Here is a 72089-nt window from a genome sequence, read left to right on the forward strand (position 1 = left end):
TTACAAAAATGGAAATATTTCGAAATTCTATACAACAAAATGTGACTAAATATTTCCATTGTGTGTCTCTGTGTGCTATGACAGATCACTTAAACAGCTTTCGATGTTTCGTTTGGACCTTTCCCACTCTGTTGTTGTCTTCTTTTCTTCTCCACAAACTGTAAGCGATGATCAAACTTCATGTTCTTAAAAAGGACAAATTTCCTGTCATCCTGGACAATTTGCGGCATTGGTGAGGATATCTAGCAGGTTTTCAGGTAACACAGCGGTGTCCGGGGTTCGATTCCCGGAACGGACGCAAAAAGGTTCGGGATCTCTCGCTTCCATCTGGGCCAACAAGATTAATTAATATAACTCTGAATTACTTCTATCGCAATTGTTGTAAAATTAATGAAGTTAAATTCAATATTTAGAACTGAATTTAGCATTCAGAAATTTGCCTCAAAGGATTCTGTGGATTTCAATGGTAATTGATCAGCATTTGAACACATTTACATATGTACACGTAAAGCAGATGAACGTTGATAATTTAAAGATTGTAGACAAAAATGAAAACCACTTTTTCACACAATTTTGAAATTAGGCAGAATAGAGTCAATTAAACTGCATCACACAGCTGCTTTGTCCATCTATGGACTCGTTAGCGATGTTGATGATCCTAATTTTGAAGCCTTGGAAAAGACTGAGGCAAACAAAATGAATCAAAATAAATATCACACTGTAGGTGTTAAGGTCCACTATCCCCATTTTTCAATAACTTCAGTAGAATGCTGTATCTTTGTCGACTGATGTGTCGCTGTTTTGGTAACCCTTCAGTTCCTGTTGTTAAGATTCGGCTTCACACTGACATCAGAATGAGCCTGTGTATTACAATGCTTTTGAACACGACTCCTTAATTCCACTCCAGCTGAATGTCAATAAGACACATGTGAAACTATTGACTGCATGCATAAACATGTAAAAAGCATTGTTCATATTCAAAAGCAATATGGAAACGTTTAAAGAGACGTATGGATTTTGCTATTGCTATTGTTGTTTGTTGGCGTTGCCATCTTTGCGAAAATAGAGGATTTTTTCTGGGTCTTTTTAATTGCTAAAAAAGATAGTAATTGGAAGAATAAGAGTTTCTAATTTTCTATTTCCCAGTGCAAATAATACAGTTGAAATTGGTAAAAAAAAATAGCTAGGAAGGATAGGAATTTCAAATTTTCTGTTTCCCAGTGCAAATAATACAATTGAAAAACTTGGCAACGCTTTGTTTTCCCAAACTTGTACAATAACAACCCATGATAAAGGAATAAGAAAACAGAGGATGACAGCTATTCAAAATTGAATGTAGCTGATACACAAACGGAAATGCGAACCCTCGTAAACAAAGTCAAGTGTTTTACGAACGTCACAAGAGAGATAACTCAATTTCAAATCATTACCATAAACAAAGACAGCAATAGCAAGGAGAACATTTTCAAATGTTTAATTCCCAGTGCAAATAATACAATTGAAAAAAACTTGGCAACGCATTGTTTTCCCCGACTTATACAATAAGGACCCGAGATGTAAGAATCAGGACACAGGGAATTATACCTACTCTTGACTAGACGACTCAGTTTCAAATCATCACTGGAAGATGGTAAATGTCACAGCGCAAGATGAGCATGTAAAAATGTAAATCGTCAAGATAAATAATCACAGTCTGAAATCCGTTTAGGCGTATTTTTATTTATTTATTCATTAATTTATTTATTTTCAATGCATAATCCTTTAACATGTAGGTAACAGTGACATGAGGAGTCAAATAATGATTATCTTTCCTAATAAAAGATCCTGTTCATTTGTAAAGAATGTTACTAGAACAACAATTAGACGTCTTACATGTACATAAATAATGTTTTTTTATCCGTATTTTTCAGTCCGCATTCCGTATCCATTCTGGTTTAGTATTGTTAGTAAACAAAAGTGGGGTCACGCCCAACTCATCAGCTGTCATTGTCGGTCCATCATCCATCAGTAGAACATCAGTTTTCAAGATTACAGGCGATACATTACAGGTAAGGATTTATATAAATCACTGTAGTTGTGTCAGTGTTAACGTTCACTATCAGTGTATGAATCCATTCATTTATGTGTCCGTGTAATGACTTTCCCGAAGAATCTATTTCAGTCAATACTATACAAAAGTGAGATACACGTATACATGTACATAAGGTGAACAGGTAAACCAGTTACAGGGTTAAGTTCGTGTATGAAACATGAAAATCTCACCAAGCTCTGTTAATGCTATTTTTATTTTTTTTACCTTAGATTTGGTATTTGATAGTAAGTGATGGAGGTTATTAGGGTTATTTGAACATGTACCTATAACAGACAGTGTATATACATGTAAACACAATGGGCCGAGCTATAGACTTGTTAATGCCCTAGGGTATGCTTAACAAAGTTTTCTTTCGAATGTAAAGAGTATTTCGTATAGAAATTGCGCTACGTTAATCCCTTTGAGAGAGACATTGGCAGCAAGTGATATTATCTGTGTTATTTGAACCCTATTGGAAGAGCGACTCGATTTAATAATATCGGGATTATGGACGGAAATATTTGCAACGTAAGGGTATCTGTAAGTTGTTTTTATGCTGTATTGACACAAGTACTGTGTCCTTTATAAAATTCTGTAAAAAGAACCTGAAATAGCGATATAAAATAACTCTTTTTTTGGACAGTATTTATAGAGCTATATATTATTTCTCTCTTACTGATAATTGATATAAAAATTAATTGAAGGTTGTTAATTTCAGTGCCATTCTACATCTGATCGTGAGTCGAGTATGATAAAACTGGTGATGAGGAAGATATAACTTTAAACATGTATAAAGCTAAATATGTTTCTAGTTTATCCGGAATTGACAATTCTGATTTACTGTTCAGTTTTCTCGACTAAGGTATAGTAACATCTCGGTTTTTATAGAATAAAAAAACAACAGATTAGTTCATATACTGTCATTCAAGCGTATCTGTTTAATGATATTTTTATTGTATTTTCATTTTTTATTTCCTTTGTTTAACCTGTATGTTAACATTGTAACTGAAAAAGTCGACACGCCCACCCGTCACGTGATGATATCACACATTATGAATATGCTAATTACCTCTATATTGACGTGCTTTATGCCAATTACTTCCACAGAGACACGCTTGCTACAACAAGCCGCAATCGCCCTTTCCTTTTGCACCTACACTTGAATAATAAATAATCCTTTTCCCTTAGAGTCATTCAACCGATTGACTTTGTCGGCGCCAAACATAAGTTTCAATGATATCATTTTCCTTTCTATAGTCTACAATAGGCAGATTATAAAACAGGTTTGAACAGCATTTGAAAGAGCAGGATTGCATCATGCATAAAAATTGAAATTCATGTAATAGGTTTTCATCACGCATGGCTGAATCTGGATGAACATGCACATAGACATGTGTACGAGATTAGCTTTTATTTGTTTTGTATCGTTTTACCAGCAACAGAAAATGCATCTAAAAAATTGAAATGTGAAAACAATGCTTCGTATTGGTAATCGAGATGTTCATTAAATATCATACCTGGTCTCATGCAATATTTATTCTGTTGTGTTTTGCAGGACAAACAGTTGTTAAAAAGTCACGATGACAGAAGTTCAAGCTAAAGTTGGTAAAACATCAGGTGACCTCGAGGCAAACATTAGTGAATGTCCTCTCTGCTTACACAGTCTCCAATGTCCAAGGTCTTTACCATGCTATCATGCCTTTTGTGAAGAATGTCTGAAGACGTCGATCCTTGGTCAAAGTCAGGAGGAACCCTCCTTCACTTGTCCTGTGTGCAGAGAGGTTACGTTACCTATTGACCCAAATCAGAACCGTGACGAGTGGGCTACCATGTTTGTAGCCAACAAACTAACAATCGAGATAAAATCAGAGAACGGGTCAGGATGCAAAAGGTACAACTGTTATCCATGCAGTAAACAAGGGAAAGTTGATTCTATAGCAACGGTGTTGTGGAAAGAGACAAATAAGTATCTTTGCGACTCTTGTAAGAAAAACGATCTGATATCTGAAGATGTTACCCTACTGTCTATTGAAGATGACTTTCCTCCAACGACTGAGATATGTTCCCAACATTCAGCAGTTGTAGATGTAGTTTGTGACGACCATCACAGCGTTTGTTGCCCAAAGTGTATTGCTATTGACCATCGACGATGTGACGCAGTTCACAATTAACACTTTGTCAAATCGCAGAATCGACGTCTTCAAACATTCTTCACAAAATGTATGATAGCATCAAAATAGTTTGTGTAAACACATTCGCCTGATGATTCGATTGAACGTCTGCCATCGATACTTCAAATCTGCAAAACACAGTAGAATATAAATGACCATCCTTCTTACCAATTCGATGTCAATTTTTATATTTTTGCGTTTGCGGCTGTACAAGTCTTATACGTATATAGGTGGTGAAACGATAAAAACAAAAAGAAAACCAATCTTGTTCCAACGATAATGTGCATGGTGTAACGTAGTTCATTATTCAATCGACATGGAATTGCTGGTGGCCCGAGAAAAAACAAGTATTTCGGTCAATAAATAGAGGACAGAAAATTCCCTCTTTTCAATGCGTGTTCACTCAGATAAAGAAACGGGACAATGTGGCTTACAACAGCATGTATACCTATGTGGAGAAAATTAACGTAATGCATATTTGTACGAAGATAATTAGCATATTCATATGGAGTGGATATAGTCTTCATTTAATTGACGCCAAAAAGGTGTTAAGTTTACGTTTCAATGGCGGAATCATTTCATTTGAACGTTTTGATGTTACTTAGAAACGTGGTAAACGAGAGGGACCTGTTCAGATCAACGAACCGAAACTGACGGGGGCAGTGGTACTTCGAATCGTCGAACACTTGTCGACAAAATAAGACACAACAAACGGTTTGCATCGAGGTAGTGTCAATCAATCAATCAATCAATCAATCGATCAATTAATTAATGATTGATACCACTGTTAAAATGTGTACACATTCACAAGGGAATGTTGTTTTATGTCAAGTGTACGTCACGTGATGAAAACGTTAAATATGTTTTACGTTCATCCCCTGCCGTCCAACATTACAAAGGAAATATTTCAACATGGGAAAACAAACCTTCATTAGGATCAAAATAATAACCTGATGCCATCACGTAATAGTTTAAGAACATTTCTGTCGGTATTTTCTCTTTTCATGTGAATGAATTACAAAAATAATGTATCAATAAAGTTCTGTCTCATAACATTATGATATAGTCTTCATTTAATTGAAAAAAGGTGTTAAGCATATCCATAGGCATGTACAAGTCTATAGCTCGGTCCAGTAGTGCGTGCAGATTACATGTATTTACACTGTCTGTTATAGGTACATGTTCTAATAACCCTAATAACCTCCATCACTAACGATCAAGTACCAGATCTAAGGTTTCCCAACTAGTCTATCATATTTTCAACTTTGTTACAAATAAATCAAATAAAAACAGCATTAACAGAGCTTGGTGAGATTTTCATGTTTCATACACGAACTTAACCCTGTAACTGGTTTACCTGTTCACCTTATGTACATGTATACGTGTATCTCACTTTTGTATAGTATTGATGGAAATAGATTCCTCGGGAAAGTCATTACACGGACACATAAATGAATGGATTCACACACTGATAGTTAACACTGACACAACTACAGTGATTTATATAAATCCTTACCTGTAATGTATCGCCTGTAATCTTGAATATTGATGTTCTACTGATGGACCGACAATGACAGCTGATGAGTTGGGCGTGGCTCGACTGTTGTTTACTAGCAATACTAAACCAGATAAGGAATGCGGACTGAAAAATACGGATCAAGATATAAACGTGTAAAAATGCCGTTTACCAATCTGTCTTCATAAAATAACAACAAAATCTGTCTTTTAGTTGAAAATAAGATACTTAACATAAAAATATCGCAGAGATGACTGGACGTTTAGTGGTTCCATTGTATCAAATGAGCTGGAAAAGCGACATGCTTCTCCTTAATAAGTATTCTTGGTATTTCTGATATTGTGGATTCATAGACGGCATCCATATAAAACTTATACAAGATTGTTAACAATATAGACTGTGTAAATAGAAAAATGTGACCATTATTCGTTTTTCAGCTGATCGTAGACGATAGCCTACAGTAACGTAATAACTTTGTGGGCTGGCCAGGGTTTATCACAATTCACTGATACAACGTGTACTACAGAGAGCTCAAATTGTTGGAAGATAGCAATAAATTTCACTGCAAATTGTACCACTCTGAAATAAAGTTGATCTGTGGTGTGTTTTGTTTGTTTTTTTTTTCTATCGTTGTTTTTTGGGGGTGTTTTTTGTTCCTTATTAGATTATCAATTTTTTTTAAATTTGTTGATTTTCAATAGTTCTCTTTATAATAGTTGGTGCATATCCTCCGTCTAGCTTTTCCTTGATACCTTTCAGATACTGTGTGATGAAACTATCACTCCTGCCCAAAAACAAATTGTAACCTGTCATAAATCAAACAAGCAATTGAACGGACAATAGAACAACACAATGGAAGATTTAGCAGACTTTTATTGTGAAGTGTGCCATTCATGATAGCGACGATGAGGTAACAACATCGACAGTAATATTGTAAGTGATATTATGAATTAGTATACTCCTATGTTTGAAAACATCGTTGGAGTTAACAAATGATTCGTCTCGTCCAAACGTTATTTTCTTAATGTGTTTAATGAACAACGCAGGAGTATATGTGGTGGCCGAATATTAGTATGGTGTAGACACTTCGTTTTCTAAACTCGAGTATTAACCTTTTTAAATGAAAATGAAATTAAAAAAAAAAAAAACACACAAATTCTAAAAAGAGCGTAAATTCAGTTATGCGAGTGTGCTGATCATTACCGACACAGAGAAATCGGAGAGAAACAAGGCTTTTATAGAGTGTATTGTATCTGTTATAATTTCATTTGCGAAAAAAAAAATGAATAGAAGGATTTGTGGTTAAACAGTGGTTAAACAGTGGTTAAAATGTCAAGTTGAATCTGAGTACTTATTTATTGATGTTTTAAACCAAATTTTTAACCTGCATTATTTTGCTGTCTCAGAGATGATAGTCGATGTGTGGTTTGTTAATGTTCTGTCGATAAACGGGGGCAACCTGCACCTCCCTCAAGGAATGGAGCAGTTTTAGAAGACGGCTCCTGTGTCATATGTAGCCTTATCCAGTCGGTAGCGTAGATGGTGTTCTCCACATCGTACTAGTTGACTCTGGTCTATCTGGGTGGAAGGGACAGGATTGGGTGGGGCTTACGTAATTTTGGTTGAATGTTAAGTAAACATGACGTAGATCGAATTCTTTCATAAAAAAAAAAGAATTTTATCTTAACCATATCCCTTAAACATCTAGCTAGGCGTTATCACGCCTTCTCTTCTGCGAAAAAAAAACACAGAAGTCCTTATCGGGCGAAGATGGACAGTCTTCACACAGGCCGACGTTTAAAGTCCCGTCCGCCGGACTATGGTTAGTAGTCAGCGGTTAGATCGGTGCAGGTGCATTTATAATTAACAATTCTTTCCCCAATCTTAAATACTTTCCAGACACTTGACTGAAGTAATATCCCCTGCATTCTGATAATCCATTCCACTCAGATGTAATACTTGTTTACGATTATGACTTTTTATAACAAGATGTGTGATTTGTGTGGAAGTGCTATCTTAGAAGGGTTATGAGAGGCTAAGGCACGATAAGTTACGTTGAAATGTAAAACATTATGATAGGACGAGATTCTCTTTGATATATTAAGTTTTCGAATAGTAAGAATCACTACGCCGGTAAACATGGGTTGCCATAAGCTACGTTGTTTAGAAGGAAGAGTGTATTAATCCGTACTGGTTGTATGTTAATTTTCATTTTCATTCTGTTTCTTTCAGTATGGTTGAACAACGCAATCTATTTACAAGTTGAAAGTTACATTTAGACACAAATAGATTCGGTTATTACAACATCATATATCAAATGTAAACTTTAAAGAAAAAGCTTTCTTCTGTAATACTGTTGGTATATTTATACCCATGACCCCTGACCTATCTACGGGTCGCATTGAATGAGTTCGACGCAACACTCCCATTGTCCTAGATGTGGTGATTTCAGTAATCAAATACTCGTACACTAGTGATACATTTAATTAGATTCTGTTTTTCATTCCAAACTTCCGCTCACTGCATCTATTAAATTTTTGTCCCTGACAATGAATCCCCTACTAATCTATTATTTTTAAAACTGAATGACGATGACAGGGTAGTTGTAGACGGTGACAGGGGTGTCACATATGATGAAGATGTGCGTCAGGGGCCTTATATAGTAACGAGAGATAAAACGTCGGGTTTAACATTTAAAAAAAAAAAAACCGGGACCGATTTTTTTCTTAGTCTGGAAGGTGAATCCACGTTTTTACCGGTACTAAATTCCCTTGTCTAGCCCCAGGATTGAGACCAGAGAAGTCCCCTTTTATATCTACGACGTCACGACATTGGTGCATTGTAATGAGACATTAAAAACACACAGCTAACAAGGAAAGTATGAGAGAAAACAAACCAAAGCATTTTGTTTCCTAACTTAATAATTTTTCTCCTCTGAGCATGATCCCAAAATATCACCTCAAAAGGATTTTAAATTATATCACAATACTTCCGCTTAAAATTGATTCAGATTTAACGGTGAAATGTCGTTATTTCCTGTTTTAGAACTGTTCATACATGGGCTACAGTTATTACAAACATGAACAACGGATGACATAGTAAACACTTATCTGGACATAAATCCCAGACATCCATGCTATCGTGTTGTAGAACATTGTCTACTACAAATCGAACTTCATTTCTCGACACATTACATAATATTATAACCTTATATGGTATGGAAACGTTTAACATCAAACGAAAACTTCTCTGAATCATACATCTATAATGATGGTATTCTTTTTGTTTTTTACTCCCACTTCCGCGGCTCTCATTTTAGGAACGCATAATTACCTTGGATATTGCCTGTACATGTATTTTAATGACGGGTATCGTTGATGAATCAAAAAACCTTATCCTTTCTGAGCCCCAGCTCCTTATTTCCTAGCCATGGCTCTACATGTCTGATTTATTTTTATTTTTTCACCAGTCGAGTGCGCCATTTGTAGTAGAACAGTCATATTTTAAAGTATCCGGTATCGGATCCATCATGCGCGGACACCGTCCTCAAATTTCGTTGCTGTTGCGAAGACAAAGAGTACGTAACAAAGAAGATACTCATTGATTTTTCTGTATCTCATCATTATTCAAATAACCCGATTTTGTGAATATTCATAAATATTCTCATTTATCCTAATATAAAAACATAGTCAAAATATATGTACCTGAAATCTGTATTCGAAATTGAATCTCCAAAGCAAAACTAAACTTAATTGAAAATACGCATTGGAAACATCAGGTTTAATCAGGATTCGATACCAACAAAGTGCAGAAAATATTTTTTAAGCACGCACTAACAAGGTTTAATGTCAAACTAATGTACACGAATTTCAGTTTTATGGTTGTTCGGAGGATAAAAAAATAAACTAAAGATACAAACTAAAGTGCAAGCTTACAAGGTCAAACATGAAACAGAACATAAGGTCGTATTAGGATCAACGAAAACTAATAAATTGTTTGATATATTGGGTTGTTGACGTCATATGTGTCTGAAGAAGGGATACATTATTGCCTAATAATGCGTTTAGAGACTGGCTATCCTTTATCGCCCATTTACATGTAGAGGTCATGTAAATTTGTTTCCTCTAGAAACGTATCGTTATCATTCCTTCAGAATTATGACTTCATGTGTCGGTGGTCAGATGTGATGTAAACAATTCCCTTCCTATGGCGTTAACATGTCACGGTTGATTTGATATTTTACAGTTCGTTTTCAGTATGACAAGTTTCGTGTAAGATGTAGACATTTTCCAGTCAAACACACAACATATGGTTTCGAGGGAAGCGGGTACATGACAATTATAGGGATTTTTTAACGGTCGTCCTAGTGATTTCATTTAGAAAGATTCTGTGTGCGATATAAAGCTGGACGTGTTTGATACACCTGGATATCACGTGGTTGCATACTGTGTTATCATTTGAGAATGTGACACTACTTACTTGGACTGACCAAAATGTAGGGAGCGTTTTGACTTTTTGGTCATTTATCGTTGTACTTTTTGCAAGCAGGCGAGGGGTGAGGAGGGTTTGGGGATATAAATATATTTTACCCTAGTTTTATCGAAATTGAGTGTGGAAAATGACCATATGTTGTTTTATCTTTATTGTTTTTTTCTCAAGAAAAATTTAATCATCTTTCTCAATTGTTATATAAATTTACTCCTTGTCCCCTTGTTGCGCTCTTTTGATTTTGGCACTGATGAAAATGTATCCATAGTTGGTCATTAAGGATTTTGACATTGAAAATAGTTATAGGCCTGTGAAGAACTGGATGGATCTTTTTTTTAAAATTTTATATACAGGTTTACCTTAGTTTTCAGTTGTGTCCTTATGATTTTGGGTTTAAACTTGCTGACGGGTCTCTATCTTAGTTTTTGACAATGATATCACGTCACAGGTATTTCTTGACAAGTAGTGAATGGATTGTTCTCAAATTTCACCTTTAAGTGATGATTTGGAACTGGTCAGATAAGCAGAGTGTTATGTCGCCCTTCCTTTTTGAAGGTCTGAATTGATCTTTCTGAAGTTCTGGATGTAGGTTCTCGTTTTTCCCGGGTTTGCTCTTTTGATTTTCGGGCTGACCAGAAAAACAAGATCGCCGATAAGCAACCATCTTTTTTGACAACTAAACTTAATTATTGCTTCTTCATAAATATCCAAGTTTACACAATCGATCTTGCAAAAAAGAAAAACAAAACAAAAAAACAAAAACAAAACAAAAAAACAAAAAAACGACTCACTGGTTGTGTTATAAGAACTTCTATTCTATTGACATCACCAACCTGAAGAACATAAGCAACCCTTTAACTTGTGCGGGTGTATGTAACAATCACCAGACGGCTCTGACCGGAAGTAACTAGTAGACATGTTTATTTATGCAAATGTACAAAATGTAACATAATATTGGTTTGAAAAATAACAAATTGACATTATCCGTAAAGTGTCTTTTTATTAAATTGATTCAACATGTTTATAAAGAGAACGGCAACATGAGAAATCAACATTCTAGATAAACGATGTCCTAGAATCTAACATCATCTTATAACGGTTATATACAAAGATATCGGAAGTCAGTACTCTAACTGGCAATTAATGGCCTAGATTACACATGTATGTACCACATGTAACCAATAACAGATCCATCAAGTACCAAAAATATCCAATTAAAAAAGACGGAAACTTCAAAAAATGTCATAGGACTGTGTTGTATATATACATTCTTAAGGTCTTTGTACGTTTACTGCGGTCTAAATTCTATGTTTGTCCTAAACGATGATGACGATGATGGTGGAGAAGAAGGAGAACAGGGGAGAAGAGAAAAGGAGGGAGGAGGAGAGATGAAGGAGGTGGAGGATGAGAAAGATAGAATGAGGAGGAGGAATGGAGATGAAGGAGGAGGAGGCGGAGAAAGAGAGGAGGAGAAAGACAGAATGAGGAGGAGGAGGACCGAATGAGGAGGAGGAGTAGAGATGAAGGAGGAGGAGAAAGACAGAATGAGGAAGAGGAGGCGGAGGAGGAGAAAAACAATGAGGAGGAGGAATGGAGATGAAGGAGGATGAGAAAGATAGAATGAGGAAGAAGACAGAATGAGGAGGAGAAGTAGAGATGAAGGAGGATGAGAAGGAATGAGGAGGAGGAGGAGGAAGAGGAAGAGGAGAGGAGGAGGAGGAGAGGAGGAGGAGAGGAGGAGGAGAAGGAGGAGGAGGAGAAAGACAGAATGAGGAGGAGGACTGAATGAGGAGGAGGTGTAGAGATGAAGGAGGAGGAGAAAGACAGAATGAGGAGGAGGAGTAGAGATGAAGGAGGAGGAGGAGAAAGACAGAATGAGAAGAAGGATGAAGGAGGCGGAGAGATGAAGGAGGAGGAGAGATGAAGCTGGTGGTAGTGAGGAGGAGAGGAGGAAGAGGAGGAGGGTTACACTTCTAGGGCGCATTATAATATTCGTAAATTAATTGAAATATTTGTTATGTTTTTTAGGACAATTCTCTGTGATCTCCATTCAAAACGCGTACATTGAAAAGGATATCTATAACAGTGATGTGTTGTTTAATTTCAGCAGCGATTATATACAACAAATAACATTTCATAGCAATATGTTTAGGCTAGCCATTTTTAAAATGTTTTTTACACAATCAACATTTTCGTCTACAAATATTAAAAAAACTAGTTACGATGCATTCATTTAGATTTCAGGTACTAATATTATGCGATGTTCTTTTTGTCGTAGATTTTCAATAAAATATTGCCAGGTAAAACAACATGGTAACAGTGCATTTCATAGCAATATGTTTAGGCTAGCCATTTTTAAAATGTTTTTTACACAATCAACATTTTCGTCTACAAATATTAAAAAAACTAGTTACGATGCATTCATTTAGATTTCAGGTACTAATTTTATGCGATGTTCTTTTTGTCGTAGATTTTCAATAAAATATTGCCAGGTAAAACAACATGGTAACAGTGCTTGATGCTTGATACCTACGGGTACATTTCATGGATGTTTATTTCTCTGTATTGACACAGATGTATAATGAAGTATATATAACATTCATTAATGTGAACATAATATGTTATTTTCAATTTTCAAACCTTAAAGAAATTCCCTTCAAAATGAAAAATAAAAACAAAAGCTCTGAATGTTATAATGCACCTGGCCAGATTTTAATATGTGGAGCTTCGTGCACGACGCGCTTTTATTGAAAGAAGCCTAACCCCTTCTCCCCTACGAAAAAAAATCCTCAAGATTTGACTAAATAGCTATGATATACATTTTTAATTTAAATGAATGTGAAGGAATGAGGAAGCAGACATATTTGAACGAATGAAGGTTTCTACCTCACTGAGATCCAGACATTAACATCGATAAACAAATATGGTACTTCATTTAAATGGTAAAATCATACATATTAACCCTAAATCCGACAAACTTCTACAGAACACAGAAATAATAGTTTATAGAACTGAATCCCCAGCCCTGTCCGGGTGAATCACAAAAATCAACATTTGTAGTATATCGTTACCACATTTTTGTCTTCCGTCTTGGAATTGGACTTGTATAATTCAGTCATATAGATCACTCAATGAGACACCGGTATCAAAACATAACTTTAAGAAGTCATTGCGATATTCAGATGTCAATGCATGATTTAGAATAATACTCAGTAGATTCACTTTACGATATTTGCAAAAGAAAATCGAAAGCTTCCAGAACGTTCACTACATCCAAAGTTCACTCGCAATTACATAACGTCATTAAATAATGACATATTTTTTTAATTAACATATCCATGTATTCATTCAAGAATAAAAAAAAACATTAAAATTATGCAAGCACTTGTCATTTAAATGAATTTTCACACATTATTCCTGAGGCACTACAGTTTGAGGCCCTACTCAATGGCACACAGTCTCGTAAGAGTTATCTCCCTTACTTCAGTAAGCGGTAAATCACTCTTAATCTGGTCTTCATTTGACACAGCATAAACAACAAAAGAGTTTCGCGTTTTCAATCCAAGCTCACAAAGCTACATAGATTCAAAACCTTGTCATTTCTTTCCAAGGCATCATGCCGAACCTGAGATTAGCTGAATGCAGCAAGTAGGACGAAATATCATCCAAAATGGTGTCCGAATATTCTGATCCGAAAAAAAAGCCACCGACCAGAAATATAACACGGCTGTCATAATCTGCGATAATGCACATCCCGAGTTTTCTGCATTTCTCTTACAGCGTTTGCTTGTTATGGTCAAGCAAACGCTTATTTCTTTGAGTACGTGTTTCGGATTTCCACATGTCAAAACAGGTGAACATAGTAATGTTTGTTGCGCATCTGTCGATAACGCAAAAACCGATTCATAGTAAACACTGTACATGTGTATCCCCGTTTTATTGTTACTCTGGACGTGTTAAGGATTAAGGCACAACAACTTGTCTCTTAATTCCTGCTTAAATTTCACATTAAATCCGTAAATGTTCATCAAACATGAGCAGATTCATAATGGTCATATACTTCATTGTCCATCAGAACAAGACTGCAATCAGAATCAGAGAGATCTTTTGACACTGTTCGTCCGTCCATATGAGCATATGGACCCTCAAATGATATCGGACGGTTGGACGACCGTCCAGGTTTAGGAGATATGGAATGATGTTTTTTGTCCGATTTTTTGCCCTTAAGTAATTGGTCATGATCGCTGGACAGAGGTCCGGGAGAAGCAGCGTACTTATCGTAAATTTCGTAGTAAACATCACCCTCTTCATTAAGTTCTGAGTAAACATTTTCCACTGAAGATTTTCGCTCTCCATTAAGACCAAACCTAAATACATGACGCCCCGGAACAGGACTGATATTGTCGTCGACTTCGGCGTAAGCTGGGGAACGTGTGGAGTCCTGACTTGAGTTGTACGGGATCTCGTCTGCTACTCTGCTATAACCGTCTTGAAGACTCGCCCGCATTGCCGAATGTCCGTTCTGTTTTGCTGGCTTTGTTTCTTTATCGATAGGCGGAAGTGGTCTGTTTGCAGAAGCGTTGCTAACCGTCGGACGAGCCGGAAGTCGATTAACTTGAATTGACCCGGCAGCTTTTAAAGTCCGCTGACGTCTGTGAAAAACAATTACGTTAGAAAACTTTTAATATAAGCTTACTTCCAGAAACAGCAACATACATTAAGCATCCGTAATAAACCAATGTTTTTTAACCTTTTTTCAAATGAAGCTTCTTTTTTTTAAAGATTTTACGTCCTTCAAACAGCTAGGCTTAATCTTATAGTTACAGTTTTACTATATTTCTCCGTTCCTTGAGTGCTGGCTTTCAAATAGTTTGTTAATTTACGATATATTATTGTTCTTAATTACAGCTGTGAATGTATTGATGGACGGATTTGTCATCAGTACATTGTATAAATTTCAATTCATATTTGACAAAATTTCGGTATAAACAAATCCGTCGTAATTTACCAACCTGATACAAACAACAGTGACGATGACAAGACCGGTCAGGCTAATAGCGGCCACGGCTACAGCGATGTAGAAAACTGCAACAGGCGTTAAACCACGTGTTTATCAATTCAATATTTTACATTGATAAACCTCAAAAACAACGTTCAACATACTTAATTTTTCCTATCTGTATTTTTTTGTGTGTGTGTGAGGTGGGGGGAGGGGGTTTCTTGCATTATTTTTTATAATTCATTTCTTCTGTCTTGTTTCCTATTCGCTGGGAGTAAGTTTCAGATCAAGAACTTAAAAAAGGAACCTTTCAGATGTTTATACAGAATAGAACATAAATTCACAAATATTGGAAAATAAAATCCAACTGTGTTGTATATGATTTATCCATTACTATCTCCTTGATATCTGAATTGGTTATGATACATAATATCACGCGTACCTGTTCTTTCCGTCATGTCGGCTTGAATTATCTCCCTTTTCTCCAGAATGGTGATATTTGATGTAATAATTTCTACTGGAACTACTACAAAACACAAACAAATTATATTACAGTTATTCTAAATGTCTAGAAGTATTTAGCCGTTGTAGTAATAACCGACTTCTAAATGGACAGGCAAAACCCAAAAGCGTCTACATGTTCCATTAATATCGCAAATCAAGCTAAATCATTATGATTATCGTAAACATCACCCTCTTCATTTAATACTGAGTAAACATTTTCTACTGAAGAAAAAAACAATATACAAATGATACACATTCCAAACAAGATATCTCCTATCTAATTCTAGTACTTCATGATGGTGAAACAAATAACAAATATTGAAATATACTAGTTTACACCGGGGAATTATGTTAATTTATATGAATGTGATGTGTTTTTCAGTGTTTTAACTTTTTTCTATATTAACTGGACACGGAGAATTCACCACATTTTCAATATTTTATATAAAACAAGGATAATTCCAATAGACATGGAATTAATCTTAATTAAGGATACGGGACAAATGTCCAGTCCGTTAAAACATTTCATGATCCATGAGCACATTGATTTGGGAAATTGCTATAGAAAGTAAGCATCGATATATTTTGGATGTAATCTCCTCATACACCGGAAATAGTTACCCTCACACTAACCTACCGCGCTAACAGTGCAGTGACGTTACAATCTCAATACATATAGCGTTACGTACTTAAATCGGAGGAGTCCGGTTGTATAAGTGCATCTTCAGATAGCCCCTGGAGACTACTGACCACCGACATGTGTTTGTCGTAGGTTCCCTCCGGACAAGTAGTGGACAGCTGCCGAAGGTCAAGGTCAACACTGTCTCCAAAATTTATTACTAAATGTGAATGGAAAAAAAACTGTTTGTCACAATCATGGATTAAGGAATTTTGAATGTCAAATATTAAGACAAAATAAACTGGACCTAGGATTTGTATTCCATAATGCGTTATTGAGTTACGCGCCGAAAGAAGATCTAAGTAAGGGAGACAACTACAATCAAGTCACATATCTGAAACTTAAAACAAGATAAAACAGGGCTTGCACGCGTGGCCCAGTTCCTTTTATTTGAAATGTATGTAAATCATTCATCTTCGTGGAAACTTGCTAACAATGCAATATTTTTTTATCAGAGTGCATACGAATTCGGTTACATTTTTTGTGTAAATATATATCAACATAAATTTAATATCAAATTATTGCAATGAAATTAAACATGAATGGCCGTTTATATTTGTTTATAACGCAACATATCGTTCAATTAATCAATGCATGAAAATCCACATACAAAATCTGAATGAAGGTTTTCGAAATCTATAGATCATTGATATCTGTGAAATGAAAGAATATATCTATCCCTATTATGTAAAAAAAAAGTGTTCATTTGTAGCGTGTCACATTTCAGATGTAGAAACTATCACTAATTATCTGGTGTTAAAATCAACTTGATACGATTTTAAAACATTTAAATTAAATTACAGTTTGTTGATCAAGTAAATGATGATTCGGGACGTTCACAGGGGGGCATCGTACATATATATATTCTACCACACGCACACGTAATGAAAGTAGTGATATATTTTTCTATCGAGTGCATACTTCAGAAAAGTAGTGAAACATTATTTGCTATTATGTGTGCGCGGAATAGATATTACGTGCGCACGTAACAGGAAATCATATACACACTACTTTTATCACTTTCGATATTACGTCCGCACGTAGTGGGAAAATATCCCCTATGCGCCCTCTGTACCTCCGTAGAATCTCGACAGATAGAAATTGATAAAGTTTTGCAATAACCAAAACATAATAAATATGAGGATATCTTTAATGGGATCTGAAGATATTGATAAGTGATTTTCTTTTTACCTTTGTACGACAACCAGAACCTAACTTTGGAATGTTGAATATCGCTGGGAACGAGGTTGACGGTTACGTCACCACACGCGACCATAGGTTCGAGGTTGTCAGCGTGACAGATGGTGTTTGATGGTACTGTATGGTTGACACAATCGCGTGAAGTTGAAAGTTGGATACCAGCCTCGCAGTGAGATTGAGTCTGGCCTGTTTTCTCAAGGTCATGGACGGTTATTGTGACGTAAGAGTCATTTGGGACGAGGATCCGCCATTGGCAACGATCAATCGTTGTAGAAGGGTAGGATGGACTCTGGATAAAACCATCTAGTGACGTCAGTTCCTGTAATATTCCTGTACACGTGCGCTCCATGGAAAACTCTGCAAATATTTAATAAATTGTGAACAACTTTATTGTTTTATCTGAGCTAGAAACGGTTTTCAACATTTCACGGAACAATTACATGACATCGACATATAACGTTACGTTTCATTGAGATTTTTTAAAAATTAGATATAAATGCTCAGAACTCCGTCTTCATGATACATAAAATATAGAAAAAATGTGTCCAAACAGAAATCCTGGATGGTGTATTGTAATATTAATAAATAACAAAGGTTTTGTAACAAAACATCTTAACTCTGAAAGGATATTCGTCGGATGTGGAATCGCTTTACACACTAATTGTCTGTAAAAATATATGCTTTGTAATGTTAATCCATCAAAGCAAATCAAATGTTCTGTTTCTGGAAGCATAGTTCGCGAATCGTTCAGATTGTGTCCATTAGCCTGATAACTCCGTACTCGCACGAGAGCCTAATCACCGTAGGGGTTGTCTTTGATGTTTTTCTCCGCTGAATCCTTACACATTCGATACTGATTTGTACGTTTAGAGATAGATAAATGATAAGGGGAACAGCCAGGTTCAGCGGACAGCACTATATCAAAGCTGTTACAATGAAGCAGAACTGACAGCATCTACATATTTGTTTTGCCAATGTACATGTTACACGTTTTTTGATGAAATAACAATTGAGATATAATTGAATTTTTTTTATGTAATTGGAAATTTAAAAACAATGAATAAAACATAAAATTAATTAATAAATAAGAAATTGAAAAAAAAATCCATGAATGTCATTCAGTTATAGAGGATTTTTTCCATTTAGCCTAAAATAATTCTAGATTTCTCTCAAAAATGTTTTTACATCATTTTCTGGTGCTACTTTTTCTTACCGCTTATACACAAGTAAGAAACCTTCAGACTCCTTTTATTACAAATCACAGACGTGTCACATGACGATTTTCCCATACACATGCGTCTCAAGTTCTGGAAAGCTCTGACGTCATCATTTCCTGTGCTCGAATCTGTGACGTTTGTTATGAGTATCTGAGAACTGTCGCATCGCAACATCTTACTTCCGCCGTAACATACGGTAACCCCGCAACCTGAGCCTTGTTCTGAAATGAAAATGTAAATGAAAATAACAAATATCGGACAAAAAAATCCCAAGTCATCAAACAAACGAAATATGTCAATACAAATGCAAAGCCACAGGCATGGTGATAAATTTTCAAATATAGCAAACATAGATAACTTTAACAACAAAAAACCTGTTAATCGGAATTCTAATAAGCGGAGACGGGGGGAAATCTATTCGGTATACTCAGTATGACTTTCAAATTGTTTGTCCTTCTTTTTTAATCTCGCTATTCAATTTTGAATTTTGTAAGAAAATCGTGCAATGAAAGCGGTTGATATGCCAAATTGTTCTTGAGAATTCAACTGCCTATGAAATACTCGAAAATTTCAACATATTGCGGCTGGCATTGTTTCAGGTTTTTAACCAAGGACGTTTCCGTAATAAAAAGTTTAATGGCAAAAAACGCGTGCAGTGCTATTGTACATTCAATTACTGATTCAGGGATAAATATGTCTTAGGTACACAGAGACCGTGTTAATGCTTCAGAATAACAAAATAGGAAACGTACGTGTAATTGCTATCCGGAATAGCAACAAATACGCTACAAGACCAGAATTACATTGCTCATAGTTTGTGTATCTAGCGATATTGTTCTACTGAAGTATGTTCGTTTTTTGTTTCGGATTTAAATAAGAGATGACGATAATTTTAAGTCGTTATGCCAAACATCACTCAAAACACAGGTGTGAATAATTACCATTACCATCGTTCGTGCACATGGATAACAAGACCAGCAGGTGAAATAGCACATGCGGACACGTCATCTGTGTATTTAGTGGTGGCCAATATCAACAGAAGCATATATGCTTCAGATTAAGTGGATGTCTTCCACAATATGAACAACGTGTTCATCTCACTTAGTTGTCGAGTAAGAGAACATAAAAAACTTTTCGTTCTTAATTTAATACTTATTTCGTTGTTGTGAAGAATAGTTCAAAACTTAAATGAAATATTTGTGACATTTTTTTGCAGTAGATTATCATCATCACCGTCAAATATAATTATGACGTCACTATTGTAACGATCATCCTGAAAATTGGTCTCCCAAGAAACTGTGTTTTCAGATTTTTTAAATTGCCGAGGGTTAGCTGTGATTCTAGACTTACGTCCCAGATGTCTGTCAAACGCCAAGTTTAAATCCATTTGATGTGCGACACATTTCAATATAAATACATGTTCGGTACTTAACGTTCTTATAGAAATTATCACATATTTACAATTTACGACAAATGTTGGATAAGAGTACCTCTCCGTTTATATATCTGCATTGGTTTTGACCGAATTTGGTATTCCCTATTAGGTGTGTAGATCTCCATGCCCTAGGCTACCGAGAGTCGTAGAAGGACACAACAGATGTGTGGACAAGTTTAAGTTATAAAGGTACTAATCAGGATGATACTAGTATCAGAATTTTGTATCACAAGGTGTTAATCGACAAATTTTGATATTGTAATGTTTAGACAATGGAGATAAGAAAAAAAGGACGTCAGATGAACTAAACGTCTGTAAAAGGCATCACAATATAGCAACTATAGATAAAAACCGCATACAGTAAGGATAAGGATATTTAAAAAAAAATAATAACAGTTACACAGGAGCAGACAGGAACGGAATGTCGCTTTCTGTGTCCTGGATGTAATCACTTTAGCATGAGGAAATGGTTCATCTAACATATTTAATAGTAGATCCCACTTATAAGTAGAGTGTACAGATCTCTGAGGGGGAAAAAAATTACTTTTCAGTATGATATGTTTGTTGTTTAGAAATCATGCCACGCCCTCACAGATTGCGTTGTCAAGCCACAATAGCGACCATTGGTATAGAGCTGGGAGTGACTCGAGTTTAACCATAATATGTCTGTTCTCCGCAATATTTGCCTGAATAATCGACCACGTGATAGATTATCTGTGATTAGTTTCAACATGTGAATATTTTGGTCGATGATGCTCATAAAAGTACACAGTTTGTTTGTACGGAGGAAACGCATAGGATTTCTTTTCAGGTTTGTAGGTCAAAGGTCATATCACTTTGGTTTCTATACAATAGCTTCTGTTCCTATGGATCTACCATGACTATATTTGGTAAGCATTGCTTGTTTGAAGATGACACATTGGATTGCTTTCATGTTCGTAGGTCTAACTAATAGTATCTACACTGGCTTTCTTACAAATTTTTTTTCTTCATATGGACCGATCATGACCATATTTGGTACACATGACGCTAATGTGGAGCGGTTTTGTGAGGTGACTTTTCAGGCTGTTGGGTCAAAGGTCATGTCATCTACTACAATAGTTTTGGAACTATTTTCCAAAGAAAGAAGGTCTTTAAGGACATAAATGATGGACTGTTCAGTGAAAGGCCGAAAGGCCGTAACGGTGAACGTAAAGCCCGTTAAAAAAAATAAAAACAAAAAATACGTAAATAACATATGAATGATACAGCTATGGCTGTCAAAACAAACAAACAAGATAAAAATGTGCATACTTAATCAACGATAAGTGTATGGTAAGAGCTAACCTTGCTTTGGCGACGTATAACATTTGAGTTGTCTGACTTCGTGTGTCTGTACCATTCCACAAGTATTTCGTTAGGAGTTTTAAACTACAAGACAGTACAGATGCTTTGAAGTGCAAATGTAGACACCTCAGATTCAAGACAGATGGTACTTCTAATACTGAATTCTTGTTGTGGCAACATGTTTTGTCACTATTTCAAAGAGTAACTGCCCTTTGTTTTTTTCCAAATCTAAATTTTGTCCAAATATATCCCAGTTTCAAATTTTACTAGGCTTCCTCACCATAAAATGAAAATGTTCTTTCCTTCTGGACATTTTGTTCTATCAATGTTTGAGTTGGTATTGCACATTTTTCAGCATTTTAATCCTGTCCGGGCAATCCCACCATCAGATTTTAATCAACATCTTTGAAACTTGAAATGCTTAATTCAAGAATAATTTTTCTTTAATTTCATAGCATTTCAATATTACATAGAGAGTCTCTTTATCTCAATTTTCAGCCCATCTCTTAAAAACTCATGAGCATATAACACGATTTTGACTCAATATCCATATTCGAAATCGGTTTTGATACAATACTATAATGGAAAAAAATCATCCATGGTTATTTTCGGCCTTCTTTCAAATTACTTGTCTTCGCTGAGTGACAAATTCGTTCTCAAAGCATAATTACTTATATTTCTAAGTTTTAGCCTCTGTTTCATTCTTCTCTGACAAAAGGGCGAAATGACCTCATGTAGATTTATGTATTTATCTTTGACATGGATGTCCTAGAAGGAGGAAACAGCTGTATGTTGCAGTTAAATTCATTGTCTGTTTCTACTGTATCAAACGCTTGTATTAAAAGGTGCTTTTTAATGGTGTGTCTTTTGTACAATCTTCAAAATTACAGGCGATAGACACTGCCGGTAGATATTCAGTCCACGAGTTTTGCTGTAACCAACCTGAATGTCACATTTAAATTTTTAAATAAAAATTTCAGTGGCACGATTCAGAATATCTACATATACTTAACGATGTTCTAAAACTATATGATGTATGGAATTTACGATTTTTTTTATAATTATGGGGCTAATTCACCTCCTCATCTAGGCTTTTCTTTCGATCACTTTGGAGTTGCCTCCGTCGCCTCCAAGGCCCTCGTCACCACTGACGAATTCTAGAAGGACGAAACAACTTTATGATGCAGTTTAATTCCTTGTTTAACTCTACTGTATCAAACTCTAATAAATTTGTATTATAAGTTCCTTTTCAATTGTAGTCTTTGAAAGGATATTTGTTTTGTTTTTGGTTTTTTGGTTTTTGTTCCGTTTTGTTTTTTCTATATGATAAAATACTATTTGACGTATTAATTCTTACTTGTTCTCTTCTCGTGAAAATCCCAATTTAGTTATATTTGGTGGTAATTATGACGAGGGAGCGCAAAACAAACATGTGTTCGTTTACAAATCTACAGATACCGACACCATACAAATTGATATTTGCGTATAAAGGTAACCTTTAAAACCGCTAGCATGTCCCATTATATAATCACCACGTGTAAATTTGTGTCTAATGTTTACATATTCTCCCATTAAGCGATAAAATTTGCCTGATAAGTATTCAGATGAGTACATCAAACGATCTCCAGGATCAAAATTAATAGCATAGCATACAAGTAAATTCCATGAACATTTTGCAATGGAAATATTTCTAGATTTGCTGCTTTACAAAAAAAAGTCTATCTCTAAACATCAATTTTCAATCTATTTCATTTGCAGGTTCACGAGATACACCATTCACATTACAAAACACACCTGTTTTAAATTCCGTCGGTAATCAAGGATGGTTTCTAAAAAATGATATCCTAACTGCCTGATAGTAGAGGTTCCCGCCCTCCAAACATATGTTCCGGGGGTTTATGAGAGAGAATTTCGCGGCGAGGCTATTGGATCCCAACAGGTAACGGGTGAATTAGCCTAGAAACCTCGTTACATTTCAAGTACAGATATATTCCATTCCACTTGTAATCGGTACAGTGCAAACCCTCTTAGATTCCATTGTTAATAAGTCGTTATAAATTAACTAGAAATATAAGTTTAAACCGCTGTTTATACAGTTAATTCTTTTAATAAAAAATAATGTAGATTCTCGCAATAATTTAACAGATACCCCGTTCCACAGGTCATAGGATAGGGTACAATTGTGGTGAGGATGGAAGGGATAATGAATGCAACCGGTCCTTACACAATTTAGACTAAACCATCAGATATTTCAGCACATCTATCAAACCATTGCTTTGCTTCGGTATTAACTGTACACATCCAGACTTCCGTATGAATCAGTTATTTCGTAGCCGTGTTTTGATGAAGACTAGAATTTATGCTTGTAAAACCTCCTTGTGAGTATTCCGACTTCGTGATGCGTCCAAATTGACGTATAATGCGTGTCACACATGTCAGGATAGGCGTTTGTCAGCCGTGAGACAGCATTCAAAATCTTCCTTACAAGAACAAACCAAACATGAGGCGGTGTCAAGGGAGACATAAGCCATGGATGTTTACAAAGAAACATTTTTACACAAAAACTGGTCAAAAGCAAGATGCGACAGGATGTATAAATGTATGACGATGTCCGTCCGTATCCAATCGTACTCCAATCTTCTCCAACATTTTCTAACCGATCTTTTTTTAACCTGGTATGCTTATACAGGCTTCACACAGTTTTTCTGGATTTTTCTTGAATGGCAATTTGATTCGGCTGTATTTGGAAGAGTCATTGACCCTTTTTTTAATCTTTGTTTTTTTCATAATGCTAATCTTGTCCACATATCTTTTCCATATCTTTTCATTCGAACGTGGTACGCTTAACCACCATGACATGAATTTATGAACGGCAGGTTCGTTCGACTGTATTAGGAAGAGTTATTTTCGATTTTTCTTGTCCCGAGATCCCGAGATTTTTTTTCAAACTTTCGATGCATAATTACCATGATATTAAGGTGTGTTTTCCGACATAGCAGTTTGATTCAATGATTTTATAAATTGGTTTTTTCCTTTTCTCTTTTTTTAAATTTTGTATGGAGATCTTCATCCTCAGTTATTCTCCAGTTTCTCTTAACTTTTTTCGGATTTATAACTTTTACATGAAATAGTGTTTTCCTTACTGGCAATATGATTTTACAATTTTGGAAAGAGTTATTGCCCTTTTTTAACAATTGCATCTTGTCCAGATATTTCTTTCCACAGTTTTTAAGCAATTTCATAGAAACTTGCCGGACTTCAAAACCAAGAGATGACTTTGATTTCACTTGAATAACATTTTGATTCAACAATTTTTTTTTCAAATGTTATTGCCCTTTGTTCTTTTCGGCATTTAAATCTTGTGCAGATATTTCTTTCAGTTTTCCCGCCATCTTTTTAAACTCTGGGTATGCTTTAACTTATCACTGTTTCCCTCATGATATTGATCCTATTATCACCTTTTCATCATAAGAATTGTTCTCGATACAACAAATCTTGAATATTGGTTTGGCATGGGACGTTCTTTCGCCGCGCGGTACTATTGTTGAACATCTTTGAAGTGCGGTGATTTGGGTAGAAGCTAACCCTATCTGATGACCTAGTCTCGTTTCTATTAACTTTTCAAGGTTCATATATAAACTTTCGTTTTCAACTCTTTTCTTTATGTTTTGTCTTCAGATTCAAATTCCAGAGAAAGCAGAGAGTATTCCGAATAAATAGCACCGATGGAAATTTGTTTTTGAAACTTCTTAGTTCCTGGGAAGTTAATACAACTCTGTGTGATCAGAATTTAATTAAAATAAACACTTCTCTCTACAACGCCTTGCTGTCCAGCACTGAGCTATATATCGAATATCAATGTGTGACTTAACGAAAGCTAATACATGCTGGTTTGTAAGACCAGTCGGCGTCAGACAGTCAAGTCTTACTTCACATCGTCAGTAAATAATATATTGTATACCTATTTTTCTATGTAAGCTTGTTTGCCATCGACGTTCGCTGACACGACTCTCTGACCTTATGAAACAGTATCCCTTTCGAGTGTATGAAAATCTAGCAGACTTCTCGAGGGCTTCTGAAGGGTTGTTTTGGCTGTTGTGGAAACACATGGCAGTTACATTGGCCTAACGTATCAAACAAGTGTGATAATTTGATCAGATAAAATCAACACGATGCATACTTTGAAATATTATACCAGAGGCAAAACATTGATAAACATTACGGGGCGTGATTAACTTCAATAAAACTTTGGAAATGAGACCACAGCCCTGTGAAATTTGCTCCGCGGACTTGGTATTAATACACTAAATAGACAGTCTGTCTGAAGTTAAACTAATAGCGGCTTTAAAATAGGTCGTTCTCCTGGTCTTGGCAACGTGTAGGAACATTATCAGTATGTTTTATGTTACAAATAAAGGTTAATATGAGACGCAAGATAATTCATATCCACGTCCAAAATTAGCGCTAAGCGGTCCTCGTGTTATCTACATTGATGCAACCTTTCAAAAATTATCAGTCGGCTATATGTTTCTTTCGGGACTAAAAATAAATGAAGGCAATAAATATTTATACAACAGCTACATTAAACGAACGTTTTAAATATAACAGTCACAAATAAGAATCACTTTAAATAACAAATTATTTGGTATAAATTGTGTCAAGTATAATTTACCACTACACTTTATCGTTAAAATCTACTTTGCTCTTGTTTCATTTTATATTTTTACATATTGATAATTTACTGATATCAATATATTCCTGTTTGTAGCAAGACAGGGTTGCAAATTTCAGATTTACATTTGTTAAAATCTACTTTCCTCTTGCATATTTTTTACTGATATTGTTTTTTTCTGATATCAATTTATTCTTTTTTGTAGCAAGACAGGGTTATAAGTTCCATGCTTACGTTCTTCATGATTCCGAGTCAGGCAAACGGGACAAAATGTTGATTTTTGAGTCAAAAGATATTTTTTCATATATGAATGATCTGGGGTATTCGTTCTTTAGTTTTCGATGGAGCGTCAACTTACTATGGTCATGTGTTTAACTGACAAGCTAGTTAAGAGAAGTTTTTTTACCAGCAATATTTTTTTTATTCTTAATCTGAAGATAAACATGTATCTATTTTCGTGTTTCTTTCATGCATAATCAAAAGAAATGGCGCCCTTTCCGAATGTTGAACTTGAAATAAAAGAGAAATATAAAAACCCAATGAAATTGTTGGTTTATACCACCCAGATTTAATCCTGTACTTCCACAAGGCAACGTTGATTCTAATTCCTTTCTCTTTGTTGATGTGGGGAACGTTTTATGATAGGGGAGCTCTGGTTCTGAAGGTTAAAACAAAAAGAGTTGAATAAAACAGAAATCTTTGATTGTATCGCAGCATTCTTTTAGTACTGGGAAACAGTTTATCACGAACATATGTGAGCACTTGGGGTTTTCTTCAATGAACCAGTTCTTTCTTTTTTTGCCCCTTTGCGCAAACATGGTGTAACACAATCGTTGGCAATGAAATATTCAGCAGTTATGAAGTTCAAATATGTAGATCAGTAGATAAGCATCTAACATGCTTAGATAACAAAGAAATGTATATGTGTTCAAGTGTAAAGAAAACCAGCACAACGTATACAGCTGATACAAGTGGGTCATTTTGTTTTCCATTTTAACCATTGTCGTAACATATACTCTTTCATACTAGCGCAATCTATAGTGCATATCTGTGTATTCAATTAAAATTTTTACGATAAACTGGTTATTATTTCGGTTGTGGAATAAAACACCATTAGGAGGTTTCGTCGTCCATCACTATCATATTTTGAATATGTGTAATTTTTTTAGGGCGCAGAACTTTAAATAAACTATAACGTTTGACGTGTACATTTTGGTATAAATGTTAAATTTAACTATTAATTGTGAAAGTATGAAACGTCTCTATTATTCTAATGACTAATTCTAGAGAGAAAAAATGTCTTTGTTTATTCATTACGTGTCATTTCGTCAATCTGAAATTTGCTAATTTGGTCCATAAGAAAGTCTTGAATCAAAATAAACGATCTATTTGACTCCGTAAGTCCGTAGTACGTCCAGATGTCGGTCACAACGTCCGCATAGTATGTGAGAATTCTTTATCTATGTGATGTTTATGGATGTTGTAACGATGCTACTAAAAAGTTACCAACGAACTCTTTATTAAACAAATCAACAGAGAGGGAGAAAATAGTACATTAAAAAGAACCGCACGAGACTATTGTAACTGACCAATCATTAGGATCGTTCTATATTTAACCGTATTGTATAAGATATTGTTTTGTATGTGTTTGTTATCAAATTACTGTACTGATATTTGGTATTTACAGAAAATGATCTATAGCGAAGTTTCACGAGAATGATTTCCGTCTCTGCCTTATATAGTCAAGAGCATGACTAAGAATGTAACGTCTGGTTTTTGTTTTTGTTTTGTTTTGCTTTGTTTTTTTGTTTAATTTTTTTTAAGTAACTTTGTTACAACGTTTATACAACAATTATGAAACGTTGTCAAAACTTTGCACTCAAACATTGTGAAATCATTTCATGAAAATAATCAAACTTTCAAAAACAATATTTCTAAAACCTTTACATAAAGTAGCTTTTTCAAGACGTGTGTCCATTTGGATTAAACCAATACACGTAGTATTTAAATCACGCAATAATTTAACGTCCCTGTTTTTTTCATATTTTCAAGTCAGAGGTTGTAGGTTCTTTAAACAACAAAATGTCAAGTATAGAACACGATATCCATCTATAATGGGGCTACTGGGTTGAACACGGTATCATGCCAATCCACCGAGCAACATTATGCTGACAACAAGCTAAACGGCTCTTGTCAACAGTTTCAATTCGAACTCCAGACAGCAGAGAGAGCACCACTTTTCTGGATGTTTTTTTTTTCTTGTTTTTTTCCTGCGAACGCAGCCCATAACATTTCTCGTCTGGCTGTATGCCAGATTCTAGGAACAAATGCAAGGAATTGTCAAGTAAATCGGTGAAAACAAAATAATGAAAACTAAAGGTATAATGATAAATATTGTAATTACCTTTATTTCCTGCGGGAGAGAGCACGGACGCAGGAGTTTGTTTTTCATTAACCCCAGACACGTAAGCTTGTCGCAACACATCTGCGTTGTTTAATTTCGAAGTTTTCGTTTGAAATATGTGTATGCGTTATTTATGTCGTGTATATTACGTAATGATGTCAATGAGACACTAAACGTATCTATCATCTGAGATAGTAACACCCTGTAGGATAAGCTAACATTCACAAAAATAAGTGTAATGTGTCGGTAGTATATTATACTTAATTAAGTAATCATCATATTCGTTAACAAATCACTATTATATATAAAACGTGCCAAAATAATGTTAAGATCAAAGGAACCAGTAGGACTTCCTGCAGCGCTAGAGCCTAAAACCTTAATATATATATTCACAAAAAAGATATTTCACTGCCAGCAGAAACTAACATGATTACGCCGATATCATTGCATATTAATGTTGTTTCGTGAAAAAAAATATGGTTTGCCCGGTACAAGTCCAAACATTTAATGGAAGGTTGTGATATATAGCGAGTGACAACGGAGACTAAACTTTGTTTTTCTGTTAGCTTTATAATCCATTTATTCTTTAAACGATTTCGATTTATTCTGCTTGTATGTATGTGCGCATGTCTTTTGGCAGATAACGGTATATTCAAACAGTTAGCATACCTACCTCACTGTGAAAATTTTGACAACTTTTTAAACAGGAATCGGATTTTTTCTGCTGGACAAGAAAAGTATAAATACAAAGATTTTAACATGTTGAATGATTTAGTAGGACAAAGAATGTGAACACTGCTTTTTAATTCATTTACAAGTATGTCGATAATTGATTACGTGCCATTACCTTTTGTTGTAAGGTGAGCTTCAGTTGTAGCTATTTATAGACATTGGTTTGCCTGTCATGCAATACCCAAAGTGAATTCGGGTATACAGAGTCCAACGTAAAGTACACAAGTATTTCCAGAGAGTAATGTTTCCAGGGACTGATTAAAGCAGTTTTCCTCGACTTTATAGATACATATATCTTTCTATGGAATAAATACAAAATTTTATTTTTGCCGGGAGGTACATTTTGAAATTAACGTTTATAGAAATGAACAGAGAGGCGAGCTTCCCCGTATTATAGAGAAGTGTGTTAGGGAATGTGCGAGAAGGACACATACTGCTTTCTAAATGTTATCAAATAACTGTGGATTTTCTATCCTAATAAATTCCACTAGATATGCTATCAATGAAATACAAGGCCTGCTGCTATTGCCCCATTTACGATTTATCTGTTTAAATTCAACTCCAAGAGATATCCGGGATTTCAAAGAATCTGTTGTAAGTGGAGGAAGGCACACCTTGGTTTCCTATTTACCATGCAAACTTCACGTAACAGCACAGAGCGATTTTGCACCTGCTGAATACAAACAGTTACGCCGGAGTGTTTGTTAATTATAAGTCTATATGTAAAAGATCCTTGTAAACAACATACGTATAGTTTAAACACGATTTTGCACTTCCTTTGTGCGTCATGACAATGATTAACGTGTGGGTGTTTGTATGATACCTGTCGGGTTTCTTATTCTTCTTTAACACTGATCTGCTTATGACTGATATTCAATAAGTCCTTATAATTTATGGGCTACACTTTCTTTCTTTATCATCATTTAACGAAATATGTATAATTACAAGTATTTATTTCCGATTATATTCATAAATTCTTCTTACAACTTCTTAATCATTGTCTATGTGTTGGAAACTGCTTCCCTATATAGATAGCTCTTTTGCAATAAACATCCCGGAGGTCGGATGGCGCAATGGTAACGCACTAGCCTTTCACATAGCCGTCCGGAGTTCGATTCCCGGATCGGACGTGAAAAGGTAAGGAGTTACCTGCCCGACCACGTGGGGTTTTCTTGGGTCTGGTTTATATATGTCCGACAAACAATTATCAATATACCGCAATTTCACGAAACCTGAACTCATTAAGGTCATATAATGGCTGGAAAGACAGCCAATCAGCATAGTGAATGTCATTAAAGTCAACGACAAGGTCAACATGCTGGTTGAAGACTAATGTCAAAACTCTAACTATACAATTCAGAATAACAATGTGGCTGTGGTATTAACTTGTATATATATTTAACAGACCGGTAGTATTTTGTAAACGGCCTCGGGAAAGCTACCTGATGACTTATAAAGGGATCCATTGTTTGACGTTTTGTGCTGTAATGACCTCAGAATCCAATGATAAATAATGATTCATTAATGAACCTTTGTTACCACTTCATATAATAAAAACGAATATTACTCATTAAGAATATATGTAACAACGGACCTTTAAACCTGAATAACATTCTTCTTGTGTATAATTGTAAGGGCGTGGCGTCATGGCATTTCCTGTTTGAAATGTCTATAGATAGACACGTGCGAGCTGGATTTTTGTGGATGGAAATTACGAATTAAATCTATAAATAATTATGTGTCGCCGTAATACTTAACATCTGGAAATGTTTAATGACACAGGAGCTTCCGAGTGAAGGACAACCGGAAATTGTTCGCTTGTGTGCTACTAATGACGAAATATACATAGGAATGTCACTCATTCAGAGAATCAACTGATTCATGCTTACTTCTGTTATATATGTACCTCGTGTTTGTGAGATATGAGGACGAGAATAAAAAACTTAATAATGATTTCTTTATTTATCATAGGCATGATTAGTTGGGGCTGGTACATGGTATAACGACTTCCGGTCGTGGTTCCATGTCTATCCCTCACAGTCCATAAAACTTTTCAATCTGCTGAAATATCAAATTTGGTTACTCGTAGCATCTAGATGGATGTACAGATATCACTTTTTTGCATGTTGAGGATTATGACAAAAACAAACATAAGTCTTTAGTTATTCCTCGGCAAAAAGTATAAATTCTGTAGTAAAAACTGCCTGACTTATTTTACGAGTTATCCGCAACTGATGCAATTTAGACTAAAATAACACAAAGAAACGACCGTATAATTTAAAATGGCAATCATTTAAAACAAACATATACATAACAAACCACATCCAAATCAAATATGTGTATAGAAAGATAAATATCAAGTTGCGAAATATCAGTAGTTTCAATTCTCGATGTTCAACACTATAACAAGTCCAGAACACATTTACGAAAAATCCAAGTCTTGACAATGAAGCACAGCATGCACGATATCAATAAACAAGATTGCTACATTGTACACATCTGTTATGCAATATTATATTCCAGCATGCCAGTAATCCCAACATCCTATGTAGTGTTTATGCAACTGGGCTTAAAATACTAAAGTACTACATAACAAGCAAACTCCATCAAATGACAATACAAATAGAGACGGAACTAACTGGCAGATGTGAATAGCAAGTTTAAGTACATGTATGATTTTTTGGAAATTAATATGCATATGAGGAACGATAATGAAAAAATTGACATACAGCTGTTTCATCCTCCGAGCGCTTACCGTATGGTGCGATGGTGAATAAGTGTCAACATTTAAATGGATGTTTGATAATTCTTGTAATCATGCAAAAACTGTTTTTGTGGATTAAATTATCGCGTTGAATTATAATTCTGTATTTAATCACTAACGTATCACTATGAAAGTGCGTAAAATTGAGTTCACTATTCATGGCACGCTAAAAGTTAAGCACTCCAAAACCTCCAATTGTACTGCTGTTTTACCTGAACTAAGGAAGAGACGTTATGATAAACTCTATTTTTAAAACAGATATACTTTAATTCAGAACACCTACTGACATGGGCCTTAATGGTGCTTTTTGGTTTTTGGTGTCTATCTGTTCTTGGTATAGATGCCATGGATTACTCTTGTCGGTAATTTTCTTTATACATGTATGCTGGCGATGTGTACATTTTCTCATCAATCAAATTAAAAACCATTCTAATCACTACAATTAATATTCTGTATAAAACATTGGTATACAAAAACTTAAATGGGCCTTTTGCGCCTAAGTACTGTAAGCTTGAGGAGATATGATGAAAAGCGTATGTTTCATAACTTAACATCGTGGTGTAAGTGAAAATTGTCATGAAGCTGTATGGGTTTGTGGTCGTTTACTGTCTTTTCTTTTTATCTTGTCTTTTTCTTTGATAATGATTTATAAAACTGTATTAATGTTTAAGAAAACGATTATAAATATGTTATGCTAGCATGACTTCAGTCCTGAGATTTGTCTGATGTGAGCCGGTAAACATCCAAATTTTACTAGCTTATATGCTTTTGAATAAATTCAGAATTAAACAAAAAATTCTTAATCGATCGGAAAGTGAATAAAAAGTAGGTGAGTATGCCATATAGTTTCATATCTTCGGGTATAGACCATTTCAGAAAAATGAAAACACATAAAGTCTGAACTTTTCCAACTAGTCTTAAGATACAGGATTATGGTAGATACCAAATTAATCCTCGAACACGAGCAAAAACAGTATCCAATATAGCAATCTGTTAACCGAACGCATTCACCTTGTGTTTTATCAACCAACATACGTCCCTCTGTTCATACCACTTGGTAGCTTTCCACGTCACTACTCAGTAAACAAGTAGACTTACCCACGTGACTCTCCTACTTTACAGTAACCATATAAACGTATTTGTTAGATTAATGATGTTGACCTTCATCCTAATGTACATTTTATATACAACAACAATATAACTTCATGAAACATACGTCATTATGCTCACGTAACCAACGCTAGTTAAGCAATACCACATACCGTATATATGTCCGCCTGTATTATGCAGGCAGATTTAGATCTGATAAAAGAAAAAAGGGAATATATGTGTTTCGTGTTTTGTTTCTAAAAGACATTTATTGGGTTTTCAAGTAATAATACTAATAAATCTAGTTGTTTCTACAGTACAGGGATAATTCGTTTACATCCTATATGTTACGCTTGCCATTTATTGGTTAAAAACTGTTGATATATACATCAAATAGTTTACGCCTTACAACTTAATATCCCTGTTCGATGATATCTATTGCCCGGATCTAACCAGGAATTTGCCACTACCAGCACATATTTTCTCCTTAGTCATATAGGATAACATTATTTTTTAAAAACATTTTGCCTTGCTACATATGCAACAAGGCCAATGAAATTCCTTGCTTTCGCTCGTGATCTCTGCGCGTGTATTGTAAACGTAGACTACGATAAGTTCATTGCCCGTAACGAAAGTAGAATTAATTGTATGAACTTTACGATAACAATATCTCGACAATATAAGTGAGAGATTAAAAACGAAAAACTAGTGGGGGTTTTTTCAGAAAGCTACATGCAAACTGTACTATGCTGTGGATTCAAGTGTGACGGTTGTGGAGGCAATGTAGAAAAGAAACAAACATAAAATTTCTCTGCTTTCTAACGAAATTGATGAGTACAACCTCGATGTAGGATCATGTCATTCAGATCATAAAAAAAATTCAATTCGGTAATAAAGTGTTATCGGTCGTACACGTGTATATCAGCATCTAAGACGAGACACGGTTGACTTCGATGTTTAAGCACCGATTTTATTTCCCTGGTTAAAGATACAACAACCATGACCAAATTTGGTGTAAACTGTTTTACGTTTAAAAACTGAACCAAGTGTTCAGTCAACACATACCCGGTTTCCTCTTGGATATAAATTACTTTTGTCGTTTTCGTTGGTGATCTACTGGTATTTTTCGACATAAAAAGAGAAATTGCTTGTACAACCCTCGGAAAAGTACAATTTATTTCGATGGTCATGCTTAGATTTCTAGCAAGCAAACTATACATTTTTGTATCATTTTATCCAATTAGGTCACGAAACACACAACTCCATCTTTGACAGAGTAAACCGATATTAAAGCGCAACTGTTGTATAAACTCCAAGATCGTGTGTTATCCTGATCGGAATTAACATATCAACAGACATAATGTACACATATTGAAAGCCTTTCTATTGAAATCTACTTTTCATTTACAAAACTGTTGTTTTTGGCAGATATTTCCAATAGAGAATTGTTGGCTGCGGTAAATGGCTCATCTACAACAACTAAAGGTAAATTGGCCCCCGTCCACGGCCTGTTGATACTAGCCATCGTCTGTGAATTGAATGCACATTATTGAAAACTTACAAACTAAATGCTTTCGAAAGCTGCTGCGAATGTACCTACTTCGATTCAAAACATACGCTCTTCAAATGTAGGGCTGTATTCCCGAAATAAATAAATAAGATAAAAAAAAAACAAGCCTAACGCTTCTAAACAACATTGTCCGAGGTAGGATTCATAAATTTCTTGTTCAACACTAGAGTTTACGAAAATTGTGAGAATTGTTAAACGGTGATGAGAGGGATCATCAACATTATTAGCGTGTAACGAATATTGGCAACGTTCCCTGTTCTTGAATGCCGTAAACATGATGTGTCTGTTTATTCAGTTGTAATGTGAAGTTTTAATGATAGCCATAACACATGACGATTTCAATAGATTAACCAAATGAATATACATATATAATTGAATTCAATAAATGTTCGTGTGGGATATTAAAATTATTTTGAATGTCTGTTGTCGAATGAGTGACTTTTATATCAATGAGTCAAGGATCAAAGTTTTGTGTGTCGATTGTATAGGCGATTTTCATCTATTATACGGTTCACGTTTGAGTCAGATCCATGCACACTGTGTAACAGGGTAGTCATGCTTCCAAAACTTTATTTCAATTTAATCATAGGCATTATTCATATTTATTTTAGGTCTGTTGTCTGATATACCAAAAGTGGATTGGCATTCTAAAGTGTCTCTGACTAATGCATAAACGTCTTATTTTATCGGTTTTATCCATAATCGTTGGAACCAACAGCGTCGTTGCCAATACATTGGTATAATTCACATCACCATGGCAACGGTAAGGTTATGAACGCACATATATTTCTGTTTTAGCACAAAGGATTTAGGAAAAGGATAGAGGCGTTGTCCAGAATTGAAACATACATAGATATGATAATCCAGTCTAGAGAAAGCTTATGTATCTTATCGGTTACTTCCGCCTGCCTCCCCACTGAGATATGATTGACTAAACTATCGGTTATGACCCGGTCTTATCTACATTGCTACCATCAAGAGGCTGGCACAATAATTAATAAATGATTGACTGATTGATAGCTGTGGATGGAAAAAATCTGAATACCATGAGTTTTTTTCGGTGTACATCTTGACGATACGCAATATCCAACAATGCTCGCGGCAAATATAACGAATTAACGATAAACCAGAAACTCCAACGAAGTTAATGAAAAGTTAGATTCAGAAAAGGTGTCTGTTTCTCTTTAGTTTCTTTACGTCTAGTTTTATATTAACGGATGAGTTTCCCACCTGCTAAAGCATCGCAAATTTAACCCCCAAAACATTTTTTTTTTCAAATTATCTATATATTATTTATATTTGTAATAATCCGTGTTGTGTCGCCATTTTCGTGTTCTCCACACCAGAAACAATAATCTTCTATCAATAGAAGTTTCTTGTAAAACAATGATCTTTTCAAATTCCGTGATGATTGTGTACCCGCATTAGGTAGTGGAGTATAGCTGAACAATGGATGTGTTATATGGGTATATTCTTATGTTATTAAGCCCTTGTTTCAAAGCGTGATTTTTTCTCTGAGTCGGAATTGTTCTGATTTGCAGTTAACAAATTACATATGATTAACGTCAGTAGAATGCACGTCCTTTGCATGTAGTGTCGCAAGTGACGCATTCGCATTATTTCATTCGCCAGCGATTCAAGATCAGGCCAAATAAACTGTTTCACAAATAACATAAAAAAAATACCTCAAATATGTGACAAATTTCATATACATGACTCTTATCATCCATACAGTGCATGTATGTATACAGACATAAGTTCTATCAGCTGTTGTGTTACTAAAGAGAATGAAGTGGCTACCATGAAAATATCAGGTCTCGGTTTCTAGAGCACGATAAGAATTCCGTTAAGTACAGATTTGATAAGCACAAATAAGTCCCTTTTATAACACTGAATTTCTATTCAATTGATATATTAGAAAGTGTGTTTTTTCATGAAAGTGAGATCGATACATGGAAGAAAACAAATTTTCTTACTTGAAATTAGAACATTTTTCTGTTTACTTAAATAAAACTTAAGATTAAAACAAATTATTGTAATATGAAACATAATTATTAAAATTTGGAAGCCTTAACATACCTTTACCAGCAACATTAAATATGAATTTTGAAAACGTTCACAATTTACCTATATTATGTATTATTATCAGCTATATTCAAAGCCAAACCACTACTACTTATTAAGCGATGCTTACTCTTCCGGAACATCTGGTCTTCTTCTCTTTGTCTTTATCAACGTATATATCTTTCTTTCGTTCATATTTTGTCCTACCTTTATTGCATCTGAGTTTGGATTATGATCATGTATTATTGCCCTGGTAATTTCCGAGGCCTCAATAAATATCTTTGTAACATGATGTACTTGATTTTGAGTTTTGTGAATTAAAAAATACATCGTGTTGGTATCCTCTTGTTTTTGTGTTAGCGAAATACAGATAAGCATTATTCCTATTCCACACCCATTTTTACAATAAATACTGAGTCTCAAATCGATACGAGATATATCGTTAGCGTTACTACATGCCTAATTCTAAGTACTCGTGCTGAGGCGCAAAATAAGAAATAATAATGCTATCATGTGATCAGTCGTGATTGGCTAAAATATTACAAACACGAGTGGATTATATTTTCCCTGTCTAAAATTCCTGGGGAATTATAATGCATATGGTATTTGCTAAATTATAAGCAAACAGCCTTGAAGACGTGCATTGTTGTCACGATCGCGTTTCCTTCAGCGATAAGTGCCAATGTTCTAGTACGCCGCAGATACATATAAAATGACGTCACTTCCGATACTAGCGTTTCACTCTGAAAAAAGACGGGAAAATAAAGTTCGCGATAAGATAAATATCGCCTATCACCTGTAGTTTTTATGATTGTAACCGTTAGATACAGCTGAATGCACACACCTGATCTAAAAATAAACTAGCGCTTTTCGCCCGGTAGTCTGTTTTAATGAAGCTCTAGGGACATACCGTTGATGTACTTGGTACATAAACTTTTACGTAATATAGTTTAACAACTCTTCCATCATAAGGTGCCAAAATACGTTACGTATATCTAGTTGCTGTCTGCGAATCTGTTAAAAAGTTCTTCACATTTATTTTTGTACACAACAAACTTTGCTGTAGTGATAATTAACACTTATTTTGCGTGTGTTGACACTTACAAAGTACGACTTCTGGCATTTTCTGATAACGGTTTCCACGTTAGTGCAAGCACTTGTAAAGTTCAAAATCGGTATAACGAACGTCTATACATCATGTAAATATTAAACTGAAGTCATATCAAAATGTATATTAAGGAGATTGCTTTATATATCGTTCTCTTACACGGAATCTTCGAGTACTATTGCCTTGAGGATCAGGCTTGTTAATTAAACTGTCGCGACGTGAGGATGTAAATTGAAGAATATTGCATTAAACACATGTTAAGATCCCTAAAAATGATTAATGTTATGAGCTATGTGAAAAAGTTCATGTATTCGATATCTGAGACTGAATCCGGGGAAATATTAAATAGCTACGGTAAACAGAGTGAATATGATTTAATGAAATCTTTATGAAAAAGACACAAACATACAGATACGTCATCAGAATATTATTTACAAATTCGACAAAACTACCGCAAAATATGAACAAAACATTAACATGGAGACCCATGAGAAAGTCCATAAAGGACCATGTTTTCAGGAAGTCTAAGCGTCTTCTGCTTTCTCGGCGACATCTGCTAACAACTAACGGAACCATCTAGCATACTAGCAAGCATCAACCATGTCCTGTTTTACAGCTCACAAGGGTATATCTTCCCTAACAGTATTATTATGTAGACCCTAAAACTTCCCTTTAATCTTCGGCAAACTGCATTATCTCGAATTCATGTATTGCGAGTTTATCTGTCTTCTGTTGATGTCTAGTTCGAAAATCGCGATATCGGGAACAAGCACTTTAATATCAGCTGCGACATGATGTCGTCCATAGGTTTGGGAAGCAAGGTTGCTGCTATTTAGGAATGGAAAATGATAATGATAATAGGGAAACCGAAATCATTGTGCTTATCTTATCTGGTGCAAAGCTTTCCTGCTGGTTTCATGGTCTCAGGTAGTCTGTCGTGGTCTTAATTTCAATTTCTTGTGGGTGTATACGATGGCATGGTCAATAAACATCTAGTTATTTCAACACATATAAAGGTAAAAGTGAATAACTTGGCAAGGAATTTCTAACCTGTTTTGACACGCTCTTCGATAAATTCAGCCCCATGTGAAAACAAAAAAGAATTGGGCACCGAGTGTTCCCAATAAATGCCAATAAATTTTACCACTCGACGGTGATATTGTCAACTTGAATTAGATTATTCAAACCATGTTGTCTTCAGTATATTTTTTCATATTTCAGGAATTACTCTCAAGTGTAGTTTACAACCTTATATCTGTACCGCCTTCTACCTCTATTGCACTCTAAACTAGAGAATGATGGTTTCCTTCCCTTTGAAATGAGGAATGTTAGTGTACAGAGTGGAAATCAAATGTTTCTGTAGAGGAAATCGTTTCAGAAGATTGAGTTCAAAATTGGTCAAAGCTCTTGGAGTGTTTTAAGAAGTTCCAGTACACGCATCATTTGGCAAAATTACTTTATTATGAAATTTTAAGAGCAAATTTTCACTTTATAATTAATGAAAGATAACTTTAAAACCTACTTAAGCTGAGTGGTACCATTTAAGAAACACTTAAGGAAAGTCGAATCCAGTGAAAATTAATAAAAGTCCCAAACCCAAACCGATTTTTTGCAAATTTTCGAAGGCCAAGGAAAGTGGCCATTCTCAACAATGTATAGACAGAAAAAATACACAGAATGTGCTGTAAGCTTTTCGTGACGTCATATCAGTGGTAGATTGCGGATGTATAGTCAATCGAGGGCCCGTTGTGAAGTCTACATAGGATGTATATATCTTCATAGTTTATACCAACCTCTGACGGAAATGTGAAAAGGAATTTCCTTATTCGCTTCGTAAACGGCAACGATGTAAATTCAATGACCGGAAGTTCGTAATGGAGGTTATCTTTTACAATATATAAAGCAATTAATGTTATTCTTCAGTTTTATTGAAAGTTACTTTAATCACAAACCATTGATTCTATTTCTCGAAAACGGCATAAGACCTGCTGAAATATTTGCGAGAGGAAAGCTATGTGTTCTGTCACCTAGATCAGATAAACATACGCTCACACCATGCATACATGCAGAGGGTTTAATTTAATGATAAAAGATGTTGATTGGACGTTGAACAATATGAAAGCAAAACAAACAAGGAGTAAACAGTCTCAGAACGCGTTTCAAAAATTGATAGTATTGGGAATTGTAGTTCGCTGCTTAGTTAAAGGTTTGATTGTTGATGTGGAATTCTTGTGATGTTTAGAAATCAAATATAAACAAAGGAGGTCCGTACCCCTATCAATTACTAAATCAAAACACTTCTTAAGAAAACTGGATAATGTTAATGTAGAGTTTCTTTCGTTATCGTTAAGCGTAATTTGGATTTGACATCAGAATCAAGGTATACATACTTGTATTCGATTTGATATTTTATTCAAATCTAAGCTACAATTTATTCCAAGAGTGATTGACCAAATTCATTAAACCCATTCTAAAAGTGGACGCAAGGTAACATGCGTTTTTTCTTCAACTACTCTCTATAATAAGTTTTCACGGAATCTATAATTATCTTGGATGTCCCTTATCAATTTATGGAATGAGTTTTACTGTATTTGGATAATGCTAAAAACGCCATGTTAAAGTGAGTTAAGCTCTATCATAATTATTAATGAATGCGAAACAAGAACATGCTTAAGGAGTAGTTGTTAGGTCGTCTACATCCGCTATTGCAGCATTGTTAATTGTAAAATTTGGAAGCAGTCAACTGAAAGTATGGATATTCGGACATATCACAGCCTCCAAAAACGCACACATCCAACGCACCCACCTCGGGAGGCCGTCGTTAAATAGCCCTAGCGGTATGTAGGACGTTCAGCAATATAAACGAAGCACAGTATTTGAAATATTTTGGGACGTAAGGTGCGGCAAGGTTTATGAGTAAAATATTACTGATGGTATTGTCATTAACTATATTTGTTTTCTAGATCCATAAATTTGCTGATGCCCCATTCTAATTGTGCGACACTCACAATAATTCCATAAGATCTCCGCGGTCATTCCAGGTGCAGTTTAAGCTGACACTACCACTTGAAATCATCGTAACACAGACAGATTAACCAAATGAAACACAGTTTTAACATGATGGTCACTTAACCTTTGTATTAAGTCTCAAATAAGGACCACGGTCGTTAAGTGTGTTTCGTTTGGTTTATTGTTATGTCGCTGTTCTGACTACGAGTACGCCTGCTTCGAGAAATTTACAATAGTGGAAGGTTTGAGACCATTGTATGCACAGAGAATAAAACAGAATATTCAGACTGTATCGTGATATTCTCAACGGATCAGTATTGTGATGTCATCGACCGATTGTTAACAGTAATAAGAATTATTTCACTTTCGAGGTAGTAAATCAAATCACAAAAAGGGTGGTAGGGTTTGTGTAAAACACCAGGCATTACTATTTCGTTACCATAATATAAATTGCACGGCTTTTTCTGACAACATGTTTCATTCCTGAGGTTTGGCATTTACCCATTTACTAATGGTTACTAATGGGTTTTTCATTCAAATATTCCACCAATTTCTTTATATTTTGATTTCCTATGATTAGTGCAAAAAGTAAAAGCACATATTTTATTGAGCAGAAGTGTAAAGAAATAAAACTACAAGCAGTGATTTTCACATAGAAAAATATACGTTAAAAATGAAATAAAGAATTCACTCATAAAAATACTTCAATATAGACAAGGAATGTTCTCCGACTCCTGGTGTACACTTTCTTAAAAAAATAAACAGTAACACGACACCGGCAGGGAACCTTAAATCGATGAGAATGAAACTATAGTCTGTGCAATCAGGAAAATGATGGCACCATTGTCTCGGATGCCATATTACACCTATATACAAAATTTCATTAAATTCGGATTTTGTCCTGTTGTTATTCTTCCAATCAATTAGCATTATTTACTCCATACATACAGAACAAATGTTTTAGATGAAATCTCATTATCAGATCGGAGGCCGGAAAATGTTGGACATTTTGGCAAAAACCGAAACTAGTGTACAGATTTTGAGGCCATCGGTATTCATACCTGGAGGTGTGGTGACGATAAAAAAATTTGGAGGAAAATTACGGAAATATTCACGGCAAAAAGCGGAAAAAGACATCCACGATAAGAGACTTATGCTGTCTTTATTAAATTACACCTTCCACGTGACGGGAATATGTAGATACATCATTTCGCCGAATTCACTTTCTCGATAACTCGAACGAAATATTGGAGATACAAATTGAATTGAAAAATCCATTTTATATTTACGCACGGCTAAATTGTGTGCAAGTACGTCATCTAGCTTACTTCAGCGCCACGTCAACGTAAGGTTACACAAAATATTGGTGTGTAAGTGATTTTTTTTTCTTAAAAGAACGCATGATTTAAAAGTGTACATAAAAGGATTCTTAGCTCATCATACCCATATACACAGAAATATCTCCATATAAAGAGATATATCTACACTGACGTAATATACCTTATTGTAATGGAATGTTTGAACTTTATAATATTTAAGACAAAAATTTGATGATTATTTGCTATTAAAATAATTAGAAGTTAATTTTAAAATAATTCCGTTTTTGCAACTAGATATATTTTCCTAGCTGTACAATTAATTGACTGTGACACCACCGTGTTTTCGTCGCGTGAGGCACTCTCTGTGAAGTAAAGGCACGTGCTAATGGCCGGTAAATCTAGTTACGATGACTGCTGATGTTGAGACCACCAGTGATGAAATCCTTCAAATTAGGTCATCTGTACAGATTGGGTCACACGATTACGTGCCACATGAGAGAATGATTTCTATTCCTAATTCATTGGCGAAAGCAATAACGTGTCGTAATTAAAGCTTGAATAAATAAACATTTTCATATTTAGAGGGGTATATGAATAAAGCCGATGTTGGATCGTAGCCATATTTCACGATAAGTCTCAGCGTGTAACCAGTCTTCGTAACGAGATGAAGAAGATGATTCAGGTACTAATAACCTCACCTGTTCAAATATCTATATACACCGTATATATGATGCACTGGTCTTGTCGATAGACATGATTTGAAGAAAACACTGATAAGGCAATTATTATATCGTTACAGAATGCACCTGCATTGATGCATGATACAATTTGTAATGAAGGATTTGGAATTTAGCAAAATTCTCATATGGTTTTATTTACACATTTGAAGACCATATAAAAATGGTGTAAATGGATGATGGCATCAGACTTTGTTTCAATGACACTGTAATACTGCAACCACTTCTGTCACATTATACTGATAAGGGACTAAGCTGCGCAATTGTAAATAAGAGTATCAAGAAAAGATACAAAAGTTCCACATTGAGTGACATGGCACAATCATGCAATGGGGACGACATAATATCATCATGGCTGTGTAAAAAGGAGTAAAACACGTCTAAATGCTTAAGTATCATGACGGAAGGAAGATAACCAAAGCGCATCTTCTCGAAGGGTTGATACATATAACCAAGCTATACACATATACACGGATGTAACATGTGAAGAGGCAAAATATCAAGAATTTTTTCTGTATTCTAATACAGTGACAGTGACCAAAAATCAAACTTACAGAGAACAATGAAAATTCCCACAAAAAAATTGTTTGTCACCAACAATTACATGTACACCCGATCTGGTTTTTAAAAAGCAAAAATCAAATATCATAAAAAGTGCAAAACACGTTGCGTAAACCAAACTGACTGACGATTACACGTGACCTGAACTCGTGTTAAATAATATAAAGCGATATATTTATTGGAAGATATAAACGAATCTGTCTGATATATGACCATTTTCTGGAGTATTGTCAAACTGTTTTAACCCTCGAAAGGTAAGAGTACAATGCCGTCTTCCTCGTTACAATAGAATTTCAGCTATTTTATAGACGGTGGTTTAATGTACGATAGCAAGTCAATTGATACCAGTAACGGTGAAATATAGGCCATACATAATATCTTGGCATGCTTGTGTAAGTAATCGGATGGTACTACACAAACATTAAGCATTGGGTTTGATTTTAATGGAATATTTCTGGTGTAGCTTGCCTTTCATCTTCAGTGAGTGTAAAATAATATACCTGGGGAAACAGGACCATTCTAAGTGGTTACAGACACGAGACGATGGAGCTCCCTATCGGCACCAAAATCTACAGGCAGATGTAGGCAAGGAATACTTTACATGCCTTCAATGTTTTATACTCTATGTTTTGATCAGATCTACAAACAACATTATAAACGAACAGTATGCTGTGTTTAATGCATTACACATTTGGCAGGCAAAACAAAACACTTGTTTGATATAAAACTAAACAACTTTACGTCTTGTATGAACTCGATTGAAAACCACATAAAAGAATTTATTTGCATATCAAAACATTTCCCATGGTATGTTACAAACAAAAGTAGACAAGAAATAGGCAGAATTCGTCGTCTCAAAGACAGATTTGGACCATGAATTCGACGAAAAAGACAACTTGAATCGAGACAGAATAAACAAGAACAAAAGGAAACAGGCTTTTCAGAAGAGGAAAAGCTGTGTACGCTATGACACTGATGTCATTTTTTACTCTCGTAAAATCGTTTAGTAGAGATTTACTGATTAGTATTCAAATCATTACTTTCCCAAGATGTCTTCATTTTAAGAGTTTTATCAGGTTTTTAATATATTGTACGCTGATTCCAAAGTAATCCTTAAAAGTTCATTAGTAGTCAAAGTCACCGTTTATTGATTTATTTCATCGCTGACCTTTTTCATCCTATAAACAGGCGCTGCATTGACGTTTCTATGGAGAAAGTTCATGTAGTAGTTCTCTGACATCTTGTCAAACTGACATTTTAGAACATTGATATTTAAAGAATCAAATGACAAACGCTACATTCTTTTCGCCTTTGTTTCTCCGTGCCAATAGTTAACAATACAAACCATAGAAGAATGCGATTGGATATCTTGAAATATATTACACCAATGCCGATTATTGAGGTTTTATCTGGATGAACGCTCCCATCTGTTCTCCAACAGATATTGGCTTATCTTGGAATTCTTAACTTTACATGAGTCATCAGCTGTACAGGTCGATTTAGACAAGCTGTTATTTTTGAAGATGAAAAGCGCCATCTTTGATTCAGACAACACATTAACTTGTCTATTTTATATCTTTATGATACTTAGGCACCACCTCATGCGATATTACCTTGAGAATGTGATATCTACTGTGGGTATATTCTCGTGACGACTAAAATCGTCCATTTCAATTTTTTGTCTCCATCAATGGCTTCCTTGTTAAAACTTCGAGTTACTCTTTTTGAAAAGCACTCGGTCAAGGCCATCGAAATAAAAAGTCTTCAGACTTGTGAACTTGGTGTTAGACAATGTCTCAAATATAACCAACAGGTATATTCCTTAACTTTGCATTCTAGCACCTTTGAACTGTAACCAAATAGATGCTGAATGTCTTAAACCACTAATATTATTCACAAACCTAGAGAGATAGCATGTATGTATATCAGTTGACAGCTTTAAAAGACGCAGATATTTGTGTTTAATGTTCAGCTAGTTTTAGAGATAAGTCCATTGTTATATTTTGTATTTACATTACATCCATTAAGGAGTTGAGATGCTTCAGGAACATGAATAAAAAATGCACTTGGCACAAACAAAACGCATATATCATTATGCCTATGGTAGTATTTTGCTGTATCATAGTTCAATATCTGTTACATAACTCTTATCCTTTAAGATGTAACTAAATAATATCCATAAGGTGGGATGGATTTAAAATGATTAAACTCGACATGAATGAAAAAACATACATATTTTGTACGTATGAGTGTTTTACATTTTTCTTGTACAACGTTATCCAGCTGGTCTCTATACTCTTATCTTTCAGATAATAATAGCACAGACCGATTTCAAGAGTCAATGGTCTCGTCGTTATCAGTATACATTGTTGTATAAAGTCGTATTGGACAGGTGCGTAATGTCTATGCGTGTATGGTATGCATCAGGATACCAAACAATCTTTGATATAGTACCAAATGAGATTTTTCGAGATACGGCGAGATTAGAAAAGTGCGCTGTGTCTACCGCCAGTTACGATTTCACATTAAAAATTCCCAACAAACGTACGCCTGTCCAGCGTAAAGGCAAAGCTCCTAAAAATCAACCGGCTGGTATTTTCTATACATTGGTGCAACGTGATCTGCAAAACATAACACATGTTTCACTGTACAATCTCGCTTGATGTCTGACAAAGCTTAATGAGCCTTTCTTTGTTTAAGCAACCTTGCTGTGCTAAGACGAGTCGGAGTAGCAAACATCATTAGTTAGGTGAAATACGTTCTTAAACACAAAAAACAACGTGTATGGCTTAAACATATTTCATGAATATCAAGCATTTGATCTTTAAAATATATCAAGACACACATTTATATGATGCTGAAGTCAACTCAGAGTAGTGCATCTCGTAAAACTTATACATTCAACATTTTTGGCACTTGTAACGAATGTTGCGGCAAACTGGTAATTCTGTTTCAGCAGTATTACATCAGCTTACACGGAAATGGATTTAGTTCCTTATGTAATTCAACCTCTACGAGCGAAAATGTTTATATATATATAGATACACTTCCGATGGTTATGTATAGAATCAAACCATACATTTATTTCATGTCGTTTTAATCTATACCATACTGTGTCTACTCTTTTTCAAGGCTAAATTTGTGTAAGACACTACGCCCAGAGACTGATATTTCGGTTACAACCGGGCCTAGGGTACCTCAACCTTCCAATACCATTCGTAGTTTAGTTGAATGTGGTGGCCTATGTTCAGAATTGAAGGTGCCAGCATATTTGCATATTCCCAACGTTGAAATTCAATTACAAATTAAAGACAAATTGCAAAAATCATAGGAAAATTATGTCAACATCCATTTTAAATGATTGATAGTATATCATGTTTATTCCGGCCTCCGTCCAACTCAACATCAGTGATTTGATTGTGACCAATCAGCCTATGAAGAAAAGGCCTTCATGCCTCTGAGATTCATATGATAAAAAACAGCAAAGATTGTACTACAAAAAACCACAAATTACACCCGGTACATGATATAAGTTAGATTAGGGATTATATCCATAAAGCACCAGTTTCTCTTTTCTCAAAACAAACACGAAAAACAAGCTTGTATGTGTATTATGCGAACGATTTTTGGCAAAGCGATCATAAAACGAGTGTAATGGGGCATTGACGTCACTAGTGGTATAGCGCTAATTGTTTGCAAGCCTAATTTTCGTCTTAGATAAATAGAAGAACCATCAACATACCCTTAATTATCTAAGAGGTTATCATTTAAATTCCATATTCTTTAACAGAGATTTGTTAGGACCGGTATTATGGTGGTTGTTTGAAGCTGAATTGTTTGTGGTATAAAGTTTTCATTTTGAACGTAAAAGTCATCGTAAATCGATGTATTGTCAAAACAATTATGCAAGTCAAAAGTTCTTTTGCTGTAATTTTCAATCGTGATATTATCCGTCCAAGAACATTAAGTCTGACTAGGCTTGTGTTTATCTTTTCAAATTGGCATACAATCATTTATCTCAAAGAAGTGGTTTTTGTGGACAGTAATCACCACAATCAGGACCAATTAAGCACGTGAACTGTATAGACCTGCACATTGGAATAGAGGACAAAAATACTGCTGTTGTCTGTTGCATTTGCGAAAGAGGTCATTTCTGTAGAACCAGGTTGCTGGGAATTAAAAAAATCAAAACTGAATCCGTGCCATCAACGCAATATTCGAGATATTGGGTTTCCTATGGTCTCTTCTGCTGTGTATGGTAAAAACTAGCCAGCTCCATGATTGTTATAATGACGTCATGTCATCGTAAGACGTTTCAATGCTTAATGTTGTTGATATCGGAAAACCAAACAATCTAAATTACAGGCTACTCATTGCTACGTTTAAATTAAGTTTACTAAGGTTTTCTTCCATCTTTTTATCTTTATCAACTCAGGCGCAATCATAACCCAAACCCAATCAGAAAACAATGTTCTCGTTATGATCACGTTAAAATACAAATTCATTAAAGAAATATATCAGTCTCATTGATATCTAAGCTAGGATCATTTAAGGAATATATCAGTCTCATTGATACCTAAACTTGGATCATTTAAGGAATATATCAGTCTCATTGATACCTAAGCTAGGATCATTTGAGGAATGTGTAAGTCTCATTAATATCTAAGCTAGGATTATTTAAGGAATATATCAGTCCCATTGATACCAAAACTCGGATCATTTAAGGAATGTGTAAGTCTCATTGATACCTAAGCTAGGATCATTTAAGGAATATATCAGTCTCATTAATACCTAAGCTATGATCATTTAAGGAATGTGTAAAGCTAGGATCATTTAAGGAATGTATCAGTCTCATTGATACCTAAGCTAGGATCATTTAAGGAATGTGTAAGTCTCGTTGATACCTAAGCTAGGATCATTTAAGGAATGTGTAAGTCTCGTTGATACCTAAGCTAGGATCATTTAAGGAATATATCAGTCTCATTGATACCTAAGCTCAGATCATTTAAGGAATGTGTAAGTCTCATTGATATCTAAACTCGGATCATTTCAGGAATGTATCAGTCTCATTGATACCTAAGCTAGGATCATTTAAGGAATGTGTAAGTCTCGTTGATACCTAAGCTAGGATCATTTAAGGAATGTGTAAGTCTCATTGATACCTAAGCTCAGATCATTTAAGGAATGTGTAAGTCTCATTGATATCTAAACTCGGATCATTTCAGGAATGTATCAGTCTCATTGATACCTAAGCTAGGATCATTTAAGGAATGTGTAAGTCTCGTTGATACCTAAGCTAGGATCATTTACGGAATGTGTAAGTCTCATTAATATCAAAGCTATGATCATTTAAGGAATGTGTAAGTCTCATTGATATCTAAGCTATGATCATTTAAGGAATGTGTAAGTCTCATTGATATCTAAGCTAGGATCATTTAAGGAATGTGTAAGTCTCATTGATACCTATGCTAGGATCATTTAAGAAATATATAAGTCTCTTTGATGCCTAAGCTAGGATGATACCTAAGCTATGATCATTTCAGGAATGTATCAGTCTCATTGATATCTAAGCTCAGATCATTTAAGGAATGTGCATGTCTCATTGATACCTAAGCTAGGATCATTTAAGGAATATATCAGTCTCATTGATACCTAAGCTCAGATCATTTAAGGAATGTGTAGGTCTCGTTGATACATAAACTAGGATCATTTAAGGAAAACTCGGATCATTTCAGGAATGTATCAGTCTCATTGATATTTAAACTCAGATCATTTAAGGAATATATTCCCAGTATAATGCATAATTGCATAATGCAATGGTAATAGAATCCCAAAAATGATGTCTATCGCACCTGATCTGGTCTTATTATACCGACAACAGAACAATCACCACTTATTACCAACTAGGTTTCACGTCCTTGAATTAAACTACTTTCGTTTATCAGGCCATTCCACTTTGCATAACTAAAATGGCTACACTTGATGCAAACACACATACACATATTTATGTATATATTTAAGTTTAGAGCAAGGCAAAGTGATGTTGCACGAATTTTTTAAATCCAGGAAATAAAAAAAATGTTTTGAAATGTATCTAAGATTTAACATGTTAATTGGAGAGCTGAGAAGCAAATGTTTCCTTTCCTATGTTTCGCTTTATTTTTGGCCACCTTTGAAGCGCTCTAAACATGTTAATTTGCAAATCCACTCACTTCCTGGCGATATGTTTTAGTTCGCACACCTGTTGAAGGGGGTCTAGTCGGGAGAACTATCACCAGGGAAAGATAAGAACACAATCGATTTTTTATAACAAATATACTTTCGGTTGATATTCACTGCATTATAACAGCTGAATTCATATGACAAGAATTTTCTTGTTTATTCAAAATACGAATCTGCCTTTAACGGAAACGTAATAAAACATCTCCTTAGCACTGGTTACATTGGCAATCAGATAAAATAAATAGACTTTGAAATTAATTCATATCTTTGTTCTGGAGAATCGTATTGGACAAAAATCATACCATGTTATAATCTCTTTTGGAATTTCGTTAATTTATAAGTACACAAGTCATTACTCAGAAGTATAATTCTTAACGGATTTTCAAAAATTAATTTTATCATAATGAAAGCAACTCAGTGTTTTCATACGGTGATCAATATTTCTAAATTATGTCAACATAACGACAATCCTCAAGGGTTTTTTTTTTTGCTACTGCCATGCGTTTTAAAACCTAGAATGGGTGAGGTATTCTTTCCGGTCCTGTTTTCAGTGTCTAGAACCCCTTACTTAATGTCTGTGTGGTGGTTGGAACACCGTGTGCAGAACTATGCCGAGGTTCGAAAACTGCCACATACGATTAGTAAAACCACTCAGGTCACTTGAGAAATGGTTTAATATTACGTACTCTTGATGCTCCGCGCACGTTCAATACCACTTCTAGAATAACAACCTAAAAACGAACAACATCACAACGAAAACATGTTTCAATATACTAATGATGATAGTGGTGACTTACCTGTGGACTGCTGGGCGTTTCCAGGTAAAGCCATCGCTAGAATGAAACACACGGGAAACCACTTCATCATTAGTTTTTTGTGTTTGAAATAAGAGAAAATGCAAAACTTCCCGTGGAATATAGCACTAGACACAGGTTGTTTTAGTTTACGGGTGTAGTCTACACACCGTTACCCCATCTACATGATAACGCGCACATTTATGCTATATCCGATACAGGGATTCAGAAAATACCAAAACATTCAACGTGACTAACAGCATACTGTGACAAACATAAATATCCTGTAGACAGTCCGTATCATCGCCTGACCCCGCGTTATTTCTCCATCAGTAACGCGCTGGTATGTATCGTCTGCTCGGGGCTACTGAAGCTGCACATAGATGCTCGCAGGGATAAAAATACTCACGTGATTCTAACGGGTCATGTGATATTTAAAAATAACTTCGGGGTTTCTCGTGAGTTAAACAAATCATTTTTGATAACTAATTACACAGACGAAATTCCTATATTGTATACAAACTCTGGGAGCTGTCTTCGGAATACATGGATCGTGTCGTCTGTTACGTTCTATAGAATCAAGTTTTGTGAATACGACAGCTCAATATCTGAATGATAACCTGACTTCGGATTTTGTCTTTTCATGTACACAATTAAAGAATAATCGCAGCTCTCGTTAAACAGGACTGTATAATACTGTATTACACTACATTTCTTTTATATCGTTTGCAAACGCGAGCACTAATAAAGCCTTTCAAGTAGAACTTACAACATTCAATACACTGGTTTTTCTAATATTTTCAATCATTCATACACAAAACAATCATGAAAAAATTCTTGGAGAAAACGCACATTCTGGGTACAGATATGACATACAATGTATATAGTTTAAAGTTTATTTCTTGTTGGAGTTTTGACTATATCTGATTTTTTTCGTACTGAAGATCCACAACTTTTGTAGTTTACCTGATCACCGATGGAGTAATATTACATCGAGGCGTTCGTCAACATTTTTTTTTAAATCGTTACTAATCATGGACTGTGTAAAGTAAGTCTGGGGCATTCTTGAGTGATAGAGATTTCAGTTTTGTATAAACAGTGGAGGCAGGGTGTCGGGGCCCAGTTTGGTGAAATATCAATGGGTATGTTTTAAAACTTGTGTGACAGGAGATCATCAAGACTTCGCTTTAACTTCAGCGCATGTTTATTTTATTAGCAACATTTCCAAGATATATATATATATATATATATGTTTACAGCTTTAGGGAAGAGTTATGAATATACACTTACAGAAATGTAAATGAAACTATTGTAAGCCATTTCATTTATACTGTCACAGGAGGGCTCTCATTCTCCACACTCATCATTCACACTGTCACAGGAGGGCTCTCATTCTCCACAGTCATCATTCTCACTCTCACAGGAGGGCTCTCATTCTCCACACACATCCTTCTCACTGTCACAGGAGGGCTCTCATTCTCCACACACACATCATTCTCACTGTCACAGGAGGGCTCTCATTCTCCACACACATCATTCTCACTGTCACAGGAGGGCTCTCATTCTCCACACACATCATTCTCACTGTCACAGGAGGGCTCTCATTCTCCACACACACATCATTCTCACTGTCACAGGAGGGCTCTCATTCTCCACACACATCATTCACACTGTCAGAGGAGGGCTCTCATTCTTCACACACATCCTTCTCACTGTCACAGGAGGGCTCTCATTCTCCACACTCATCATTTATACTGTCAGAGGAGGGCTCTCATTCTTCACACACATCATTCACACTGTCACAGGAGGGCTCTCATTCTCCACACTCATCCTTCTCACTGTCACAGGAGGGCTCTCATTCTTCACACCCATGATTCACACTGTCCCAGGTGAGCGCTCATTCTCCACACTCATCATTCACACTGTCACAGGAGGGCTCTCATTCTCCACACACATCATTCTCACTGTCACAGGAGGGCTCTCATTCTCCACACACATCATTCACACTGTCACAGGAGGGCTCTCATTCTCCACACACACATCATTCACACTGTCACAGGAGGGCTCTCATTCTCCACACTCATCCTTCTCACTGTCACAGGAGGGCTCTCATTCTTCACACACATCATTCACACTGTCAGAGGAGGGCTCTCATTCTTCACACACATCACACACTGTCACAGGAGGGCTCTCATTCTCCGCACACATCATTCACACTGTCACAGGAGGGCTCTCATTCTCCACACTCATCCTTCTCACTGTCACAGGAGGGCTCTCATTCTTCACACACATCATTCACACTGTCAGAGGAGGGCTCTCATTCTTCACACACATCATTCACACTGTCACAGGAGGGCTCTCATTCTCCACACACATCATTCTCACTGTCACAGGAGGGCTCTCATTCTCCACACACATCATTCACACTGTCACAGGAGGGCTCTCATTCTCCACACACATCATTCTCACTGTCACAGGAGGGCTCTCATTCTCCACACTCATCATTCTCACTCTCACAGGAGGGCTCTCATTCTCCACACACATCATTTATACTATCACAGGAGGGCTCTCATTCTCCACACTCATCATTCATACTGTCACAGGAGGATTCTCATTCTCCACACTCATCATTTATACTATCACAGGAGGGCTCTCATTCTCCACACTCATCATTCATACTGTCAGAGGAGGGCTCTCATTCTCCACACTCATCATTTATACTGTCACAGGAGGGCTCTCATTCTCCACACACATCATTCATACTGTCACAGGAGGACTCTCATTCTCCACACACATCCTTCTCACTGTCACAGGAGGGCTCTCATTCTCCACACTCATCATTCTCACTGTCACAGGAGGGCTCTCATTCTCCACACACATCATTCTCACTGTCACAGGAGGGCTCTCATTCTCCACACACATCATTCACACGGTCACAGGAGGGCTCTCATTCTCCACACACATCATTCTCACTGTCACAGGAGGGCTCTCATTCTCCACACACATCATTCACACGGTCACAGGAGGGCTCTCATTCTCCACACACATCATTCTCACTGTCACAGCAGGGCTCTCATTCTCCACACACATCATTCACACGGTCACAGGAGGATTCTCATTCTCCACACACATCATTCTCACTGTCACAGGAGGGCTCTCATTCTCCACACACATCATTCACACTGTCACAGGAGGGCTCTCATTCTCCACACTCATCATTCACACTGTCACAGGAGGGTTCTCATTCTCCACACACATCATTCACACTATCACAGGAGGGCTCTCATTCTCCACACTCATCATTCACACTGTCACACGAGGGTTCTCATTCTCTACACTCATTCACACGGGCCATACTTTCAAGATATATATACATACTCTTAAAATTAAAACAAAATATTTAAAAACCTCTTTAAAATTGACCATCAACGATAGAGATATATATATAAATAGCAATTTACACAGATTTAACATTAAGCGTTCATCTTTTCCAGTAACTTCCGTATGTTTATCGAGCTTCAACACATATACTGATATTTCCGAACGTAGTAAGTATTTGCCTTGTGTAAAACTGGGAGTTATTGCACATCTATTCATATTTTCCATCCCGATAATTGAGTCACGACTTGAGCTATGTTTTTGGGGTATATTATATATCAACAACAACAAAGAAAGAAATATACCCAGTGATGTAATTCTAGTAAACGAAGAATAACATGGCAGACATGGTAACAACAATGTCCACCATGTTGTACAAACATATTTACAACAAAACGATTTCATAATTTTAATATAGCCAAAAATATGGAGCATAAAATACACCAAAGGACTGCAATGCTTCCAATCATAGCAGTCCAGCGCCATCCCATTTATAGGCAAAATTCAGCTGAAAACCGGTCCAAGTCCGTGGCCTTGGTTTCATATGTTGCCTGCAAACGCCAACAGCGCCTTTTTACCACTGTTGTTTTAAAGTATGTGTTGAGCAAATTATTGTAGCTTTGTATGCCATCGCTTTGTATTTCAATGTATTTCAAATTAAAGATTATTTGAATCATTTGAGTTTATTTAGTTTTTGCCCCTGAAATTAAACCATTGCTCTTTTGCCCGATTCATCGCACGTTTTGTATGCACGGGATAATGGCGCAAATTTAATACAATTTTGATAAGTTGGCTTCATACACGAGCTACACATCTTATCACTGGTATACTTAAAAGCATGTGGTATATTGGAAAAATTCTGGTAGCTGTCATGTAATCACTTTGCATTTCAATGAATTTCAAAAAAGAAGACTTCTTAAAGTCTTTGATTTCCGATCCTGTAAGCAATCGCCCTGCTTGGCCAATTCAACGCACGTTGCATAAACACGGGCATAATGGAACACATTTTTGTGATGTTATCAACATAAACTTTTCATAATGAGACATATAGTGACTTTTTTGCAACAAGCGCCTAAAAAATAATACTCATATTTAGGTAACAAGGGATCAGTTGTGCATGCTATCAAAATATGTGCTGACCCAATATGTAACAGTGAAATAAACAGTTATATACCATGTGTCGTTAATATGTCAAGACATTAAAATATACTCTTGCAGATAAGTTTATCTTTGAAATAGCCTCATTCGACAACCGATTAAATAACATACATTACATTTTCACATGAATTCTGAAAGAATTTGCAAATAAATATCTTATTACGTATTTAATGCTCGGCCTATCTTTACTGATAAAGTGTGAGATTGCACTCAGAGCAAAGAAGCCTAGTCTTAACAAGGACAAATAGACATTGACTAAATATAGGTTCACGGACACAAAATGTCTCAAAACCTACCAGACATCGTAACGGCCTGAAGGATAAGATATATCTAAATTGTAATAAATTTCAGTCTTCTTATTTCATATCAGTATGATCCTGAAATGATATTCCAACCAAGTTTATAATCATTTTAGATACGTTTCACAAAAAAATTGTGTATATATCGATTCAATAATTTAATGAAATCACTACGCATAGACGCTAGTGTGATGTGACGTGAATGACAACTAATTCGCGCAATTTTGGTAGTTAAAAATACATTTATGTTGAGGCCCGTCAAAGGTATAGGAATGGATTGACACATCAAATCATCGGATAGGTTGATTCCTACCTACAAGTCATTATTAGACAGTGATGAAATAACTGGAGTGACATGGGGTTTATTAACACCATGCATCGATAGTGAAATAACGCAACTACCACATCTGTCAGTGGATGGTAGAGTGTAAACAGGAACTCCATTCATAAAACAGGGGCCAAAGAGCTGATAGCTCCCTGCATATTATACTGATCTCATCCGCTGCACCCGTAAAATATATCACGACAACACCTTGTCTGCATCCTGAGTTTGCGAAATTTTTTGATTAGTATGTAGACCTATACGTCTCAAATTTTTTTCACACATATTGAAAGTGTTGCGTAGATAATGATATCGGTCCCAAAATGAAGTGGTTTTTTTTTCAAATTATATATTTACTTTTCTGGTGATGTAGAATCTCGATTGCTTTTATCATTATCAATATTTTCAATCTTAAGTGCGGGACGTTTCTGAAAATCTTCTGATATTGTCTAGTATTTATAACCAAGGGTGAGAAAAGATATGCAACACGCCCTCACCTTATGTAAAATACAGATTTCCAAATTCATACTTGTAGGCATTTAGGATCAAGGAACCATCATATGGAGTCTGATAAATACAAATCCAGTATTTGTCAATTAATTGACGATAACGATGGTTGTTTACGCACGGACAACGGACGAAGGGCGAATTGAATAACCCTCATCAGATTGTAGCGTTCTAAGGATGTTTGGCTGAAATCGCTTACCATAAAAAAAATCACAAATTACACCATTCTAAATACACTTCGATATACAAGGAAACTTTTTTTCGAAGTAAGACTTTCGCTGGCTTGTCAATAAGGCGAAAGTTACTGCATAGGTATGTCCTATCATTCTTTAAGGGTAAACTGAACACTGGGTGTAGAAAATGTTTTGATAGGAACGCGATGTTAACCTAAACAAATGAATTATATATATATATATATATATAATATATGATCAATGAAGTAATAGCGACAGTACTGACAAGTGAATTGTCCAATTTTCGAGGCAACCTGCCGCTTTATCAAGACACAAATATAGATTTACCCTGCCGTTCTCGATTCAACTTTATAACATTGTATTTGTTTTACGTGCTATGAATGTGATGTAATTTATGTAATATTTGTGACTTAATAAATAGGCAGGTTGTTGAAAAATTTGGCAATTCATATGTCAGTACTGTTGCTATTAATTCATTGATCATATATCTATCCCAGTAATACGCATCCAACGAACATTTGTTTGTTAGGATCCAGTACCACTATTGGACCATACCGTCGATATTACTTACTAGATTCTAAATTAAATATATATATATATATATATATGCTGAATGGTTAGCGGATCAAAATTATCCCAGCTCATTAGTTAACCGTGAAGCCATGTCCAAAAATGAAAAATTATCACAAAATGCTGCTGTTGATCCGAATAGTAAAATGGATATTTCAACACTAAACGCAATAAAGAAGAATCTATGATTGTATAGATTTGCACATAGCTTGCATCAAGCAAACACTCATCACTGGTAAAAGTGCATAACTTGTACAATAATTGTCAGACTCAATGGGGGAACATCCCAAAATATGTTTGATCGATGGCGAGCTAATCATAAAAACAAAAACAAAAAATAAAACAAAAAAACGTTTCAAATATTCGTAAACTAACGGATTCCTTCAATGACTAAATTAGTATTTTCACATCTGTTCCTCCTCAACACTTGCATAGTGTCAATAGATGTGACGGGATAGAGTGGTTTAAGTAGGGCGAACTTAAAGATTTAAAAAGACACTCAAGTCTTAGGAAGCACCGGGTAATATTAATAATTAATCTATTTGTTGTACATGCATCCACAGAGGTAGGTTTTGCCCCGACAACAATTCAAATCCTCAAAAATGTTTCAATTTCAATTATAATGGTCGTTGTATACATTCATTATATACCGTTTCTTACAAATGTATGCGGCGTAATGGGACCATTCTAGTTTGAATTACTTTCAAGCTTCTTTGTAAAACAATAGTTATCCATTTTTCTTTCGTTCTAAAAACCATTCGTCAAAGCCACCACCAAGAGGTCGTATATTGCTCACTTTTGTATTAGATTAAAGCAATTCTGACAAAACGTAATTTTTTCTCTCTTTATATACTATTCATTTTTTATAGAAATTTTCCAGAGTTTTCAAACATGTAACAAGTACATCATTAAATACATCAATACTCATGGAATATTTATGACGTCCTCATGATTATCAGTACCATCACGCATGAATGCATCATCATCATCATCGTCGTCGTCGTCGTTGTCGTCGATCTTTCGTCATCATCATAATGCATTCATTACCGTCATTAAGCATGAATGCATCATCATCATCATCATCATCATCATCATCATCATCATCATCATTTTTGTAGTTTTAACGTTCCACTTCAGAATTTGGCTGTTCCCGGAGGCATAAACACATCTTGTTTGTCCGTGTCAATGTCAGACTTGGTCACTAGCGAAGGAAATCCTAACGAACGACACATCTACTCTGACTTTATATCGAATTAACCAATCCTGGCAAAATCTATGTTTTATCTGTATAATAAGTATTTATGGCAAGTTTCCCTATTGAGCCCCATCCCTCTGTCCCATTGTGTATGTGCCTAAGCGCGTGTGTGTGTGCATGCATATTCTCCTTTTATGCATTTATCACTATGCATACGTTAGAAGGGTTTTAAAGGGTTTTCCTGTTCAGTTGCCCCTCTATTTTTGCTATTGGTCCCGCCTCTTTACAGAAAGAAGCTAATGCAATTCAATATCATGTCTCTTGTCCTTTCAGTATTATAGAAGAAGTTGGAAAATTTTGACATATTTGACCTCGAGAGACGCCAAATGTAACTTTTATTCACAAACTTTATTCGGCGCCTTCAATGAAAGCTACCAGTCCGTTCTATTTAGTACAAAGTTCTAGAGCCAAGGGGAAGTACTTGGAAACACTCATGCCCTGTAACTTTCCATCCTATAACATCCCACTTGTAGATGCACAGTCATATCCCAACAAAACCGGTCACCGCTGCAAGACAAGTGCATACACAAACACATACTTCATGTATTTCTAGTAGATCATTCGAAATCTGACATGTTCATTTTGCCGCCTAGGTACAAACCTGGATATTTATCGGAATTTATCACGTTTGAAACTGCTAATTCTGACCCCCTTGATTTCCTCACTCCCGCATCAGTAAAATACATTCGAACAAAGATCTAGATTCTGAAAGCAAATTTACTGTAATCTTTAAAACAGAAGGAAACAGGACAGCTAATACGTTTCTCTGTCCACTAAAAACCTCCTGTAGTAACCGAAGTTTTTATGCACACCTTGCATACAGTTGAACTTGTCCCTGCTCTGCAGAATATATAACGGTGTTCAATTACTTTTTTGGATTGTCTTCTTTACAATCAGCAAAGAATATCTCTGTTTATTTATCTCAATAGCTATGGTAATCATAATCATGTAATATTTTCTCTTTGGCTATTCTGCTTGTGACGGGCTTACAAATAAACTTACCGCTGAGGATGTACATTTTTGGGAAAAGCACATCGTTTTAATTTAAAATATTTGCCAGGATATATACCTATATACACTGAATCATTATTTAAATAACTTGTTATCTCTGCATTCTCATAACGACAAATATAGTAAATAGAAAAGTTGTTGGCTTTATGTACATAATTTACTTTTTGAACAGTTGAATATGTACGTAAATACAAAATGAAAATGTATGTAACTCACTTGTTGGCAGTAGTGATCATACAGTTTCATGCAAATGGACTTCCGCTCAAAATCTGTCAACATATCATTATTATTGTGTTTTTCCAGTTATTTATTATTTCTGATACTGTTAATATAAATGCGATCGTGTAAATAGCTTGAGAGTATATGACTTACCTCCCTTTATTTTCTATGGCTTACCTCCCTTTACCCTCTTTAACTTACCTCCCTTGATTTTGTGTCGTAATTTATTATACAACTTTCATTTCAATTTGTAATCATTATTACGTTCAGCGATAACCATCTTATTTATAAAGTTTTTTCTGTTTTTCGATCCTAATTGGCTTTTAAGATCTTGTCAATAATATGTGTTGAAATGAAATATAACAATATATATTAATTAGCAGAGAAAACATCCAGGTGTACTTGTTTGTCTTTCAGATGGCACAATATTGAATTTAACATATAAAAGATATAAACCCCAAGAGATGCTGAACATAGATTTTATATACTGACGTTACTGAAAACGACACAGGAAAAATTTATTAAAAAGTGAACGAAGATATTAATTTCTTTCTCATAATCAAATGACCTTTTATTATGTGTTAACCGGTCATTCAGACTGTAATGATAATAATAATATTCTCATAATCAATTCATCAGTGATGTCCCGGACGTGATGGAATATTTTGTACACTTTTTCTCTCTCTCAAAAGACGTGGTTTAATTTAAACCTTGATTGGTCACCGCGTGTATATAATCAGACGGTATTAGAGGCATTGTAATGATATAGTGTGAATATAATATCCTGTGTTGAAGGTCAGTCTGGGAGTCTTGACAATTTACATTTTGTGTTAGCCAAATAAAAGTTGCATCTGTTAAAGTTTAATGTGAATCGGGGCACACGTTTTCTATAAATAAAGCGATGAACACAAACTCCACTGTCTTTATGAAAATGTTGTCTCAGAAATTCGAGGTTTGCCAAAGTGACGTGTTCATAGTGTATTTAACGGTAAATATGTTATGGAACGATGTCTTTCCGGTTGTTATATTTAAATGCAAAATGTTACTTAATGACAAATGTAGGTATATGTAATTCATTAAGTTTGGCAGATCACAAGAAGTGAAAATAAAAATCAATACTTAATAACTCAAAAACTCAAAATCGCTAAAAGTTACGTCACTTCCACCATCACGTCAGGGAAAGAACTTTGATTGTTTAATGAGCTGAAAGGACTTCACAAACCTGTGTCTTCATTCGAGACATGCGATCTAAAGGAGAGGTAAGAGAGGAACACTACATTAGGTGTACCATCTAACATAGATCTACATTGAGACTTTATAACTCAAAAACATATGGAAATAGGACGAAAACAGGTTATACACAAATATATGTAAATTTTTATCGTGATCAATATTAATGGACTCCTCTGTTCTTAAAACAACATAGAATTGTCATTACACACATATATTGACATTTAATCTATTTTTCTAAATCCGCCCATGGTATACCAAACACTCAGAAATGTATGTGCACGCTCTTGAAATGGATTCAACAAAGAGATTTGTTGGCTGGTTCGAAACATGTCCCTGGGATTAAAATAACTATGTTCTTAAGAACTTTCAAAACTTACACAAGAAAATTATTATCTGATATAAAATGTGTATTGAAGCCGTAACAATAGCTTTTGACGGAACGTCTTAAAAAAAGATAAACACCTCTATAGTTATAAGTATATTCTCAATGGAATATTAAACCAGGAAAAATAAACTGGAAAAATTGTGACGTCAGAGAATTAAACCGCATAATTAAACACCACACGCTATAGATAAGATTTCAACATTAACATCAATGTATTATTGTGAAGCTTTTACAGCCGAAACAACGAAATTTCAAAGCATTTCAAAAGTGATTTGACAAAGCCTACATATACAAAGCGATCGTTACCAAGATGTCCGGCAAAAAGTCATTATTTTCATTTAAGTAAACAAGAGGAAACGATAAACATATAATCCCACTCAGTTACGTCTCTATCGAATTCTCCAAACTTTGTTGAGTCTACAATGTGATGGATTGAAGCTATACAATGAATGAACCGGAGCTTCATACATTTGTTTCGTCCTTCTAAGACTCTTCAGTAATACTAAGAACCTGATTTTTCAAGCCTAGGAGATGACCGAGGAAAATCCAAAACCGACCGAAAGAAATGCTAAAATGTAGAGACGGAAAAAGTGAACTTAAATTTTGGATAATTCTTCACGGTATCGGATGATGCCTCTGTGTCAGCAGGAGTTATCTCCCTTACATCGATAATAAGACAAATTATTTTCATGAAATCGACGATGGATTTCCATAAATCTAACCTTGTTAAATGATAATTTATAGCACGTGAATTGAGTGTATTTAAATGAACTTCAGATAGATGGATATAACCTTAGAATAGTACAAATGATGAATTTATAGATTTCCTAAACAGTTGGGTAATTAATATCTAGGAAGGCACAAGAGTCTCACAATCTCTTGCGTATAAAGAACAAAATATTTGGACGTTATCTTGAAACAGAGAAATTTAAGCATCAATCAATATCCATAACATGCAGGTATCTAATTTATATATATTCTAGAAGGAACTTTCTGGCGTGATTATGTAAAAGAAATCGATGCTTTAGTCACCACAGAAATCGTCATAATACATATGATATTAATTTGCTTTCTTTTAAATTAATTTGTGCCTATAACGTTAATGTATCTTTCTTGGAATAGTTACTGTAACACTTTAATGCTGTGAGGTCATCAAAGTAGACGAATAAGTGTGTCATGGTCCCGCTGTTGGTAGTGTGGGATAGAAATATGTCACAAAATATGTAACGAAACAATGTGCCATGTAAGTGTTCTATGGTAAAGAAACGAAATGTATAAATGTTCCGTTCGTGTTCTACACAAAAAAGGAAACTGTGATCAGTTCACAGATCAAAATGATGAAAATTATGAAAGAAAAGTCAATATTTCAAAAGAAGAAAGGTGGAAAGAGCGTGCTCTTTTAATTGTCAGCAGACATGAGCGGGTGACCATTTATCCCTGTCAATGGTGAGGCTTCTGTCGATCCGGTACGTTGTTAGGTTAACGGGTCTTTGGAACAGACTAGCGCAAAGCACAACGAACGGGTTCCTCGGAATTTTTGAAGGTAGACTTCGATGATGCTCAAATGACATCGTGTCTAATGTTTTATCCGAAAAAAAAGACCTTGGTTACTGGCATATTCATCGGAATTCAAAGATAATCTGATTTATCTCATTTCATTAAGAAATAATCTAAATATCTCATATAAAATATTCAGTGACTAATGTGTTGGATGAAAAATAACTTTAAAAATAATTTCAAATACTCAGACACGTGCTAAGGGAAGATTATCTGAGAATGTCACTCGACGGCTGCCGTAATTCTTACATTTCATACGAGACTGGATTTGACGTTAGACAAATATCTGCATTCATACGTGGATAAGTATTTGGAACTGTAAAATGGATTCAGAGACATTCTTTCTCTCTCTCTCTCTTTCTCTCTCTGTTAATGTATATATATATATATATATATATATATACATATATATATATATATCTAATTCCACTTAAGATATCATTTGATATAAATTGCATTTTTATATATACCGACTATCTTCCACTGTTCGAGAAGTCTATTTGTATTAGCTGAAAACACAGTACCTGTAATGATCAACTATTTCTCGAGGTTATATCAAACTTGTCCATATAGACCAATCTGAGTTATATAATCTTGACATTCATACTAAGGGGTCCTAGATCATACATTATATCGACAGGATTCAATTTACAACAATTGATAAAAAGTTAAATAAACGAATTAAAGACAGAACCTTTTGCAATCAAGCATTTTCGTATAGATAAACTTTTGCACAGACAATAACGGAAATTTATTCATAAATATCATAAAATAAAGACACGGTTAACGTGTGCTCACAAGAAACCCTAACAGTGATCAAAACCTCAGTATACCGTAGTGCACATGGCACGACCGCATTTATAGAAGCGATTAGGAATGGACACAAGCGGAGCACTCTTTCAGGGAGCTTTGTTCACGTGACAACCCATGCTTGACAGGAAAATCACACTTGGCTTCTTTTTGAAGACGTGTTTAACACGCTCTTGTATTCTGTATTTATACAACAGGACAAATCTTAATCGCGGTGTTTCAAATCTATTCATTTCAAATACACTCCTTTCAGAATTCCAATGAAATAAGACATTGAACTAATGTCGGGCGTTGCATTTTGTAAATTGTGGTAATGAATTTCGGTCTTAACCTCCATTTAACTGATTTTATTTCATTATTTTTGCATGCTATCATTAGGTATCACGGGATAGGTAACGTATATAGAACGTATGTGAAAGAGACCCGCAACACCAGAGCGTAATAGGTTCAAAATTTTACCATATTTCATTTATTTCGCGAAAATATTGATACGTAGTTGGTTATTTTAAACATGAATACCTACTAACAGGTTGATTTTATTCGTTGCATTGAATTTTAAGTGAAACAGCACCATGTATGCAAATGACTCTAAAACCACATAGTCGACGTCATGACACCAATTTTAAAAATGCACCAAAGGGAGTTTGGTGGGCGTGTCTTTGCTTTAAAAAGGGGAGCCTTTAAACGTCACTATGTCCAAATTTGACAACATATTTAAATGAGTTATTTAAATATGCAAATTGGATTTTACTGATATTTTCGATTTGCGCTTGATCAAGATCTACTTATTATGTAAATAATCAACAAGGACTAGATGAATTCGATTTTAATTTGCTGGTGATTGGAATATCGAGAAAAGTGGACATAACTATTGCCTTTTCACCTTTTTTCAAGGTTTGATCATCGCAACGCAGTAAAATGTTACAATGAACTTGTTTATTTTTCATTGACTAATATATGACTAACCAGTAATCAGTGTTTGATTCCAAGATGAGCTTTTGTAACGATTATACATTATTTATAAAAAATGTTAAACGAATACTGCAGGCGTCATATTACAGTGTAAAACACGTTATCTGTCTCACAACATTTAACGTACACTTACAGAAAAATATCGTGAATAGATCATTTGTTTCCTCAATAAAACAGACTCTCCTTCTCTCAATACATTTAAATCAATTATCATTAAGACAGTAATAATACATGACAAATGCTTTTAGGTATGAGATTTACGTAATTTAAACATACTTCATTTCCGTTTGAGAAATCCTGCCAGATCTCTTGATTACGATTTTTTTAGAACAAATGGTAATACAGCTGAATGTAGATGCAGCAACCCATGTGAAGACTTTTATTACTATTTTCATGTTTGTCCCCCTATACATTCATAATCGAAATTTATGAATAAGACAATTACAGCCTCTCTTTGATAATTTAATTAGATTTACACGTATATGGCGATCAGAAATAAAGAAAGATGATGGTATCTCTTAATTGCAAAAAAAGTAAAATAGGGATTTGATTAAATGTGACTCTCTCTCTCTCTCTCTCTCTCTCTCTCTCTCTCTCTCTCTCTCTCTCTCTCTCTCTCTCTCTCTCTCTCTCTCTCTCTCTCTCTCTCTCTCTCTCTTATTATAAAATATCTTCAAACAACACGTCGCTGAACTATTAAAGCTTTCACCTCTGAAGTTATTTTAATATATTTCATCGGACACTGATTTCAACCTTTATGTTTCAATAAATATATAGGATATATATTTCAGCTGACATCAATCAGTCAAAGAGAATGACTATATATTGCAAATCCGTCTTGCCCATGAATATGCTTGAGTTGAAACACGATATTATTCAGTAACCCTCTACCTAATTGGAACGCATAGATTAACACATACTGTGGATTAATTTATTTTCGTTGGGTTCAAATTTCGTTGTTTCTACAAATTAGACAGTTTCGCGGACTCATAAATTCGTTGATTTTTGATTCTGTGGAAAAAAATAAAAACGTTAGAATTTTCCCTAAGAAAAAAGTTTTTACTTGCGTTTTCAGAAGTGTGAGTAATGGATTTCAACGTGATGCCTACAATAACAATTCATATGATGTTTTGCTTCATTTTTTTTTCTGTTTGTATTAAGGCCATGTTCACACTGATGACAAGAATAAAAGAATGTTTTTTTCAAGATGGTGTCCTGTGTTTTTATAACGCTGGTTTCTGTTTACAACAGTCTCGCATTAGTTTCAAACTACAAATCGGCATATATCCTGACGTGTAATCAAGCGGTGATTATTAAAAAAACAATTGTTTTCGGTGGATAAACATTGTGTGCTGATCAGTCGGTGTACCGCAGTCATATACGGCTATTCAGAAACAGACCCGTAAGTGAAGGGGTGTATACATGTGTGCATGGCAAGGGAGACTACTCTTATAGTACTGTATTCTCGAACGCAAAACTGACCAGGCGATATTGAACACGAACTTCTAGAACAATCTACACATTATTTCATTCACCAGCATGAAAAACAAATACAGTGGACATGTATACTCACATTACCGGTGGACATTTCCGGTGTCGGCAAAGATTACTTAGTCAAATTCCAAATTACTTTAGTATGTAGTTCATATTTTGTTGTGTTTTTAAATTCGTGGATTTTCTCATCAACGAAAACAATGAATGAATCCACAGTACATTAAAAATAGACACAATGGAATGCTGCATGTGCCGTTCCCACGACGTCTTAGAGCAACACCATTTTCCTATATCGTACCTATGTACAGATAGATCATTTACCTAGACTGATCTCATATAGTACAACTGCAAAGGAAGATTATTCACCTGGGCTGTACATAACTAAAAAATAGTACATACTGTGTAAATTATAGTACAATCTAGTTGTAATTTTTGCTGTGTTTTGGTAATTAGATATCGGACTTTACCTGAATAATTCCAGCCAATAAGAATACACCAAAATCTTGATGACAACTTGTAATTATCGTATCTAATGATTAATCTACAAACTAATAGGGAATGTGTATTACATTGTTTCAATATATCATAAAGATCCACAGATCCAAGGCGAGTAAGAACATATTGCTAAACAAAAGAAGTGGTAGGGAATATGCAGCCCAGGTTTGTATGATCAAGTATATTTTTGGAATACGCGTATTTACTTCATGTATTAAATAAATAGCACTTATATCATAGTAAAAGGTCCATTATAAGCACTGATAATGATTTTTCCATCGATAAAACTGTTTAAGAAATCCAACCAAATATTTAAACTGCTGCAAGCTGTAAAGAACATTAAATATACACCACAGCTGCAAGTTAAATAGGTCATTAAATATATACCACAGCTGCAAGTTAAATAGGTCATTAAATATACATCACAGCTACAAGTTAAATAGGTCATTAAATATACACCACAGCTACAAGTTAAATAGGTCATTAAATATACACCACAGCTACAAGTTAAATAGGTCATTAAATATACACTACAGCTACAAGTTAAAAAGATCATTAAATATACACCACAGCTGCAAGTTAAATAGGTCATGAAATATACACCACAGCTACAAGTTAAATAGGTCATTAAATATACACCACAGCTACAAGTTAAATAGGTCATTAAATATACACCACAGCTACAAGTTAAATAGGTCATTAAATATACACCACAGCTACAAGTTAAATAGGTCATTAAATATACACTACTACTACAAGTTAAATAGGTCATTAAATGTACACCACAGCTACAAGTTAAATAGGTCATTAAATATACACCACAGCTACAAGTTAAATAGGTCATTAAATATATACCACAGCTACAAGTTAAATAGGTCATTAAATATACACCACAGCTGCAAGTTAAATAGGTCATTAAATATATACCACAGCTACAAGTTAAATAGGTCATTAAATATATACCACAGCTGCAAGTTAAATAGGTCATTAAATATACACCACAGCTACAAGTTAAATAGGTCATTAAATATACACCACAGCTTCAAGTTAAATAGGTCACTAAATATCAAATCTTTTATTCCTCATATTATAAATTTACGAAAGAAAATAGAAAAAGTAGACAAAAAGTTTTTACATTTGATCCCTCATTTTTCCGTGATGAGTCCGCACATTTATCTACTTAGTAAACACTTTACTTTCATGGCACATGATTATCAGACGTCCCTGATATTGTGTATTTCATTTCGATAAAAATGTGTGAGCTGCACGTCTTACAAATTTAGCACAGTCCATAAGAAATTGATGGTATTCTTCAACGCTTTCTAATATGTCTCTTGGAATAGGTTTTCCAAGAATTGTCCTGAGGAAATCTTCGTGTATGAGGTTATCTAAATACATAAATAATGGTATAACGTATTTGTCTATTATCAATGTCATGTATACATCACGAATGTCCGCTGTATCCCGACAAACAGTTACATGATGTAAAATAGGATCTATATAAAGCGTATTACATAGTCCACACTGCTCCTCTGACCACTTAGGGGAACACGTGACCATCTTACAGACAAACTTGATTCTTGAGAGATCTTTTGAAGTTTTTGGTATTTTCCACATTACATATTGAGTGGTGTATATGTGTTGTGTATGTCTCTATACCACAGAAAATCTGGCCCCACTTGCATAAAACATCTCAACTTGAGATTTCCTCAAACCCAGATTTTCCTCAGCTAATATCTCCATGAAAATATATTGTATGAAAATTCCTCAAGGAATTCCAGGACATCCTAGCCGATGCTTTCCTCCTGTTCCTTGAGAAAATTTTATACAAGCCGTTTTTGAGGAGATATCAGCTGAGGAAAATCTCGACTTGAGGAAATCTCAAGTTGAGATGTTTTATACAAGTGGGGCCTGGATCTTGTCCTAGTCTTTGGTTGAGGAGAGCGTCCTCAGTTTTCATTATTGCATTATTAGCAATCCTTTTCCATTTGAGTTTTGACGGGAAACTGTAGTTTCTTGTGTAATCTCGAAGAAACTGTTGCAAGTTATATTTGCACAGAATGGCCCAGATGTCAGTTATAAAACCTAGTTGGTTGTTCGCTAGGCTTTGTAAGAACTGGTATAGCCGCCGAAAAAATATCCGTTTTGATAGAGTGTTGGACTCTAGACGTATTGAGGTAGACAGGAAGTTTAGCTTCCTTTTGTCGATTTGCGATGAGAATCTAGGTAGGTCTAACATAGATTCACACATATCGGATCTTGTTAATTTCCGGAAACGTTGGGTTCGTTTCGTTATAATGTGTTGCAATACATTCATATATTGCAGGTCCTTCTGAGACATTTTAGACCAAAATTCAGACCCGTAAAGTACACGTGGAATTATATCTTTCTTGTACAACTCGGATTTTTTAATGGATTCGTCAGCTCACAGTCTTGTCCAAATTTGGTTACAAGATTGAAACAGTTTCTTCCTTAATTACAGCCATTTTCTACAGCTAACGTACATTTAAGATCTGTTGAGATAATAACACCAACATGTTTGTATGACGGTGAGGACTTCAAGTTTTGTCCCATAACTGACCATTTGAAATTAATATTTCGTTTCCGTCCATTTTCGAACACAAGAACCGTGCTTTTGTCCGCATTGAATGCGAATTTCCATGGCTCTGCATATCTCGTACAAATGCCTAGAAGGGTTTGTAATGCTAGGGGACTGGTTGCAATTAAAGCAATGTCGTCTGCAAGGGCTGGATTGCAGCTATTTATGTCATAGATCTTGGCTCCTACTCGGCTTTGTTCCAACTCCAGGAGAAGGTCATTGATAAAAACAAGTTATAGGAAGCTGGAGACGACTCCTCCCTGCCTAATCTCGGACATGACGGGTAGCCATCTTGATCTTGTGCCGTGTGTCATAACTGAGCTATATATATCAGTATATGAATTAATAATAAGATTAATTAAAGATTAATAATAAGATTTCACAGCTAAAAGTTAAAAAGATCATTAAATATATACCACAGCTACAAGTTAAAAAGATCATTAAATATATACCACAGCTGCAAGTTTAAAAGATCATTAAATATACACCACAGCTGCAAGTTAAATAGGTCATTAGATATACACCACAGCTGCAAGCTAAATAGGTCATTAAATATACACCACAATACGAGTTAAAAAGTTGTTCCGGAAAAAAATTACATGAATTTGTGCATCTGTCATGTTGATGGTTGATGGGGAATATGTGATCGATGTTACAATTTGACTTCCTTGTTTACTAACAAAACACGTACCGTTTGGATATTCTCACCATTTAAATCAGGACAACATCACCATGTATGATGTGACTAAATATAATGATTATGTGTTAAGAGCAAGACAAGAGATTTTCAAGTGATATTCTAATGTGAATCAAATTGCTTATTAAAAATATTTGCAATATTTTTTTTTCTCAAAAAAGGTAAAAGAGATTTTAACAATTGTCACAACATAGCTTGCAGAGAGTCAATTGGAGTCAATTCAAGCAAATAGGTTTTCGAAACGGTTGTTGCACACAAGCCTAGATCTAACAGTCGTTATTTACATAGGGTACGGTGGCTAATGAGGACGATATCAACTTTGTCGGTCCTGAAAGCAAATCAAATAGCGTCGTTTTATGTCTGGTTAAATGGCGCTTTGTTGCGCCGACAAAGTAACACTTTACATTAATGCGGTGGCACTTTTTTCTCCACATGAAAGCGGCATGAGCGCCGTTAAATTTGTTGCAGGACACCATTCACCCTGAAAAAGGGACATTTTTCTTTAGTAAGCCAGAAATTAGTCTTGTTCGGGAATCAGTCCTACACTCGCTGATAACAGCTTCAGTAATGTCTTGTAAAAGAAATGTTTGATACCATAACTTCATTTCTATAAGCCTCGATCCAATTACTTATAGTGTTTCTTATGCATGTGCAGTACCTCGCCATTCACTTAGCAAAGATCGATAATTTTCTGACTGGTCAGGTGGGATTTTTTATCTATGATCCATGACAAAGGCATTGGATTTTCAAATTGGTATTTTTCTCCTGTCCCGTGTTTGGCATGACAAATCTTCCATAGTTAGTCATTACGTCACAGATACATGAGAATATCCAGACAGGCTGTGGCAAATCATCAAGACTTCGTAAAGTAAACGTGGTGTTTTAAGGTAACACTGCAAAATGGATTTAGAAGCATATTCTAAGAATTTAACAGACTTCATCGCTGGAGGATATATAACTTCTGCCATAATGATCGGGATAGATCTTGGTCTTTTTGAACAGCTGAAAAAAAATGACGGACCAGTAACTTCACAGCAGCTAGCTGACGCTTGCAATCTGAAGGATAGGTAGGCAGCACTGCGTTTTTACATTTCATCTTGTTTTGGCTGTTATGCAATCGACTGCATCGGTTATAATCTATTTCTTAAATACTCGTCTTGTTTATGTTAAATATAAGTAAACATTTAATTACCATTTTTAATAGTTTCAGACAGCAGCTTGTTATTGTCCCCGCATATAGGTGGAACACACACACATACACACAAACACACACACGTGTATCTACATATTTTGTTTACATTTCACGTATGTACATAACATTTCCTTCACAGACATCCTCTGTATAGATATTACCATGATTTTTAAACATGTATACAAAACAACAATTATCGTATGATTGCCTTGCTATCTAGTGAATACACTCACGTAAATGCTGTAATGAAATGACATAACACACTCAATGATCACCCGGCGACACATACAAAAAAATTAGACGCACGAGTGAAATATCTTTGTTATTGCAGAAGACACTCTTAGATATTCCATTTTTTACACCTTCACAAGCGAAATAGGCAAAATTGCTGGCAAATTCAGGACAGATAGAAAAGTATGAAGCTGGTTATGCTTTTTGGCGGACTCTTCTAACACACTTCTAGCTTCACAGTATGCGACAAAATTTAAATTATTAAACACAAATAGATCTCAATTATCTACCTATTCAAATAGTAAATATTTCTTCTCCATATCACTAACAGACAAACTAGACAAGTTAATACGCGGACTAAAAAAATGTCGCGGCGGGCTTAAAATATCTACCTGTCGATGACACGAATCCTATTCATTCGGTTGGGATTTGGGTTTAGTCACTGATAAGGTTACTGGAGATGCATTTTAAGTTAAAAATAAGTAATGTGTATGACAAACTAAAACAAAAATATAGCTAAGTTATTTTTTTTAGTTTCCATATCTCTACTCAAATCAGCCTTACGTCATTTGCTGTGTTACGGTCCAGCTAATCGATAACATCATATTGAGATTACGTGTTATTGCATCCCTTTGTAGATATGATGACTAGTGATATATGACGTGTTATTACCTGTCTTTGTAGATATGCCGACTAGTTGTGTTCTACGTGTAATTACCTCCCTGTGTAGATATGTTGTATCACGTGTAATTACCTCCCTTTGTAGATATGTCCATGATGGCTGGGAGGTATGGTCTGACTAGTGATGTATCACATGTAATTACCTCCCTTTGTAGATATGTGGTTTCAGGTGTAATTAC

The 72089-nt window shown here is 35.2% G+C and overlaps 3 protein-coding genes across 3 annotated transcripts in view; 2 read left to right on the top strand and 1 right to left on the bottom strand.

Annotated features, from left to right (window-relative positions):
• Positions 1–3651: 3651 nt before the first annotated feature.
• Positions 3652–4242, top strand: LOC132553643 (E3 ubiquitin-protein ligase TRIM68-like). Its single transcript, XM_060217903.1, has one exon. It carries the CDS (start codon positions 3652–3654, stop codon positions 4240–4242), a length of 591 nt encoding a protein of 196 aa, XP_060073886.1.
• An 8341-nt stretch (positions 4243–12583) lies between these two features.
• On the bottom strand, positions 12584–50953 carry LOC132553619 (uncharacterized). The gene is made up of 7 exons (XM_060217876.1): positions 50655–50953; positions 18842–19066; positions 17620–17985; positions 16439–16588; positions 15688–15771; positions 15259–15331; positions 12584–14898 (listed from the first exon to the last, which is right to left on the bottom strand). Exons 1-7 carry the CDS (start codon positions 50722–50724, stop codon positions 14274–14276), a joined length of 1593 nt encoding a protein of 530 aa, XP_060073859.1. The 5' UTR covers positions 50725–50953; the 3' UTR covers positions 12584–14273.
• A 19702-nt stretch (positions 50954–70655) lies between these two features.
• The window catches only part of LOC132553622 (S-adenosylmethionine-dependent methyltransferase Rv2258c-like), an 8355-nt gene continuing 6921 nt past the window's right edge, over positions 70656–72089 (top strand). Inside the window, exon 1 of the mRNA XM_060217882.1 lies at positions 70656–70873. Coding sequence (XP_060073865.1) covers positions 70707–70873 — 167 coding nt within the window. The 5' untranslated portion in view covers positions 70656–70706. The remainder of the gene's footprint in view (positions 70874–72089) is intronic.

Source organism: Ylistrum balloti, unplaced genomic scaffold (genome assembly GCF_031769215.1).
Source record: "Ylistrum balloti isolate Yb309-2 unplaced genomic scaffold, AGI_CSIRO_Ybal_v1 Utg370342, whole genome shotgun sequence".
In the NCBI taxonomy this organism is placed as follows: domain Eukaryota; kingdom Metazoa; phylum Mollusca; class Bivalvia; order Pectinida; family Pectinidae; genus Ylistrum; species Ylistrum balloti.

Bases quoted from the DNA above. Each gene is read 5' to 3' on its own strand.
- LOC132553619 (XM_060217876.1), bottom strand. From the start codon at position 50,724: ATGATGAAGTGGTTTCCCGTGTGTTTCATTCTAGCGATGGCTTTACCT. The intron at 15,772-16,438 runs GTACGTAACGCT...TGTGTTTTGTAG, and splicing joins ACCGGACTCCTCCGATTTAA to TAGTTCCAGTAGAAATTATT. The intron at 14,899-15,258 runs GTTGGTAAATTA...TGTTTTTCACAG, and splicing joins GTCACTGTTGTTTGTATCAG to ACGTCAGCGGACTTTAAAAG.
- LOC132553643 (XM_060217903.1), top strand. From the start codon at position 3,652: ATGACAGAAGTTCAAGCTAAAGTTGGTAAAACATCAGGTGACCTCGAG.